Source organism: Coffea eugenioides, chromosome 3 (assembly GCF_003713205.1).
Source record: "Coffea eugenioides isolate CCC68of chromosome 3, Ceug_1.0, whole genome shotgun sequence".
Taxonomy (NCBI): Eukaryota; Viridiplantae; Streptophyta; class Magnoliopsida; order Gentianales; family Rubiaceae; genus Coffea; species Coffea eugenioides.
This window is the reverse complement of record NC_040037.1, coordinates 4,519,599-4,574,942: the sequence shown is the minus strand read 5'-3', so window position 1 is coordinate 4,574,942 and position 55,344 is coordinate 4,519,599. Positions and strand designations below refer to the sequence as shown.

Genomic DNA, 55,344 nt, shown 5'->3' with positions numbered 1-55,344 from the left:
CACCTTACAAATGGTTTTAATATCCGATACAACCCTTTTGGAAAGAGGCTTTCTGCATATTTCTAAGGGGGGTAAAAATATGGATATGCACCCAGTTTTGAGAGATTGAGAGTAAAGGTTTGTTACATCTTGAAGGAGATTGATATAATGGTGGGGGAAACTTTCTCAGGATATTGCTTACACATGCATCAAAAGATTCAAAACAAAGCAAATCATTTGAGCGACTTTTCCAAACAAGAAGTTTAACTATTAGTATTTAAGTGGGAAAAAAACGATTCCAATATTAGTGGAAGGAAAAGAATATGATGTGTACCTTGATCAAAGATTGCTGGCAACCAGGAAGCTAGGAGAACATGAGAATTAGCAATTAATCAATAATACGAGAAGGAAAGTGGATAGATTTTTATAGGGATTGGCTGCCCAAAAGAGTAGTGGTCATGTTACTTAGTTTTTTTTTATTTTTTGGGTCATGTACATGTTTGAAGTCGTCTTTTTTTCTTTTTTAAATCTCCTCTTTGGCATTTTATGTTTTTCTTAAGTAACATAAGAAGACTTTGTGACTTTGGGCGGTTTGAATGTGTAAACTTAGTCATCTAGATTATAACATATTTTATGTGACTTGACTCTCAAGATAAGAGGAAAAAATAAATATCAAAGATCATACATAAATTACATCACCTAACACCCTGGATTAAAACGCCATAGGACATGAAAGAGACGTACATTTGACTTTTATCATTCAGAAACATAGAGTCGTATTTTACATTCTGGATTTGAATGTCACAGCACATGAAGCTTGTGGTGTCAGATGAGTGACAAGTAGTATCATTCTTTTCGAGTAGCATATCATTTGGAATTGGATAATATGTGGATTAACCGCTAAGGCTCTGACCAAATAGATTACAGCTACTCATTAGTGAATAATAAATGTTCAAAATATGTACTCCTCTACTAGAAGTCAAAACCCTTATATTATTAGCATTTTTGTATGGATGAAAGTTGTAAAGAGAAAGGGATTGTAAGTAAAAGATTCTGATTCAGAATCTACCATTTCAAAAGAAAAAAAAAACTCATTTGTATGTGAGATAGGGAACGAAACCTTTGCCCAGTCGTTTTAACATTTTATATTGCTTTATCAACTATTAATCCACAAGATTCTTGACTTAAAGATCTACACCACAAACTTCATGATGTCCGTGAAAAGTGTATTATTAGTAGTTTTTAAAAAAAAGTTTGGAAAATGTTATTTGCACTCCATTTTTTTGTTATTTACACTATTATTATTTATTTTATCATATAATCTAATAAATAATAAGTATATGATTTTTATAATGATAATGGAAGTGCGATTCACAAAAAATGAAAATGTAAATAACATTTCTTAAAAGTTTTCTAGAATTTCTAGAATGGTGTTCGCTTGGACCCATAATTGGTTAACCTGGGCCTAAACATGGGGTCCAAAAACATGCACCAGGCTCGAGCCATGCATAATATTACGGGCTCATCAGTGAGACCTTGAATCTGAAGCCTCCACTTTTGGGCCTTCTTTTAGTTGAGTATTTCCTTCCCTACTTTTGTCTTTATTCTTTCATTAACCTAATGTCTGCAAACTTCATAATTCAATTTGTTTTTCTGCCACTATAATTTTTGTATAATCTAATCTATTCTATTCTATATGAAAAGAGAGGCTAAAGAGCCTATATAATGGACTCGCAGGTTTACGAATCCGACTAGACAAAAGAGGTTCAAACCCCCGACCTACAGGTCAAAAAGAGACTTAATCCCTTTTTGGTGGCCACTGAACCAAAGTTTGGTGATTCATAATTCAAATTATCGATAACTTACATTTTAATGATGTTGAGTTGGCTACTCTAACTTTCTGTCAAGTGGACTATTTATTTTTTCGTCACGTCGATATCTTTAATATTTTTTTTATTCTTTTTTCTATTTTTTGTAACGATTAATTCCCTTCCTCTTTTACTTCATTATTTACAGCATGGTATCTTATTTATAGTCAATTTCAATAAATCTACTAATGACCTATCTTATACAAATTTCTATTAATTGTACCCTCTTTATTTTTTGCCAATCAACCATTAATTACTAAGATTTGGAATCTTTCATTTTTTCCTATTATCCTATAATTCCTTATTTATAGTAAATTTCAATTCATTAATTCCCTACTTGATATAGGGTTACATTGATTATTTATTACCATTACTGAAATATGGACAAAAATTTTATATTTTTTTCATTGTATACTTCTTTATTTGTAACAAATTTCAATCTATTAATTCCTTACTATATATATATATATATATATTGATTATATCTTTCTTTATTTTTTTTCTTAATTTTCTTCAAGTAAGTTTACTCTATTTTAGAGGATTCACCTAATATATTCTTGTGCCAAGGTCCGAAAGTTGCCTCCATGTTCAACACGCAACACGCATGGAGAATCTTGAGAGTGGGACATGGGAAGAAGGATCTATATGTATCCTTCGGAGATAAGGTTGATTATCTGATGCGTGATATAAAGAAGTGGAAGGGTTGGTATAAGCATATCTCCCAATAATTAATGAAATTGGTTTTGTTTAAGGTGCATTCTTGCTTGTTTAACACTTCCATTAACCATTCCTCACCTTATCAAAGCTCACATATCCATTGATGGGCTCAAAGCAACCTTTTTGGTCTGCCCATAAATCATTCTTCAAAAATTAATTAAGAGAATTACGTATGGAAAGCCCTTCAATTAATTCGTAATTACAAGAGTAACCTTGTTAATTAATAATGACATGACTGCATGCCATATTTACTTGTTCACTGCACCCAGCTCTTGTATTTGTTGCGGCTTAATTTGTATGGCCTTGGTTTCCTTTTGTTAGGTGAACAAATAATAGATTAATTCCTCAACAAAAATAGATTAATCTAATTTATACCGACAATGTATACATTGTGCTAGAGTTTAAATTTAAATACAAATTGAAGTCAATTATTCTATATCCAAGCCATCTAGTATATATTGGGCTTGGGTTTTATCCCAATAAATGACTGGTGGGATAAAATCCAAGCCCAACGGTATATAATTGTCATTGTAAGAAAATTAATTCATAAAAAATTGTATTAGTTAGTGTAAGAAAAATTAATCCATAAAGAATTGTATCAGTTAGTTCTGTCTAAGCTGCATAAATTCAGTTAGTCCATAATTTGGGCCATCATGCAGCAACCTAGGGCGATGTTCTATGTTACGAATAGGGGTGCAAACAAGTCGAGTCGAGTCAAGTTTCGATCTAATCGAGTCGAGACTCAACATAATTTTATTTTTAAAAAAGGAATAAAATAATAATTTTTCTTAACAAATAATAAAATATTAGAGATATATATGTGATTTTACTATTAAAATAAATAAATAAATATATATATATATAATTGAGTTCGAGCTAGCTCACGAGTTAATGAATTTAATATTTTTGAATTCGAATTCGACTTAGTCAGCTTGAGTTTACCTCGACTTCGATGTTGACCGAGCTCAAATCGAACTCGGACTCGAACTGTTCTATTCATTTGCAGTCCTAGTTGCAAACGAGAAAACCAGCTTGCAAACGAGAAAACCAGCTAATTATGTTTGCATATAAAACCTTGCTATGCTACACCTTTGTTTGTTCTCAAGATCATCCCAAAGATAAATAGCAAAAGATAGGTTTATCCATAACTTAGTTACATGAGAAAGTGAGATTCTGGATATCTTAAACATGCAAACATGGACAGTCAAGTTCTCAGAAATTTATGATTCAAGATTGGGACCAGCAAGGAGGTTGGAGGGTCCAAATTAGTCACAACTTCTTTGATAAAATGGATTGCATACTTGTTGTTGGCTTAAGTTAACAGGGCAAATAGGGTATAGGAATAAAAATAGGTTGAATGTAAAATTGTATTAGAGGGTGTTAAGACATTATCAAAAGGTTAAACACTATTAATCAAAGATGGGGCCTAAGCTATAATTGGTGCAGCTTTCTTTGTCTCTAATCATGTTTCAGTTGGGACTTAAACGTCATTTTGCTGTAATTGCAGAACATTAAAGTAATCTGCTTCTACTCCTACCATATATTGCATGCAAAAATAAGGAAACAAAAAAGATTATACACGTTCTCTTTTTATGTTTCCATCAAATATTTTGAACCCAAGAAAAATCTTCGTAGACCTAAAGATCCTGTGTTAGGTTGAGATGCTAGTACCAGACTGATTACGTACCACATCCATTACTTGTGCTCTAATATTTGGTGCAATAATTGTTTGAATTTGCTCATCGAAAAATACATATTTTAGAGAAGATTTGGGATATCGATCCATAAATGAGTGATAGTTCTTCCTAACCTAAAGCCTCTCCAATTAGAGAGGCTAATCATATATATTGAGCATCCATCATTCAAAAAATATCTCAAGTTTTAACAAAATTTCAACGTTCTAAACGAAAGAGCTACGAAGGAAAAATATCTCAAGTTTTTCTTTCTTTTTTTTTTATCTTTTTAAGGGAGACTTCAAGTCTTACAAATGCAATGGAGAGGGCTTGTAAGCGTCGAATTAGGGAAAGACAAAACTATTTTCATTTTTATGCTTGTTTGGTAAAAAGACTCTTTCATTTTTAGAAAAGAAAAAAAAGTATTTATTGGAAGCTATTAGCATTATCCATGAGAATAAACAGTTGATCAACCGACCGGCAAGAAAACATAGGAGTTCTTTCTTCGAAAGAATACAAATTGCATGTTGGAAACTTAAAGACCTGTGTTATACATCTAAACTACTCAGCACTCACAGAGAAACAAAGAAAAAAAAAGAGATATAGTTCTCCTAACCATCATTCAAGAAAATAAGAAAATATGTTTACAGCTAAAATTTTATACATGAAAGGTTTGATTATATGTTGTAGTAGTTAGTAGTTCGTATCACCATAGCAATCATGTTGCCATTGCTGTTAAATACCTTCGGTGATATATTTACAAGTAAATATGTTGAATGATCTTCTCGACCGACCATTACTCTATGACCATTTTCCTCATCTTCCATTGCCTATCATCCTATGCACTTCCATTGTAAAAAACCATGATTAACATTTGGTGCATTAACAACCCTTCCTAACTCTTGATTTGTTTACATAATAAATTTCATACCTAACTAAAAATCCCAGAACGACTTCAAATCTGCAAATTAAGGCTTTGTTTGGATTGTATTTTTCTGGACTTTTTGTAAAAAAATTATTACAGTGATTTGATATATGTGAGGTAAAAAAATGATTGAAAAATGTGTCAACGGAAAACGTAACAATTTTTATTTGAAAAATTGCAATCCAAACTTAGAAATTGGTAAACACCTTGCTCTACATTGTCTGCTTATATTAGGTACCATAGTGTAGGAGGAGGATAGACAATATTGGTTTCTTCAGAGTTCAGATACAGTACAATAAAGTCTTGACATGCATTTAACTCGATTGGAATTAAATGCATGGTATTCAAATTTTCATGACTTCTTCACTATTTGCGTAGAAAAGGAATCATGTCTACCAAACAAGGTAAAGATTGCTTTGGATCACAAATAATATCCTATTGAATTGAGTGGAGAAGTAAAAGTCCTCCATTTCGTGGCCATATGTATATTTCCATTTTGCCCTTTGCCTCTCAGGATAGAAAAAAATTATTATTTTTTATCATATTTTTCATTTCAAGAAGTTTGTGGTGGTTTAGTTTAAGGCCCTAAAACTAAAACCCACAATAGATGAGGATGAGGCACCATATCAAGCAGTTTTATAAAATTGCTGACTTCTACTTTATCTTGGTATTAAGTCAATTAAAACCTTAAATTCATTCTTAAACTGGTTGGTGTGGTTTAGAATTTCAAGAACCCAACCACAACCTTTTGCCTCTTGTTAAATTATCACAGCCAAGCTTTAATCATTGGAACAATTAGGAGTTCAGCAGATAGATAGAAACAAGTCTACTTTCTACATATTCTCAAATCCACTAACTTGCCTAAACTAGGAAAGATCATCATCCTTTCATGGGATCAATTAAAATATCCTTAAAAGTGCATGTAGCATAATACATCAATTTCATCTCATTCCTATGTACAAAAAGAGTGTAGACAAATCATGAATCAATACACAATTATGGGACAGGAAACAGAAACAAAAAGATTGAGGTCCACTCAACCACCAATGCAAGGATTATATATGGTACTTGCATTCAATTTCTTATGATGCAGCAATTTTAAAATCTTCAACCTAATGAGGGCATTTAAGTCATTTAACCTCCTTTACACTCAAAGTCCATACTACCCTCCAACTTATGCCTCCCTTGTCATTTCAAATTACTGATCAGCCGTCAACTAACGCCGTTAACTCACGCTCTGTACAGTTACCAGTATAAATTCCAGAAAACAGAGACAAAGTACAAAAACACACACACTCATCACACAGAAAAACACACAGACAGGGGAAGCCATTTTAGACAGCGTTTCTTCTCCCAGGTCAGAATGCAACCTTAGTGTCGTCTTTGTTTATGAATATATCTACATTGAAGTTTGATGTATCTTGATCTTTTTAAGAAAATCTTGAAATGGGATCGGTGTATTTTGTCTGTTTAGTCCAGTCCAGGTTTACTTTCTTTTAATTTCAAGATTTAAGTCAAAATTTGCTTGAAAGACATATTCTTGACCTTAACCTTTGACGGGTATCTTTTTTTTTGTGATAAAATTTTGTGGGTTTGATTTTTAAATTTTACAGGTGTCATCTTTTTTTATCTGAATATGTATGGGAAAAAAAAGAAGAAAAAGATGCAGCTTGTAATTTTCAGAAGATAATGCAGGAAGAATTAGCATTTTAGTAGGTACTTTGATTGAGAATTTCAGTTAAGTTGACGGATTTAGTAGTAATTGTTTATGAATCTGTGTTATTGCACTGGATTTTGATTTTTCTTTTCTTTTTTCTGATAGTCTCTTGGCATTGGAGCAAAAACTTTAAATTTTTACTAATGTAAATACTTTGATGTTTGATTTCTACCGTCCAATGTAGTCCTTGGTGCCAGCAATAGTTGGTATAGTATGAGCTCAATTTTCAGCCCTCATTATGCATCTTGAGTCCATTTTCTTTTGTTTTAAGTCACTCATCCTAATTCTGAGTACGCATTAGTTTGAGTACATTGGTAGATGGTGAGAATGGCCATAAACATAAAGGTTAATTGAGCTTTGCAACTATCAAAAACATGAAGTCTGAGTACGTATCTCTTTTGTTGTGGATCCTTGTGTAATTTATGTTCCACTAGAGTAATCTGGTTAATTAGTTTGCCTCCGTTTATTTAAGATTTTTCTCATGTACTTAAAATGTCGTAAAAATTTCAATTTTCTTGTCTTACTCTTATTTAAACTGATCTTGGAATTCAAATTATGGTGTTTGCATGATAAAAAACTATAAAATTGTTCAGAAAGCTTTTGTGCTTTTTCTTGGGGCTCACCTGTAATATAATGGGTAATCTCCACATGAGTTGAATCTGGTATTTTTTTACTTTCTTAATCATACAAGTGAAGGGTAGATTAGAATCATTTAAAAAAATAAAAATCCAATTGTCAACTTCAAGTTTGATGTTATACCTGCATTAGCTCCTTAAAATAATGGTACACACGTCTAATAGGTTCGCCAGTCAACAACTTGTTTGTCTTAGTCTTACAAATAGCATTTGACGAAGCATTTGATTAATCTTCCAATGGAAGTGGTCTGTTTAAGCAGTCCAATGGGCATGGAAGTTACTGAGATCTGTATGGACAAGGAACCAGATTCTGTGGTGACATACTCAAGTGGTACTCCCACCGAGGAAAATGATGTGACCACCAACCCTCATCATGTTATGGAGGCATGTGGACTTGTCAATGGGGATGTTCAGTCCAATGTTATAGAAGAGAAAGCTGAAGTGAATGAGTATGACGTGAAGGAATGCACCAGTGAAAAGTCAGTTGTATCTACAGTCTGTCACATTAAGAATGTTGAGCAAGCTGTACTAGTCCCAAAATGTGAGACTGGGGAACCTGAGGAGCTGAAATCCGAAAGCCCTGAAGTAAAAGATGATAGTAAGAAGACAAAAGTTCCAGCGAAATCTAAGACAAAGTCTCCTTCTGGAAACTGTAAAACCAAATGCACTATTCCACAGCCATTTGCATTGGCGACTGCAAAGCGTGCTTCATTTGGAGCTCGTCCGGTTGGAACTGAAACTGACAATGGTGTTGCTACTAAAACATTAAAGATTAGCGCTGCCGTGCATAAAAGTGGTACAAGGCTGATTCAGGTATCTGCTATGCACCGAAGCTCATAGTTTACACTTTTTTTTCCACATTTTTTTTTTCTATGAATTCTTGTGGTAGCACTCAGTCTTCTTCAAGTCATACTTTTATCTCTTGGGTGGCTTTTCTCAAAGGGAAAGAATCCTTTCTAGCATCTTTTTTGTGTCTTAATTATATTTCGATCTAAGGGTTGTACACTTTGTCTCATGCAGTACTTCCTATTCATAATACCAATCATAGAATATCATCAGCTATAGGTTGTGCACACAACAGGTTACTATAAGTAAGAGCCAGCTCCTCTATGTTCCAGCTACATAGTATGAAATTATGAAATGGCAAAACCCCTATCAGTTCCTTCATTTTTTAAATCTTCTCTTATCTCTTTGCTCATTGGAAAAACTAGTTACTTGTGGATGCTGAACTATCTAGAATATGATTATAAGCTAAGCTGATTCTACCCAAAAATCATTGGTGCATGATAGAGTTACACAAGATGTGGTTTCGTTGATGGGTAGTTCTTTTGTATACATGTTTTTACAACTTAAAGTTTAATAGTTCACTTTTAAAACATATACATTTATGAACAGGAGTTAGAAGAAGACATTAATGTAGTATAAGCAAGGGTGCTCTTTTTTTCACAGGGAAAGCCAACAAGCTGAATTGAGATGTGATAATAGGAAAATCTCTAACTTGGTGAAGTTTATAGTCTTTTTTGCTACTGGTTGTGGAATTACATTATGCTGATGATTGACTATGTACCTTTCTGTTGCTGCAGCCAGTCTCACCTGCAGCTCAAAGAAAGCCATTGCAGCCCAATAATAAGAAGCACCCTGGTGAAGAAGACTCATTTTCTGTTGCTTCTTCGTATCCTTCTCCCTGGAGGACTTTCTTACTCAATAAGCACTCTTTCTCTCTAGTTAGTTATATTCCTTCTGGACTTTTGCACTGTGGTTAGATTAGTTCCTTAACTATGTCTAGCGTTTTGGCATCAACAAGAAAGTCCAGGACTACTAATGCATCAGCCCCTGTGTTCAGATGTACTGAACGGGCAGAGAGGAGGAAGGAAGTAATGCTTCTTAAACTCTCAGCATATGACGTTCTTCTAAGCCTCATTTTCTTGAGCAATATATCTAAAACCCAATGGGACTAAACTATCCCCATTCTTCTTTTCTTTTGATTGTTTATGATAGTTTTACTCAAAATTAGAAGAGAAACATCAAGCACTTGAAGCTAAGAAGATTCAGTGGGAGGAGAGGACAAAGGTATAACTTTTACTATGTCCAGACAACTTCAGATCCCCTTTCCTTATCTTATCTAGCAACCAAATATAGAAATACTTCATATCACATTTTAGTTGTCTTGATCTTGATCCTTTACGTCTTAAGCACATGGAGACTGATATATATGTCGTCTTTTGTTTCCTCCAATTCTGGAACATTTTTAGGAAGAGAAAGAAGCAGCTATCAAACAATTCAGAAAAAGTTTGTTATTTAAGGCAAGCCCAATGCCAAGTTTCTACCATGAGGGTCCGCCTCCCAAGGCTGAACTGAAAAAGGTATGAGACGGGTTATTTGCTTTATAAGCTTGGAGATATTACAATGTGTTTTTTATGCACTATTGAAGCATTAAAAGTTTTCATTTATTAGCGTTATAATTTCTTGATGAGGCTCATCAACCCAAAACAAATTACTGCTGAATAGTACTAAACTCTGTTTTATGGCATAGCAACCTCCAACTCGTGCAAAATCACCAAAGTTGGGTAGAAGAAAGAGCTGCAGTGAAGCAGTTGCTCTTGAAAAGAGGATAGCTAGCCTCAATATTTACAGAGATGATGCCACCATTTCTTCCATAAGAAGGAAAGATCGTGTCAATATCCAGATTCCTATCACCACTCAGATATCCAATGATGAGCATGAACCAGGACAAGTTGATGAACCATTTGCATCTAAATATATTGGCAGGATGAATATGGGCAACTGTTTTCCATCCTAGTCTTTGGTCAGTCTTCTAATTTATTGAAGAAAGAGCTTTTCTTTTGTCTTGTCACCATTCTGATGACGTGCATTTGGTTTCTATTAACTGCAAGAAATGCTTGCAGAGGGCTGTGTATTTATTTTCTATTTGTGAAGTGTAAATTTTGTAAGTTATATGCCCAAGTCCCATGTCTGAAGGACTGTCTTTGTTGTATATGATTTCCTTTCTCTCTGGAATAACTGGATAGCATTTCTTGAATTATGTTTTATGTTTATAAATGCAAGGAATTGCATTCACAAGTAAGGAGTGGCAAGTTCGTGTGCAGCTAATCGAGTGGATATCTGATGCCACTGTTTTTCATGTTTTAATTTAGTCAGAACTGCTGTACAATTTTTGCAACATTGCGTTATGATGTTCTTCCTTTCCCCAACCCAAAATTCCCAAAAGAGTGTAGAAAGAAAGCTAAATAGAATTTGCCGATTCCAAAAAGGAAGGTTGTCCAGTTAGTTACAAGTGTTACACAGCACTTACTGATGGTTGCTTCTCAAGTCTAAATTCAATGATGGATATAAAGTTACAGGCAATGGGGACCCCCATTAAGATGTGCTCTTGTTGTGCTGGAACCTTTGCTTAGTGCAATTGTGGAGAGGCTAATTATATAAAGTTTGCAAACAAAAGAATAGATTCCAACAGAGCTTAAAGTGCCTCAAGTTGAAGTGTTGTAAATATTCAGCAAAAATATGACTTTTTAAGGGGAACATCCTTGATATTCTCCAGTATTCCTGAACATAAAAGGCTACTGTCTTTTGATGATATACCTTGGGTTGTTGAATTTGGTTGCATGTTAATTCTAGTTTAGCTACTTATCCTGGGGATTATGAGTATGACCACGAAGGTTGACCAAGCATTTCACAATCTCTTTAGAAAGCCATTCTTCCTCAAAAAATATTTCTGCGTTCCATATATATATTTTTCAATCATCTTGTATCTTTGTTTTTTTTTTCGATACAGGAAGTATCCCAGTTTTGTCAGAATAATTTTCCTGCGCCTGTGCACCCCACTTCCCAAGGATACACAAGCGGTAGAGAGGTGATTCGAACACACGATCTCGGGACCTAACTAAACTATCGTGAGACCATTCGAGCCAACTGCAAGGGGTTCGAATGTATTTCACATATATCAAATCGTTGTAGTACTTTTTTCTAAAAAAACTCCAAGAAACAGCAATTCAAACGGGTTCCAAGTTGTTTTGCTTGGTGCGAATTATTTGCTCACAAGTCGTCTTGGGAGACTTTATAATTGAGTTTGATGGTGTGATCCAGTCATAAGACATGCTGGCATCGAGAGTAATGCAAATTCCAGAAATTCTGTTGGATGGTTCCACATGTAAGCCCTTGTACCTTACAATAATGTCAAACCCTTACGGTAAAAGTACATGTATTATTAGTCTGCAAGTCCAAACTCCAAAGTCAGATGTTTGTCCTCCTATCTACAAAGCAAAAGCATATTAAGTCTCCAAACAATATTGTTGAAAATTACTATAAAGTTATTTATGGATTGACTTTTGTCATAATCAATTAGGTTTATTGGATAATGCACAAATGCTCGAGTCAATGTCACATGAATTGCAGTACCATGGAAAAAAGTCCAAACCCAACTCTTGGTTTTTCTAGCAGGGTATAGATTCAGTACAATTATGCTTTTATGTGATTCCATCGAGTCGTTGTACATATTTAAATTTTTGATATACAAATACGTCATAATGTTATATTAAATCAATGTCAAATATTTTATTTATGTGCATCACTTTTACGATAATCGAATCGAACTGTACCAAACCCCAACCGCACCGGCCCCTCTCACGTTCCGGACGGTGGCTTGTTGGTAAGGAGGGGTGAAGATGAGCTGGGATGAGGAATGGAATTAGCTTTTCCTTCGTGGGGAATTTGGACTGAAAATAGCAGTCTTGAAACTATTTTTTTTTCTCCGCTAGGTATTCTAATAGGCCTTTTCCTTGTCTACTCATAGCCTTACTAAAGTATTTCATTGGCATTGTTAAAAATATCTGAAACCAGAAGTCAACATTTTTTTTTCTGTACAAGGCTCTAATAGTCTATTTGTTCAATATTTCAACATGGGCATTGGTGACTTTCCTCAGCTTCACTATATTTTCTGTACATATTTCTTTGATTTAAACGTGTTGTAAATTATTGATCACATAATTCTAATAGCAACAAAAAAGCGTCGGCAGTATAATAATGATCAATTTTGGCTGGCATTTCTGTGCAGTCTGATTTGTGATGGCTAAATTTGATTATGGCCCTATACGACAAAAGTGTATATGACTTCTTTCACAGAAATGCCTTTTTTTAAAAAAAAAATAATAGTGTGCCCACTTATTTTCAATCATTTTTTCTGGTCTGTCAAAGTTAATTGAGCACAGTGAAAAATAATCTAATACAGTTAATAATGTCACTTAGGAACACTTTTTTCTTCTCTCTCAACTTTTGTGTCTCACTCCCATTTCCCAAATCTTTTTTTAACTTTATTGGTCCTGCTCAGCCAAGCTTTAATTAGCCAAACTTTTGTATTCTTTCAATTGAAGCTTGGAATCACATAATTTGCACAAAACCTTTATTGATAAAGATCCACTTCTCCTTTCCTCCTTTTCCTCAAATAGAAAACAACAGCCACATCGTTTTATAAATTGACTCCCAATTTCTACTCCAAAAAAGTACTCATAATTTGTTAATGCCTTATAGTGGTAGAATCCATAGGAACTATAGCAAGAATTGATGCATTCTTTTTTCTTTTTTTTTTTACCAACACCAATTGAAGTTGTTAGGAAATTAAACATATGCCTCAACGCTATAGGATAGAGAAAGTTGAGTAAAGAATTCGCTAGTCCCGGCTTTGATGCCACATTTGCTTGTAAAAAGGTCTTCTAACTTGGTCTGGCCACCCTTCATTGACAGCCAAAAATTGTCTTGACTTGCTGCCACCCCTTAACTTGAAAATGATACTAAAAAGTGCCCAATTTGTTTGTCTTCATTCCTCCACACCAAGTCCAACAATGTAATTACTGACTTTTATTGAATCATAGGTTGCTCAATATCAACACACACCACCTTATAATATACTGTGTGTGAAGCATGGGTTGGAAGGTGTAGAAAGTGAAAAAGAAAAGAGAAAAACTGCGTCTGTCTGACTTCCAAACACAACCCTCCTAAATCCTACGTATATAAGTAGTAGTACCCCGTGAATATGGAACCAAATGCATGGCCCTTTCAAAATCAAACATCTTCTTCCTTTCTGATCTCTCTCTCTCCTTCCCTCTCTCTCTTGAAATGTTGAGGGGAATGCTGTCTGGTTCGAGACCATTCATTGAAGCCAAGAAATTGAGACAGACATCATCTGATGAATGATCTCGGACCAGGCTTCATTCCCCCCAACCCAAAGCTTCTTGTTCTTGTTATAATCAAGTCAACTGAATAGCAGGCTCCTCCATGCTCTCATCTTACATATTACCTAAGTACTATCATTGTCATCTGCGGATGTCTGCTTTGATGCAACCTCCAGCCATGTCTGCAGGTAGGCTTTGAATTTGAATCAAGCAAAAGACAATTACACACACACACACACACACACAGATGCATACTGCATAGCTAGGGATACTAAGTTTATTAAATTCAAAGAAACGGCATCTGTTGATTGATCAGTTCTAATAATTAGAATGGAACTTTCTTGTTTAAAAATTCGCTGCAAGCATTTTTAATGCATTTTAGAAGTGATTTGAGAAAACTGTTCAGGCACCAACTGTTTCGTCAATTTCTAACCTTGTTTGTCTGCTGTACCCAATTGATCAAGGTAGCTTTGTTGCAAGAGATTTTAAGTGTTGTGGAACAAGACTAGAGTTGTAGTGTGTTCTAGCTCAACCTACAAGTCATGCTTCATTGGTGGCAATTAATCCATTTCTTTCTCTTTTTTTTTCTTCATTGTTCGTAGTCTCTTCTAATGCATTTTAGAAGTGACATTCAAAGGAAATTCAGTTGTTTATCAATCCAAACTTTTCAGGTTTAGAATGCGTGTGGACAATTTATCAAGATAGAGAGACAGATTAGGCGCAAGGAAGTAATGTGGAAAACAGCAGTACTAGTAGTTGGTCAAGCTAAGCTAACTGATGGATGATAGCAATCCCAATCTTTCTTTTTGTTTTTTCCGTGTCTAAATACTACTAATATAGTGCAGTCTTGCTTTCCTTAGGAAAAGAAATGGATCATAAAGAAGTGGATCGAAAATTAGCTGTAAAATGTAGGGTACATTTTCTTCTTTGAAGTGAGCTAGCTTCCACATGCAACCTTTGTCCTCGGTATCCTTTTTACATTTTTCACCTAACTCGTTGAACTCAAGCAATATGGTTCGTGTGAATATATGACTAAAGAGAAAATAAACTAACCAATAATATTGGAAAAGCTAACAAAGTTAGGTTTCATCTTTTCAGGGTTTGAATCTTTATCCATCTGGACTTAGGACTTTGCTTGCAGACGGTAACAAAGAATATGAGTCAAGCAAGATCCCTTTAATTCACTTTATCTTTGCATGAGATTAGAGCAGTGAAAGAAATCCTAACGGATTTCCAATCAATCAAAGGTGTCTTTGAATTTTTACCTTAAGACAGCCATCATAGCAATCCCTCTAGCCTTGTCCCCAATCTAATCCTTTTACTACAACGTGGGACATAAGTACATGAAAATCCTACATTACCATGTGGGTTTGTTCTAGACATTTCTAGCCATTGGCCCCTCCCTTCCTGCTACCGTGTGGTTCAGATTCTAAGCCCTGGGGTCACATCAACTTGTTACATAACATTAATTCTTGCGTGTTTTTCAGTTCTTGACCTGGAACTTGGTAACACCTGGCGTTGCTTCGATGTTGCACGAAGACTGGAATAGATTGCCATGTGAATCTAATCATGATCAAAATATTGATATGTGAAAGATGCCAAGTTTGATTGACCTGAATTTGTAGTCACATCTAGGACTTCAGATTAATGTTTAATATTTGCTCGAGGCATGTCTTGATTGATACATAGTTGCTGGGGGAAAAAAGAACAAAAAAATAACACTGAAGAAATCTGAATACAAACCTATTAATCCTACCTTCTTGAGTGTTTTTCTTTTTTGTTTTTTCAAGAGGAGACTCGAAGCCTTATAAGTGAGAAAGGGATGAGATTTCATGATCATCTAACTAAGTGGGATAAGTTAGATCACGGAGACGAAATTACAGTAATTTGACCCTGCATAGATAAATTGCATTAGAAAATAATAATGCATCATCCCTTTTCTATGAACTTATGAAGTATATATCCTTATTTCGGGGTAATTAGATTGCTGAAAGATGAGAATAGTTGAATTAGGTAGTAGGTACAGGAAATGAAGTGTCAATTTGAAGGCAATTCTAGTAGTTCTAATATGAAGTAATCACAGAAAGATCACTAAAGTACTTTTCCATTCAACCGTGGAATCCAAAATGATAGAATTCTGTAATCATTGAAACCCCCATTCAGTTGTTATGATTGCAGCTCAGATGACTGTGTTACAATCTCCATAGGAAAAGGGGCAACATGACCATCTTGATTGGAATTCTGATCATTGCAATGACGCAAAAATATGAAGTTGCCAAAACCAATGTGAATGATGGCGTTAGTCGACAAAACTTTACTTTTTATGCCTTTCTTGTTGATTGTATTGGCAATTATTTACCCGTACAAAAAAAAGTAGAAATTGCTTCACCGTTTTATACACACAGATACAAAGACAAACCTCTATATTCTTGTGTATGGCAACTAAGAAAACATTGACTAGTGTGTGTACGTATGAGTGCCAAATGATTTTGTAGATACACTAGAAGCCTTCCCTTTAGCTCAAGACTTTTGTGCTGGTGTGAAGAATTGAATATTGATTTGAAAGGTTTCCTTAGGATATTCTTGAAGTTGATTTGAAGTTTCTCAACGAACCAAATTATTGATTGAAAATTGTCCGCAACATCAACATAATCACCAAAAAAAAGCTGTCTTATGTGTGCCTAAAAATTCCACTCTTTGTGTGTGAGTGTGTGTGTGTGTTTTGCATGAGTCAAAGTTACGTAATAGAGGTGCTTGTTCAAGAAAAGAGAAGTAGAAATAGACTAGTGGACTATGTACAAGAAAGAAAAAAAGGGGCAAAGCCGTATTATATGCTCCAATAAAAGCAATCACATTATGGAAAGATGGATTGTTCAAAGTTCAAACACATTGATTATGTACTTTTCCGTGACTTGACTAAACTCAAAACTCTAAAAAGCATTCAACACCAAAAATTTTGAAAAGATAAGGAAAGCCCATTTGAAGGCTTGAAAGACAAATTCCTTCACAACAAAATCTAAAAGCTGTTACGATAGCCAAAAAGCTTGATGTGTTACAACACCTCTTGTTCTTTTTTTTTTTTCTCTTTTTCTTTTTTTCTTTCCAATAACATATTTGCCTGCATCAGCATGATGTAGAAAATCAATTTCTCGACGAACAATTCTGATCAAATGCAAGTTTTTCTCAAAAATTAATTTAATCTGAGAAGCTAACTGAGCTCTCTCTAATCTGCAATTTGCCTATACACCACAAATCTAAGAAAAAAAAATTATAATGATGGTCATTAATTTCCATTAGGGTTTTGACTCATTTTGCCAAATTATAAAATATAACAGATTCTAGTTTTATGAAGGCCATTAAACTTAGAAGGTGTTTGTAGAAAAAAAAAAACTACTTACAAATATGTTCCAATTGTAATATACCCTGTGGTGGAACATAAAAGATGGTATGTTATTGATGGCAAACTTGACATTGTCCAAGCTGGTGGGACTGTACTAACTGACAGCCAGATTGGTGACGGTCATAACCCCAATGTGGCCTTGGATAATTTTATTTAAAGAGAAAGGTTCTGTACATAGATAAGATAGGTCGTTAGCGTCGGCAACCTTCTTTCTGTACATTTTTAAAAAATTGCAGAATAGCCTACAAAATTTTAGATTTTCTAGTGTTGCTCCTCTCTTGTTCTCCCCCTGAAATTTGACAATATTCCTTGTAACTCTGCAACTGCTCCTCGAAAGCGTTAAAATCTTTACAATTGCTCTTATCATTTCTACAAGGAAACCTTGAAACAAAATATATGACGTAAATCTACTTTGTTTTTCTAATGTATTTTATTACGTAACATTGAACTTTTTTAGACATCTAATAATATGAATTACAAATGAAACGAACATTCCTTTGACAGTACAGTCATGTGTGCATAATTAGTCTAATTTATATACTACTAGATCTTTACATCTTATAGTCTTGTGCATATTTTACAATTTTCTAAAATGATGAAGTTAATCACGAGCAGTAAATAACTTTTTCTAAAATTTTTTTTTGCAATATTAAGTAAATTAATTGGTATATTTATAACAAATACTCCCTCCGTCCCACTTTGATAGTACTAGTTTCTTTTTCACACAGTTTAAGAAAAAATAGTTAATTTTGTTAGAACAATCAATTTAGGTAGCTATTTTCCTAAAATACCCTCACATTAATTAGAGTACAACTTTATGGGAATTTGAATTGATAGTAAAAAAGAATCAACTCTCATTAAATGGGGTAAGTTTATAGTAACAACAACTTACATTGAATAAGGGTATTTTAGGAAAATTAAAATACAACTACATTCTTCAATTGGAAAGTGGACTATAATTTGAGACGGATGAAAAAGGAAGTTAGGACTATCAAAGTGGGACGGAGGGAGTATTTAATTATATTAAAATTTTCAAACCAATACATTTTAAATTTATTTTAATATTATTATTGTTGCACTCTTCGAACAAAGGTCCTGACTCCGTCGCAGCAATCTGACAACCATGCGTAACTCTCGCGCACAGCTCCATTTGCTAAGTCGTGTAGTGATATCACAAATCACACACGTTGTTCTAAAAAAAAAAAAGTAAAAAACAATTTTTAAGGCAGCCTTCACCTTTGACTGGGCCTCATGAAGTATTAGGTGAGCAGGGATTGGGAAGTTTCTTAAGTTAAAGAACCAATCGTGGCATAAATGCTGCAGGCTTTAAACATTCCATATGAACCACAAAAAAAGACAAGAAAAAGAATTTCACATCTCAACTTCAACGAGCTCGTGCAATTAGATGATTTTTTTTTCAAATATATAAATCATTCAATTAAAATCAGCTGCACCCAAAACTATTAAACTTATTTTTGATAAAATCATGGGGGGCAAAAAAAAAAATAGAATTTCTGATACGTTGACAAATATCATATATAATCAATCAGGAGATGAACGGTGATGGAAATGGGGTAGGAACGGTTGTCACTGACAACCGTTCCTGAAGGTTCACGGCCACGATGTGACCTCAAAAATTTGTGCGGCTTAGATTACAGCATGTAACTCGATTTTTACGTCATGTGTGGGGCCCATAAAAAAGTGTTGTAAAATTACATCGTGTGCAAAGTAAGTTACATCGTGTGCAATGAAAATTACGTGCTGTGAAAAATGAATACAATCCGTTTGTGCCCCTTGTCCAACGGTGATAGACCAACCAATAATGCCAGAACTCAAACTCTGAACCATGCAGATACATTTGATCCAGAGAATATCTAAGGCCTTGAAACCGTCTCTGTTGCAAGCAAAAATTTTTATGGGCTATCCGAGCAATACCCTCCCAACACCCGGCCCACAAACAGCCAAAAAAAAAAAAAAAAAAGATTCTTGGCACGCGCACCTGACCGCGGTCGAGGGCAATTTCTACTATATATTAGGATTAGGATTCTCGTGCTCGGAACAGTTAAAAGATTTGGAGGCAGATTAATTTTTGAGCTGATTACTCCAAGGGATTGATCTCACTCAACCAGGTTCCTAAATTGAAATGGACAGAAGTTTTGCAATTCCAATCACTGCAAATAGAGTCACAGGAAAAAAAAAAAACAAAGATAAAGATGTCAAAAACAAATTTTTAGGTGTTAACATTTTTTAAAAAGTAAAGTTAAATATGAAAAGTATATACAAATACAGAAGGATTTGTATATAGGAGTTTATTAACCTAAAAAAACACTAACTTTCCATTAGTGTGTGCATTGACTTTATCTTTTTCTTACCATGTGATGGGGTTTGGTCTACCTGAACTCGGTCCAGTCCACTCAATCGGAGAAAATAGAGGTAAGTTTTGCGTTTAACTAAGTTTGATACAATTTGGACCTAGATTTAGATTTGAAATAAATGTGAGTCATGTCTAGGTCTTATAAGGGATGCTCGATTAAAGTCAAGTCCAAATAATTACCTAATTCAAGTATTTATAATGTATATATAACAATATATGAAACTATGCATATTATAACTAAAAAAATTCATAGTTTACAAATAATTATATAATAACATACGAATATTAAATATATAATTATATATTAAATTGTGAACATGGGCCGAACTTGTTTTAAGCCCTAAGCTCTAATAATGAACCTTGCATTAGTGAGTCATATTCAAAAATTGAAATTTTTTTCTTTTTGTGAATCGAATTTAAACTTACCAAAGTTCGATCCACAGGATTTTAAAGTTACGTCCCGTTTAAATTGTTATTGTTAGAAATTTTGGTATAAAAATATATTATAATAATTTGATATATTTCAAATAAAATGATGATTAGAATATGTGCTCACAAAAAATATAAAATTTTTTCTCCAAAAAATGATATAATTCAACAAAGGCTGCCTTGGGATAAATTCCCCCTCCTATTATACTTCAGATTAATTTTGAATGAGAGAGCTCTCCTCTCTGTCAAACCAACCCCAGGTTCCTTCACGCGCCCACCATAAAACCTTATCCACAGTAAAATCCAGATCAACGCTTATCTTCCGTCCACGTCATAAAACTCACCCAGTTGTCTGGACCCCACGCAACTAATTCATTTCCGATATCTTTCACCTCCGCCTTCTTCCTCCTCCTTTCTGCGCCACCGTCCAGCCATGGCTTAAATAATTCTCCCTCGCCTCAGCGTCATCCGTTTCCGAAGAAAAATTTTCCAAAAAAATTAGGAAAAAATGGACGTTTTCAACCAAACAATGAGGGATATGTTCAGGTCACAGACGGTATTGGAAACGTTCGTCGACGTTTTACTCTGCCTCGTTCCGATTTGGCTCGCGGTAATGATCGGACTCTTTATCGGCTGGTCGTGGAGGCCTAGGTGGACCGGACTGCTATTTCTCGGACTCCGGTCTAAGTTCCGGTTCGCTTGGACCGTTCCTGCGGGTTTTGGCGCTCGCCAGCTTTGGTTCGCCTTCACCGCCTTCTCCGTGTTCTCGCTTACTCGTAAACTCTTGTCTAAGCTCCATGGCAGGATTAGGAAGGACTTCTCTTTGGCTTCGGCTCAGGTAGAGCAGCCGGCTGTGGATTCTCCATCGCTTTCGGCTCAGACTGTTGAGGCTAGATCTAGCAGTGATGATATCAGGTAGATTTAAAAGCAATCACTTTATTTTTTAGAATTTTGCGCATTTGACGGTAATAATTATCGTGGTAATGCATGTTGCGATTTTATTGAAATTTTGAAATTTTTTAGCTTTTTTTCTTGATTAGGTTTATGTGTGTGCCGAATTGTGCTCTTTAAATTTGTTGTTGATTCTCTCTGTTGAACAGCATTGGAGTTGATTGATTATGTTTCTGTTCTAATTATCTGCTTAATTAGTTAATAGGTTTACTTGTGTGATCAAAGGTGAAGGTTTAGTGGCATTTCAGGTCTTGAGAGGAAGAAGAAATCTTTGTTCACTAAGTTCTGTATGTGCCTATTTGTGTTTGCTTTCTTTTCATCTTCAGATAGCACTTAGTGTTGAATGGAATTAAAGAAAGATTTAGGTAATTTTATGTGCAAGTTCAGTCCTCCTTAAACATCACTTGGAAAGTTCTGGTGACATTGTTATAGATCTGTCTATCATAAATCTGAGAATCATTAGTTATCCTGTAGTGACCGCTCTACTGGTCGTGTTTATCCTGTAATGACTGCTCTATCTGTTGTAGAAGACAGTCAAAATTTCAAGTTACATTCTCTTATGTTTGGATGCACAATCTCTCAGGCATACTGGCTTATCTTTACCAAATAAGGAATTGGGATCCAGTAACTACACATATCTACTATTTTTGGCTTCCTTCAACTTTTACCCTATCGTTAGTGCGTGTGCAATCTCTGACCTTGCTTAAAGAACTTTTCCATAATATTGTCTTGGTGTCTTTTGAAGGCCAACCACTGGAACACTTGAGACAGACAAGAATGTTGTCACGGAGAATGATTTGGCACACTTGCTACATCTTCTTGATGGAAAAGATGGAGAGATGGCTTGGCAGAGTATGATGGAGCGCTCCACTCCAAACTTAGCATACCGAGCTTGGCGCTACGAGGCTGAGGTAAAATTGGATCTCAATCTAGATATATTACGTGTGTATTCCCAACTTAAACTCTTCCTCCTTAATTTTGTCCTTAGAAGTAATATTTGTTTAGTTCGTTAACACACTGGAACAGTCTGCATGAGCACCATTTGACGTCAAATTTTTCTTGTTGACTATCATCAACATTGAGCATGTTGACTACTGTCACTGGCTTTTTTAAGCATATATCGTTGATTAATCAACGTGGTTCAAATAGATTGGACTTGTAAACTTTGTTTCCCATTGCCATTTTGCCGCTAATCTTTTGGGAAGTTTGCGGAACTCTTCAACTTTCTCTGTGATTTTGTAGATGTGACTTGGGATAGAACTAGAATGTTTTACAGTGATGAGCCAAAAAAAGGGGGAAAATGTTCCAGAAATTGGGCTGCATCTATTAGCTCAGCAAAATGGTATTCATCTGGAACAACCATGCAATAAGCTGATTCCATTGTTCTCCTTCAACCCAAAGAGAGCACCTTGCTAGTCTATGTACTGCTGATATTTGTCAACTAGCAAGAAAAACCATGGATAAAAATAGCTTTTAGACCATTAGATGTTGATTGCCTTGCATGGTCAATGTGTCCATACATTAGTGTTAGCATGTAACAAGTCACTTGCATCCTGAACTTTTGATGGTGTCCTACAGAAACAATGTGTTTATGTTTCTTGTGCAATTTAAAGAAAGAGTTCATACTTTTCTCCAATACATTCTTATACTGTCAAAACATTACCTGATAGCGAATCTTGTCTCTTAGACTGGCCCTGTAGTGTTTAGAAGCAAAACTGTCTTTGAAGATGCAACTCCTGATTTAGTCAGAGATTTCTTCTGGGATGATGAGTTCCGTCTTAAATGGGATCCCATGATTTTGTCTGTCGAAATCTTGGAGGAGTGCCCCCTTAATGGGACCATGATAGTACGCTGGACTAAAAAGGTTTGTTGATGATAAGCCCCATATCAGTTTTGCTGCAATAATTATCATAAGTTCTCATCTGGTCAAATAGTTTCTAAACTGATGGGATTCTTCTGTGGTTCTGGTATGCAGTTTCCCTTTTTTTGCAGTGACAGAGAATATATTATTGGAAGAAGGATATGGGAAGCTGGGGGAACATACTATTGTGTAACCAAGGTATGAATTTGCATATTATTGGGGAATTCTTATTTGCAACTTCATGCTGTTTGACGACACTATGAACTGCTGACTTATTTTTCTCATAAATTTAGCTCCATGTTGCAAATATTGGTACTTCTTCATGACACTTCTGTTCGCTGCATCACCAGGGAGTACCGCATCCGGCTGTGCCTAGAAGAGACAGACCTAGGCGTGTTGATTTATACTTTTCCAGCTGGATTATTAAGCCTGGTAAGTACTGCCGGGTAACTCATACATCAGTGAGATTCATTGACCGCGTCTACTAATTTTTTATCTTCATGATATGGGTGTAGTGCAATCACTTAAAGGGGATGGCCAGTTGTCTGCATGTGAGGTGATGCTAGTCCACTATGAAGATATGGGGATCCCCAGGGACGTGGCTAAACTTGGTGTACGTCATGGGATGTGGGGAACTGTTAAGAAATTGCATGCTGGCTTAAGAGCATACCAGATCGCGAGGAGGTCAGAAGAATCACCATCCAGGTGTGCTCTGATGGCAAGGATCACCACAAGAATTTCTTCTGATGAGGGCGCTTACGCCTTATTAGAGCCAAATCGCAAGGAAGAAGAAAAAGCTAACAGAAGGGACATCCAGTGCCACAAGAATGACGGTGGAATTGATTGGAGATGGGTAGCTATCGGTGGAGCTGCAGTGGCTGTTGGACTTCACACAGGCTTTATTGGAAAGGTTCTGTTAGTTGCAGCAGGGCAAAGAGCTGGCAAGAGGAGAGGAAATTAGTTGCAGCAGGCCAAAGAGCTGGCAGGAGGAGAGGAGAGGAAATTAGTTGTATTCCCGGAAACCGTAGGACCTTTTCCTTGATACTCAAACGTTGTCTGGTTGCAGCTGCCTACTTTTTCGTTTTTTGGGAAGAGTTATTTGCAGCTGTTTTGTTCTTGAAAGATGTTACTGTGAATCTTGACATACGTATATCTCATCGTTGAAATGCGTGTATAGTGGCGAACAATATGTTCTATAGAAAAGTTTAGCCCTCTTCGTCGGATTAGGGGCCGGTGCCTGTTGCGATCGCACCATACAATAATTTCTTGATTTATCATATAAGAGTCTCCCCAAAAAAAAAAAACCGGAGCCGTCCTATGCAAATTTGAATCTCCTGGGCCAGATCTGACTGTCAATTGTAGTCTGCGGTTCAAGGCATTAAACCCGGATCTTTCTTCGTCGTAATTTTCTAGGAAAAAAGATCTGCAGCAAGGGAACCAGATGGGCTAGCAGATCTGCAAATGATGAGGTTACAAAACACACAATTTGTTACCTTGTCGGTTAACATATGGTTCAAATAGTAGATCAGAAGAAAGAAGATTGACTGAATTTATATCAAAATGTTTCTGAATTGAGTACTCGACTCTCAAAATGCATTCGATTATTGCTTACAAAATTTCTAAATATAATCACCACTAACAGAGATAGGAAGGGACTATGAAAAAGTACATCCTGTCATACAAGCAGAGAATTCCTTCAATTGAAGCCATGGGGAGAAGGCAGGATGTGACCAGATAACAGAACACCGCCGGAGTCCAAATTTATCAGTACATATAGAATAAAGGCCACAAATCAATGGACCATCTATGCCGTCAAAATCATCCTCCTTCCTTCAAACCTGCAAGTCCGACAACTCACCTGGACACACATTAATCAGAAAAAATTTAAAAAAAAAAACTGAAACAGCTTTACCTTTTTCACAATCACTGGATTTGCCGCGTTGGACAATTAAAAAAAAAATAAAGTGAGAAAGAGGAAAAGATTGTGGATTTTGCACAAGCCACCCAACACCACCGGCGAGTAGCTAACAGAATCTTTATACTAGCATATATGATGGGTTGGATGGCTTGTGCAAAACCAAAATCTCACCTCTCCAGAGCTCCCATCTAAACCAAAACTATATTGGAAGAGAAAGGCTACCTATAGTCCTTTGCCCCCCGGCACGGAGGGGGGCAGGGGGTGTGACGGTGATTATATGCTACTAAAACCCTATATAGGGTTTACTTCTACTATATATAACTCCGACTGAATTGCAGTAGCCGAAGCAGAAGCGTCTCGACCGAAAAATCCAGAGTCTAGAAGATTCTGGTGCCTCTTGCCTGCCTGGCTTTTTATCCCCTTTTTTGGGTTGCCTTGGGCTATCGATATCTGAAATTAATGGGAGTGGGCACACTGCATGCAGAACGTAGGAATATTTTACATTGGGCCGAAAAAGTGAAGACCGAAGATTAGTCCAACTAAACTTTTCAAACCACATATGAAAGATGCTGCTCTCATCCGTCATGGGATCTGGTTCGACCCTTGTTACGGTTGGAGGCGAGTCTCCCTTGGACAGAAAAAATAGAATCATGACGCTGTTAAACAGATTTTGAACATAAACATTAAAAGATCGTGTTGTGGAACAGATGCAATGGGTATGAATCTGACCCATCGATGTTTTGTACTTGTGCACCAAAATGCCAAAGAGCCAAGTGATGTAGATTTATTAGCCTTAGTACACTAATTTAGGCACGGTTTGTTTTGAGGGATTGGGACCGAAAGAAAAGGAAATCGAAGGATAAAATTTTTTATTGTTTGATTGATTTTTGAGGAGGGAGAGGAAAGGATTGGAAGGAAAAAGGGAGTGATAAGTATTAGTTATTTTTTTATCAGTATATTTTCTTGTCCAAAAGTGGGTGGAAATCGAGAGAAGGGACACCAAAATTAATAAAAAAAATTTTGAAATTTTCTTTAAAAAAAATACCGATAATATGTTTATAAATTTAACTTTTAAACTATAAACAAAAACGTAACTAACGCATAATGATTTTCTTTACTCTCTTTCCGTAAGATGGATGGACTCTAATTTCCTTTACTCTCCTTTCTTTTCTTTTTCACTAGAGCTCTTTTCTTTTCTTCCCTTCTCTTTCCTTCAAAGCCAAAGTGAAACGGTGCCTACCAGAGAAAAGAATCTATGGACTCAATAGTCTTCCAAAACAAAAAAGCCTAGTCATATAACCTCTACTCTCAACCACTGGGCCAATGGCTCAGTGGTCACCACCTAGTTGGTGGGGTGGGAGGCAAGGTTTCAAACCTAATCAAACCTTGCCTCCCACCAAAATGCCACATTTAAGTGGCTTGTTTTCAAAAAAATTCAGGTTGGTGTGCTGTGCACCCGTCTGATCCGATGGTGGTTTAGTCCTCTCCGAATTATTTTTGGGCCTCCTTAGGTCCGCCCCCTTCCCCCTTAATGTAAGATAGATTAGGTTTGGTACTCGTCTCTATCTCGAGCCTCTAGTCAGTTGCATCTCTTCTTTCATGCCAACTTTTGTTACTAATTCAAGGAAAATCCCAAGCCAACACAGCTAATGTTGTAAAAGATCAGGTGGTCTGATTTCCCACGAGTCTTCCGGTAATTAGGTCATAAATCATCTTTTGTCCATTAGACGGGGAACAACCACCTCTTGGACGACGGATCAGCATAAAGCTCAAGGGTAATTATCAACATTGATTAAGCTGCGATCACAAGAAGCATCCAGAACTGGACATGACATTTGATGGAATGTTTTATCAAGGCCTTTATGATGAAACACCTAAAGCAGCAAAGCTCGTCAAGCCCTTTATGATGAAAAAGAACCCTAGTTTGCGGACGCTTCTACAACATCAAATTCGTGGTTCATTTCTCCTGAGTTGTCTCCATAGATAGATAGATACAATGCAACCCCCAACCAATAATTTTAGTGAAAGATTGGACCAGGACATTAAACTCTTAGGATAATGGGAAAATGTTGGTCCCCTCTCAGAATGTGTGTACATATATATATATATGTGTGTTTTGACAGCATCTGCATTTTCAAGGATGAGCTTAAGAAAAAAGGATTCAGGCAAAAAAAAAAAAAGACATGAAATTTTATCTGACATTAAGGCTTGCATTAGAAGAGAATTTCAATCTGTGTTCAAACCCTCAATTTCGACCAAAATTAGTGATTTTTCTACGTATAATTGTCTTGCCATTCTTTTGAGATTAGCGTAGAAAAAGACAAGACAAGTTTTCCAAATTCTTGTGTTGCTCTTCGTCTTTCTTGTGAAGTTGCTAAATTGCCCATCAAAGCTTTGCAATGTGCCGTTTGCATATGTTCATGAATTATGTAATGACCAAATAATTTCGTATGTATCAAACAAATTAACAAATAAAATAGTTGCACGAGATTCTCCTTCCAGAATATGAACAATTACGTCTGGTCTTGTATTGAATTCTCACAATCATTGAAAGAAAAAAAAAAAAAAGAATCATCAGAATCACCAACATAAAGTAAAAAAGGAAATTTAAATTGATAGCTTCCTTTTGATAAATAACTCTCTATTCTACTCAATTTCTTGAGTCTTTTTTTTATATAAAATATCATAATTTCTTTAAAATATGCACTAATGGCAGAAATTACATCATCAAAATCTGCACTAATACTAGAAATTACATCATTAAAATTTGCACCAATAGCAGAAATTACTCAATTTCTTGAATCCAATCACACCTATTTGTAGTTTACCTCAAGCGCGATTAGCAATGAGCCTCCAATCAGCTGACAATTATCCCCAACGGGAAGTTGTGAGCAAAATAATATTAATAACACATCACAATTGGAAAATGAAATTAATTTTTTTGGCCTGATTTATTTACGATAGAGTAAGGATTCTTTTCTTTTGTTTTCTTTGAATCCTCCTTATATATCATTCCTATACTCTTCCCATCCCCAACTATCAAGGATTTGAACCATGAGCCTTGAACTTGACGCTCCTCCCCTCACAAACTGTAATTTAGATGCTAAAATGTAATTCAATAGAGTAAGGATTCTTTTATACTTGTTAAAATGTGATTGAGATGTTAATTTTCAAACAAAAAATTAAATTTAATTATGAAAAATGTACAAATGCAAGATAAGATAGTAATCATTAATACGTGCATTCATATGCTAGATCGAATATTACTCCTATCGTTTCTGGAAAAAAAAAAATATGCTAGGTTGAATATGATTAAGGTGCCTTAAACGAACGAACGATCTGGATATTTGATAGAAAAAAAATAACTAGAAAATACTCAAGTTACCGCTGAAATTCCGAAAACGAAGAGCTAAAACTGCTTTGCTAGATATATGCCCAAGATCGCGGTTTTTCTTATTTGCCCGGTCAAACAGCTAATAAATTTCCGAATCCCAAAATCAGTGGAGTGTCGGTAAGCAATTACCAGTAGTGTTAAAACTTAAGCCTACACATGCCTTTATTTACTGTACGGCTTCTTGCTCTACTAGAAGCACCATAATTCTTTTACATCTTACATTCTCTCGAAGTCTTAACCTGTTTTCGATTTCGAGTCATTATTTCTCCTAAGGGCTTCTAGTAAAATCTTTTTTTTATCATGATAATTTCGAGTGAGAATATTCTGTTTTTGTCCTCATTTTATTTTTTGATCGAATTTACTTCAAATTTGGTTACTAGATCTAGAATTTTATGGATTTTTGGATCTATCTCAATATATTTTACCACCATTATTGGAGTTTAAAACTGTTGATTAGCAAATCTCGTAATTGGGATATACATAGAAGAGAGTCACGGCGATTTATTTTTATTACTGTATCTGTATCTATTGTTAAATTAGAAATCTATTATTTCAAATACATATTTAACCTATGTAAATCAAATCGTGTTATTCAAGTGCATGTTTAACCTAATGTCCTAACGTGCCATTAGGACATGATTAATTAAAGCAGAGATGTTAATCCTGTCAACGATTTACAAGAGTCCGTTAATGAAATTTACTTTTTATCAAAAAAAAATCTAAATAAAACATGTCACTCTTTAAAAAAAAAATACTAATATAGTCTTTTTTCGATCATGATAAATTTTTTTTTTTTGTCAATCGCAAACTCCAACCATAATAATCATAATCAAGATGTTCATATTTTGTTACCTTCATCAATAACTTTTTGCTTCTCCTGAAAATTTCTAGTGAGAATATTCTGTTTTTGTCCTCATTTTATTTTTTGATCCGAATTTACTTCAAATTTGGTTACTAGATCTAGAATTTTATGGATTTTTGGATCTATCTCAATAGATCTTACAACCATTATTGGAGTTAGAAACAGTTGATTAGCAAATCTCATAATTGGGATACACATAGAAGAGAGTCACAATTATTTATCTTTATTATTGTATCTGTATATGTTATTAAATTAGAAATCTATTATTTCAAATGCATTAACTTATGTAAATCAAATCGTTTTATTCAAGTGCATGTTTAATCTATGTAAATTATCAAAAAAATCTATCTGAATAAAATGTCTGTTATTTCGAGTGTATGTTTACCGTGCCATTAGGACATGATTAATTAAAGCAGAGATGTTAATCCTGTCAACGATTTACAAGAGTCCGTTAATGAAATTTACTTTTTATCAAAAAAATCTAAATAAAACATGTCAACATGTCACTCTTAAAAAAAATACTAATATAGTCTTTTTTCGATCATGATAAATTTTTTTTTTTTTGTCAATCGCAAACTCCAACCATAATAATCATAATCAAGATGGTCATATTTTGTTACCTTCATGAGTTCCTCTTTGTGGGTATTTTTTTTTTTTTTTTTTGCTTTTTTTTACCGCTACAACAAATTAACATAAAACAAATTCAGAATTCCTCATCTTAAAAGTTCACCTTTGACTTCTCCATATCTTGTATGATTAGCATTCGACCGGTATGAAATGCGGCTTCATAAAATGTCGAAAACATTTTGTTACACTGACAACACATGTACTATATAGTTTGAATGCATAAAATTTAAATTAAATTATCATATATAAAAAGTTATAAAAATTCTGTACTAAACTACTTGTGATTTAAACGATAAAAAAAATTAACGCATAACTCATCTTCTTAATTTAATTTTAGAGATTGTTTACATAGGTGGACTCAAAAAAGGGTGCGGAATAACTTAGTCCACAAATGAGTGCGGCGGATTAATTTTGTCCACAAGTAGAAGTTTGACTCAGTGAACCTTCTCTCGACCCTAAATAAAGGAGGGTGAGAGAAGACTACATTCAATGCAAGTACCATCATTACTGTTTACTACTGTAGTACTTGCTGTCGTCTTGAGAGATGTCTCGGGGTGACCGATTGCTACTAATAAAACAGGTCAATAATCATTGTGTAGTACTTGACTTTCTTCTTGAGATATGGCTGGGGGTGATTACTACTACTAAAACGGGTCAATAATCATCGTACAAAAATGGCATCAGAGTTTACTTACGTGATTCTTTCACACAACATTTCCTACTTGAAATGGCAGCATGAGAGCTCCTAATATGTTCTGCTGCTACAATTTCCCAGATGTAGATTAGTTGTGAATCACAAGGGGAAAGCAGGTTCAAATGCTGCTCAACGAAAGAAAGAAAGAATCCCATGTTAACTTACACAGTGGCAAGTGGCATGCAATGGTCCACGTGGCATCTGATGAACCACTGGTTTGATCAAGTTGGGAGCAGCAGAATTCAGACCTTCTCTTGTTTTGTTTTCTAGTGTTCCAAGTTCCAACTAGGATTATCAGGACGCCAGGCAGCTGGGTGAGATTCACTCCCTACATTGTAATCAGCAACAGAATCTTTATCTGTTTCTGTATTTTGTTTGAGTTTCTGAAAAACGTCATCACCTGTGCAAGCTTTTTTGACTTTAAGCTTTTATTGTACACATAAAATCTTCAAGTACTCCATTGTTTGAGGCTTTGAGCAGCTAATCAAGTCCTTGTTTTCCTGGAGGGTGTAATACTGGAAACGACTTTTTACATGAATTTCAGGATTGAAAGGTTCGTGGGCTTTGCTTGTTTTCTTGTTTGGATTAGTGATTATCCCTACCTTGTAAGTGCTACAGAAAAATGCTGCTTTTGTTGTCTTCTTCTCTTTGATTGTTATCTGACTATTGAGAGCTATGAAAATGATCTCGAGCTTGGGGTATATGTTGCAAGTATGGTTTTGTTCTAGATAGAGAATTCTATGCAACTCATCTTGGGTGTTACCTGTATTGGATAATCAAAATTTTACTAGTTCTTTCCTCACTACTGAACAGACTGCACCCGTGATGGAATTATTTCAACTTGCGGTTGTGGCTGCTTTTTGTTAAGAATCATCCTGTTTGGATCAATTTGGTAAAAATATATTGCTTTCTTGAATAGGGACTAAAATCCAGATAATAGCATTGTTTACTTGACAATTTGGTTGTTTGAAAAAATTGTAAGCTGTATTCAATTTAGTCGAACACTAAGCGATGCTATGGCTATGGCTATCTGTCAAATTATAAGCTATATTCAATGTGGGATGATTTGAAATGTAGAATTGACTTCCAAACTATTGTTATCAGACTGCCTATTTAGGTTTACTTCAGAAGGGGAAGCAAATCTAATAAGCGAGCTTATCAGCATGGCTCTACAGCCAAAAAAACTGTAGCCATGACTATCATCTTGCTGAATGATTGAAGTCTGGAATATAGATGTTCACAAGTTAAGTTGGTTTTTGAACTTGATTTTTCAAGCAGAATGAAATTCTGGAACAATTTGTCACGGATTTTAAATTGAGGGTTTCACAAGAATCAGTTAGGACTCATGTTCCAGTGACCCTGGATTTTGTAGTTTCTGATAAATCATCCAGTGCGTGGAGGCACCAAGGATTACCTAAGCAAACCTGAGTACATTTTGCAAGTTTTGGTTATATAGTTTTAAGTACAACTAGCTTTAGATCTCTATGTCGTAATTTATATCCACATCCTGACCCTATATTTTCTGAATATACAACTGAATGAGAATCTTGTCACTGATGTCTGGGGTTAGCCACATCGATCCTCTTCCAATAAGTCTAGTTTAGTGTCATTCTATGTTACGTATGTTATCATGAACTCCCTCCATATGGCCTGAATTAGTTATATGTAACTTTTGGAGGAGTGTACCAGTTAGATTCATCCAATGTCTTCGCCGCAAGACATGTAAGAGGTACTTCAGAAGTATAATTAAGTTGTACTAGAATTTACCTCACAATATTTGTTAACCTGGGTTGTAAACAGATTCTGTAATGCTGTTGAAACTTGCTGACAGATAGAAGTTGATTGTACAAATGTTATTTTCTTTGATCCCAACTGTCACGTCTGACTTGATCAATTTGTCAAATTTCAGATTTAACTGACCACCATAGTTTCTTGAGTGTGATGAGTGCTGACAATGGCGACAGGGATTTGGGGCTTTCTCTTGGATGTTCCAGTAACTGCATCAGGACAAAGTTGAAGGAAAATTCTGGTGCAGGTGTAAATGCAGCATCAATAATCGACATGACATATACAGCATCTAATTCCCTGTCTGAATTAATTTGGTCCCCGCACAGCGGTTTGAGTCTCAAATGTGCTGAGCGCAGCTTAGCAGATAAGAAGCCTTTTCTTTTGTGGAATGTGGGACCAAGCAATACGATTCCTTCACTATCTCAAGGTATCAGCTGCAATGGAACTGATGATGAGACAAAGATGGAGGAAAATTTCATTATTTCAGAGGCAGCATTTCATGTGGACAGTGAGATTGTGCAGAGAGCTAGTTTGAGTCAATCTCCTGGAAGCACTGCCAGGCCAATAATTGGTTCAAGCCATGTACAAAATATGGGTATGTTATTTTCTTTGTCGTATATCAGTTGCTACGTGACAAATGAAGTTTCTGAATTTCTGCAGCTCTTCTGAATCCTTCTTTGCTTCAATTTTCTTTTCTTCCTTTTTGCTTTTCATTATCCATATAGAGGTTGTTTCTAAGGAACTGACTAAGAGTCAATTGACAGAAAGCAGAGACGAAATGGATGAAGAGAAGATTGAGAAAGGAATTTTAGTTAAAGAAAGAGGTGAAAATGCTGGCTATCTTGATGAGAATGATAAAGAATCATGTGATCCATGCAATGAGCGAATTGATATTATGGCTGAAAGAAGTCAAGAGAATACAGGTATACATATCGAAATGTTCTGAGTAATTCATGAATTTAAGGAAATAATGTAATGCTAATTGCTTGAATTATTTTTTATATCTTAACTCATACAAATATAATTAAAGAAATGCACTCCTTAATAGTTTTCTTTATTTGTTTCCTCTCACTTTTGGTACCTTTTGTTGTTGGGAATAGTTCTGAAGTTCAGCTAATGCCAAATCATTTTTTGCAAGGTCCTATTGGTTCCAATATTAACATGGCAAGAACCGAAGCCTTATCTGGGGATCTTAATTTGGGAATTTCGAATGATTTTAATCCTATTGTTAGCAAGGCTGTTAATGGTGGGCAGTTCCTTGAAGAAGTGACTACATCTGCTGAAGTTCACAGGGAAACAGTATCTGAAGCACAGATTACCCCACCGCAGATATCAACGTACTTTGATGAACCTAACAAGGAAGTGAAGGGGGCTTTTGAAGAAGAGCGGAAAAACAAGAGCAAGATACACGGGTCTATGGTGCCTATTTTGCAGAAGCTAGAACACACAGCTGAAAACGATCTGCAGCATCCAATGACAAAAGATGCATATCAGCAGAATGAAGAGAGACTTCTCAGGGGCTGCTCTCTTCCACTTGAAACTTCTCCAGGTGATGGAAGCAGGCAACCATGTCCACTGAAAGGCAAAGAGAAAGCTTTATCTGATAGCAATATCGGCGGAAGATTCTCAAATAATCTAGATGACAGCCAAGAGAGTGTGGAAAGCTGTACCAGCACTGGATTACTGGGCAAGAGAAGATGGAAGTTTGATCAACAGTTAATTTGTGAGAGCAAAAGAGTCAAGCAGCAGACAGATGGATGTCCAGAATCAACATCTTTAATCAAACATGATAGCTCTTTCATGAACTGGATATCAAACATGGTGAATGGGTTCTCTAAATCTAATCATGAAGAAGTTCCATCTCTTGGTCTCACCCATGCACATTTCAGTCGTGAACAGACAGATATTCTTCATGAAACTATGATATGTAGAGAACATCAAGAATCTGTAAGCAAAAATATGGGTTTCCAGACTATATTTAGGTCCCTGTACCGTTCTGGTGAGAAGCTAATAGAAACTCAAGTATCAAGAGATGATTCTTCAGTAGAAAGATTGCAGAATCTTGTGCAGGTTGACAAAATTAATGTTCAACGTTCTTCGATCAACTCCTCTGTACAGAATGGGGTGTCTTTGGGTCACATTTTTATAGCAGATGAAAAGATCCTCCCTTCCTCAACTGAATGTGTAGTCAGTCAGTCTGATCAAGCTTGGAATTTATCTGCAATTCCCATTAAAAATGAATTCAGCACTGACTCTGCAGACGATAAAGCTCCAAGTAACCAAGAATTTTGTAGAGGTAACACGGGGATAAGTTCATCCAATTCTCTAGGTCATCACAAGATGACTGCTGCTGAGAATGCGAACACCCGAGTTGCATCTGATGGTAGAGAAACATGTGACTTGTCTAACAAAAACAATCTTTTAGGTAGCTTGTGGATCACCCGGTTTTCAACCAAAACAAGTGGCATTCCGTCGAACTTAAATCACTCCAAAAGAGATAACTGTCTGGTCATTGATGGTCTAGGTGACTGTGAAAGGCCCAATACTCAAAATCAGACAAGTCTGAGTTTTCCCATCGAGGAAAAGCATTCAGATACCATGGTAAACGAGAATTCAGGTGATTTGGTTAAGAATTTGGAGACATTTGCTGCCAGTGCTGAGTTTTCTCTTGGCTTTATGGAGATACATGAGCGTAAGCATTCAAATTCTGTGCTTAAACTTCAATCTACTTTACCTTCCCAAGGACCCAAGAGTTCAGAAGCAATGGCCTCTACATTTGCTAGGAGAGTGGATGCCCTCAAACACATCATACCTTCAGAGGCTAAAAAAGATGCAAATTTCACTGCACCAACTTGTTTTTACTGTGGTAAAAGTGGCCATAATTTACAAGACTGCTCAGAGGTAATGGAATCCGAGCTTGAGGATCTTCTCAAAAATATGAGCAGTTGTAATTGGCTTGAAGATTCACCATATTTGTGCATTAGATGTTTTCAGATTGATCATTGGGCGATTACCTGTCCAGTAGTGACTTCAAATAGGCAACATCAATTGGAGAATAAGATGTCCTTTGTTAAGTGTCAGAATGTTAGTAAACCAATTTTGTTTTCAGGCAATCAAAGAAAGGCGTGCTTTCTTGACAAGGGAGGCCATCTTAAAGTTGGTCTATGCAGTGGAGAAGAACCTTCTATGAACACTGGCCTCAGAAACCTGGTGTCCAATCCAGAGGAGTTTTCTGGCAATAATTTGAGTTCAGATGAAACTCTGAAACAGATAACTTCAAATTCTGGGAAGAAGAAACTGATAGAGCATCAGAATCTGCCTTTATCTAATTTGGTTAGCGAGCAGATTGAAGAAGTACCAAAAGTTATTTTTGATGCCGTGAGGCGGCTTCAGTTATCTCGTGCAGATATACTCAAGTAAGCAAAGCATGTAAAACCTGCCTGTTAATAAATTTGTCAAATATTACTCTGTTGGCTACAACTTGCCATGGATTTTTGTTCTTGCCATGTGCATAAGTTTACGGCACGCATTCTTCCCATGCCAAGTCAACTTGGACAGGGCATAAAGTTTACACTACATCATGCAATGTCCCATGCCATCTCAAGATCATGACTTGGGATGATTTAAGCTGATGATGTATGTTATGTCCTCAAGGCCCTTTCAGCACTACAGCCTGGCACATAAAATTAAACATGCAAACAGATGTAGAGGAAAAAAAAATATTTTCAATAACCTAAACAAAGAGATACTTGGAGCTCCCCTAAGGTACTGGGCCAACCCTGGTTTATGCACATCTTTTTAATTGGCCCCTCAGTTACCGTCGGAAAATACATTGTTGTTCTTTATGTTACCTGGCGAATGCATTCCTCTTACCAACATTCATTTGGCTTCAGATGGATGAGCTCTGATGTCTCACTGTCACATTTGGAAGGTCTTTTCCTGCGCTTGCGACTTGGTAAATGGGAAGCAGGATTAGGTGGAACTGGCTACTACGTTGCTTGTATTACAGGTATGCCATATGTGAAACTGCATTTTGGGAAATCTGTTTCAGGATGCTACTTTTGGAAACCATTTATTGCTTATAAGCACTGATGGTACTTATTTATCTTATGTACTTTACTACTTTCCCTTTCTTGTCTTTGGCATGTGTATTAACGGTGGAGCAAGCAGGGGAACCAGCGAAAGATTCTAAAACTTCCATTTCTGTGAGTGTTGGAGGTATTAAATGCTCGGTTGGGAGTCAGTATGTGTCCAATCATGACTTCTTAGAGGTAAATTCCCTCTATATTTGTGTTCAAAAGCATCTAAGCCACCATTACAGTTATGACTTTCATTTAGTATGCTAACTGATTATACATGGTTTAAATAAAATTAAGGTGTTTCTCAACTTTTCTTCTGTAATTATCCCAGATAATGCAGTAAAATGTGAGCTAAATGTTATTTCGGCTGTGGTGGTGTAAATATGTAACGCTTTTGTATTTGGTATCTGATGCTTTGTACTATTTGGGTTTTCATTTCCATTTGATTTTTCTGTTTAGTTGTTAATGGTAGATTTCTTGAATCTATCTCTGTGTTGAGACCAAGTGTTTTCTACGTGCTCGCGTAACAGGATGAACTAAAGGTCTGGTGGTCCAGAACTTTGAGGAATGGTGGGAAGATTCCATCAACGGAGGATTTGGAAACGAAATTGAGACAGAGAATCAAATTAGGCTTCTAAAATGTACACTTAAGACCAGTAGCATAGCATCACCAAGCTACAGTGGGTTTCTTGCGCAAGTTTTCTGATTTGGTTAATTAAGGCAAGTTTTTCGGTATTCGCAGTTGGTTTTGACTTCTGTTTTAACTTGAGCTGAGAAAGTGCGAATTCGGAATAAAAGCACCCTTGGGGTAAGCTGAGAATAGCAGAACAAGCATGTAGTTATTGTACATAGAAAACTAGTTTGGATCCTGTTTGAAAACTAGAATCAGTAGTGGGAAATTTTAACCAATTGCTTGGCTTCCAAGGTCGCCTAGTCTTAAAAATGGTTTTCAGACTGACAAAATATTGGCTCACATTAATGCCTCATTTCTTGTGTAATTATGTGAAAGGTTGGACTAACACACATCCAGATCAAAATAGCTGATATTAGAACAAAGCCACCAGAATGTTGTTCTGGTCTGGGCAAAGGGTGTATCATTTAACTACTAAGGCATAGGAAAATATTCACTATCAATTGCCTGAGCAAAAGAATCTCTATCTGGAACTATGTGTGTGGATGACAACTGGAAAATAACAGCAGCCATATCTCCACCTTTGTAGATGTGTTGGTCCATTGCTTTTAACAAGAATAAAACAACTTGACTTCAAATGATGTTACAGGACTTGATGATGTCTTCCTTTTTATCAAAGGAAAGTATTGAAGTATGACGCTTGTTTTCTGGAGCTTTTATAGAAAAATGTACCGTAGCAATATGATGTATATGAAGTAAAAGAGTGATTAGAAAATATGTTTACGGAAACCTAAAAATTTTTTGAAGAAAAATGGCAATCCAACCTGTAGAGTCCATTCTTTGTGGACTTCACCTACACCGAATTAATCTACTAAATCTAACTTGGTTTTTGAAGATATGAAAAGCTGCAAATAATGCATTTGTTGTGGCCCTTATGTTCGGGTGGCGTCAAATTTGGCCCAGAATCTACTTTGCTGTTTTGAATGCACTAGGCAAAGGATAAGACTCTGAAGTGTGATTTTCCTTGTCAAATTCACTTATAGTGCTGGAATCTTGTCCTGTCAATTTGGGTCCCGGACAGAAACCATGAGGATTCTCCTACATCAAAATAATTGTAGTGGGAAATAGTGTTAGAAGGATTAGTACTTGAAGCAAAATTCTTGTATGCTGCTCGCGGTTGAGGATTCGTCGCTGCCACCTGGGATCCATGCATTAAGAGGACTAGCATTATAAAGCCTCTTTCATTGGCCCATTACAGCAATTCACAAGATAGAACTATGTTCTTCCTCCGTCCAGTAGCCCCTTTTCAGAGCATAATTTGTCAGGCTCAAATAATTTTTGTTTTGTCAAAAAATGTAAATCACTTGCCTCAAGTGAAAAGCTGATAGATATCCTTTTACTTGCGGGAATTATAATTACTAGTGATCGATGCATACTCAAAGTGTGTGCATGTGTTAAAAAAAATTCCGTTAAACTAATGAATGTAGATTCATTATTTGACAACAAAATATAGTAGTAAATTAAAAAAGTTAATAAAAAAATCATAAAAAACAAGCAATTGTTATGTTTAAGTGATAAACGTGTATTCGGTGGTTGTGTGATGTTAGTGGTTGAGTTGAAATGAGAAATTATTTGAAAGATAAGAAAGAAATTATAAAAAGTGACAACAGATTGTTTACACCAAACCACGTGCTCTCGCTTTATTATGGTAGAGATATTGATGTAAATAGTAATCAATATTCGATAACAATATGGGGCCTATTGGATTTTATGTATGTAAGAAACTGTAAAATTTCTTTGGTAGATTTTCACTCATTCGGAATATAGGCCTTGTTGGACTTTATCATGTGTGTAAGAAAAGGGAAAATTTTTCTTCATTGCTACTTAAATAAATCTATGCATCTTAATAGTACAAAGAACAATTTCGATGACCAGTTCTCTTAGACAAACATAAGAAAAGAATCTAATTTTGAAACAGCTTTTGGTGTGTTGAGAAGCTCCATACGGATTTTGAAGTTCTTTAAAATTTTATATCCACTATAACAAAAATAATGCAATTTGCTTTTGTCAAACAGGAACCATTAATAGTAATACCATAGGGATGGATTTTCATTTATTTTTCTTTTCAAAATAAAAAAATAAAAAAAGAGAACTAGTCATATAGCATTATCACATTGACATGCCAAACTTCTAATCACATTTTTCTTTTCTTTTAATTAGAAAGAATTGCGATATTTAGCAATATTTATGAGGGTTCTTGTTCATGTCCTAAATTGCTTAAACAACTTGTCAGACTGAAATTGTGCATAAACATATGGATAAAATTATAAACATGAAAATTTGTTCAATGTTGGTTATGGTCAAAAAGGAAAGGTTCTCTTTGTACCAAATATGGAAAGACTAGAGGATATATATAGTTTCTCACGTGCTTGGATATGGCAAACTCCAATTTCCATTACTTTGTCACATTTCCATACGGTGCTTTTGATGCATCGAAACTATAGAAGAAGAAAGGTATTGACACATGGTCCCATCAAATTCATGCATGGATACGCTCTTGACCCTTATAGTGGAGGCAACAAATTGCCTCGCAAATAATTGATTGGCCCATTAATCCTGAAAGGATTTACATATACTACTATCTTTTGCCATTTTGGGTAAGGAACAATAAATTTAGAACATATTTTTGTGTATTTGTAACGAGTCCTCATTAACAAGACTCAAAGTGTCCATTCTTCGAAAAAAGTAAAGTTTTTTCCCCTTTTCTCTTCTCTTCTGACAAAGCAACATTTTCTTTGGATCAGGCAATGCTAAAAGGTCATATTGATCATGAATAAATGTCTGTATTGCATAATAAGCAGGAAACGGTTTTCAAATTTTCAAAAAAAAAAAAGGAAAGTCTCCTTGACTTAAACAATTAGTCATATTTTATGGAAAAAGATATTCATAGCACGTTTAAAGGAGCAAGTCAAGTGCCTTTAAATTGTTTATCTAATGATTGATTACAAAAGGGAGAAAGACAGCATGATGGTTAGTGCAGCATTATCAATTATCAGCATTCTGGCTCCCACCCAACTTGGTTTAATTTAATCAATCATCTAGAAAATACCCCACTACGCAAAGGAAATCACCTCCAGATTCACTAAGTTATTATATATAAGGGAAAAATGCACTTTTCATCCTCAAAGGTTGGGTTGATGACCAATTTCGTTCTTAAAGTTTCATCAAGAATACATTTCATCCTCAAAGTTCCTGAATTTTTGCCAATTAGAGACAATTGACAGAATAACAATCAATTTGGACGGAATGCTGCACGTGAGAAGCATGCTCTGTTAGAACCAATAAAAAAAGGATAAAACCCATTCGGAAGTGCAGACACCAGTGTTATAACTTTTGAATTCTAAAATTTGTATCTTTACATTATTTTGTTTATGGTCCATATTCGGTAGGAACCATGTCAAGGACCACTTGGAATGCATTTTTGACAAGCTTATACCTCTTTCTTTTTTTATCGTTTTAGTTGGTTATATTAATTTGGTTACAGTATCCAATTTGGTTGTTACTTCGGATTGTTAAAATTTAAGGCAAAATTCTACCAAAATTTTCCTTCTTACCTTATTGACAGGCAAATCAGCATGAAGATAAAAACAGTTGGTGGTTTTTTTATATAATGCCCATTTTAGCTTGGAACTGAAAATCATACTCATAAATAACTGGTAGTTTTTTCAAATAATGGATGAAAACAACAAACAGCTGATAGTTTGTAGGAAATAAAAGAAGCTCACAAAGAATCCTAAGCATAGCTAGTATTTTTTTCATTTCTAGAGAAGGGAAAAAAAAGAAGTTATAAAGAGGTGATAATTTTTGGACAAGATAAAAGAAATGAATAATTCCAGAAACCTCCCCGAGGTTTCTGACAATTTCACTCACCGCCCTTAGTTTTGAACAATTACATTAACCTCCATTCATGTAGTAAAATAACTATAATATTTTTCACTTATAGATAATTTCTAAAAAAGCCTACAACTAAAACTAATCTTTCATTTTAAAACAACGGCTACCATGCAAAACAAACTCTTATTCTCTCTCTTCGATGCTCTCTCTTACCTTTTATCCCTTGTATTTCATAGTCCACATTTTTTTCAGAGTCGTCATCTACACAACCATCTAATACATCCCGAATCCTCAATATTATGGAAATAGATCCTCTTTTTTTTCGTTTTCCGTTTTTGTAAGTATTATTGAATTGACATTGCTAAATGATAGGTTGTCAAAGCATATTTGTTGTCAAACTAAATAAAAATGAAAAGAATGGTAGTGATACAGAATATAAACAAGAAAATAAAAATGATGGCTAAAAAAGAAACATAGATTGAGGAAGATTACACTATTATACTAATTGTGCAAAAAAAAAAAAGAATTTTGGGATACAAGAACTATAATCAAATTGGCCTAAAGACATAGAATGTGGTATCTAATGTTGCTTTTGGTTGCTCCATATTGGTATTTTTGGGGGGTTATATTATTTTAGCATTAACAAGCTTGCATCCATTTTGATTGAATTTGAATAATGACATTGGTCAATTTAGATGCAAAATTTAGGCAAAAAAAATTGAGGAAAAAGATTAGGTTGAATGCAAATTTTAATTGTCATAATTGATTTGCACAGGAAGCTTTAAAGCTGCAAAGTTGGGCTTTCGAAATTATGAGAATACGAGGATTAAATTAAGGTGGCTTATTGACTTCGTTAGGGTGGTAGTTATGCGAATTGCAATAGTTGCAATGTGGAAGAAATTCATGAGCGAGTTTTCCCCCCTTCTAACTAACAAAGGGTTATTTTAGGATTTTTAGAACAAATTTAGCATAGTGGATTTATATTGTTACTGAAATGCTATAGTAGAGAAGGTAAGTGTAATCTTTTAATTTAGAAAGGACCTACCTGCAATAGTCAAAAACATCCCCTGACGTTTCTGAAATTATCCCTAAAATTAAAAGTTATAAACAGCTGGTAGTTTCTATACAAGATAAAGTAACAACAACCTACCAGTTTTTTATGGCTTTCCTCTATTTTTGCAAATAGGGTTTCCTCTATTATATATTTTTTTGATAGATAAAAAATTAAATTAAATGGACTGAGCTAATTTAATGCGTTTGGATAGATACTCAAATCCAAGTCACCTATAATCCATGAATAACTGGATGTCGACCATTTATGTCAACCTTTTTGCCAGCAAATGACTGGATTTAGTGGTTAGAAATTTTTTTTGAACTACAACAAGAAAAGAAGTGGAGAGGACATAAATGAAGTAAGAACAGGTTTTACCTGTTTTTTGTTGAATGCAAAGTTGGTTCTAACGGAGCATGCTTCTTATGTACTGCTTTCCGTCCAAATTGAGTATTATTTTGTCAATTGTTCCTAATTGGCCAAAATTCAGGAACTTTGAGGATGAAATATATTTTTTATGAAACTTTGAGGACGAAATTGGTCAACCCAACCAGTGCATTTTTTCCTTGAAAATTTCAATTCTATTATTCGGGCGTCAGAAAATTCAGGAACTTTGAGGATGAAATGTATTTTTGATGAAACTTTGAGGACGAAATTGGTCATCAACCCAACCTTTAAGGATGAAAAGTGCATTTTTCCTTATATATAAACTTAATACAATCAATTTCCATGTAACTTAGAAAGATGCATTTCTTTTTTTTTTTTTTTGAAGAAATTGCATTTGCACTAAAATTGATTTCTGGAATCAAAGTGAAAGAGTAAATTACACTCAACATCACTCTTTTTGATGATTCCTTCCTTTTATTTTATCTCTGTTTCTGCTCAATGGGTGCCAAATGGACATTCTTTCATAATAGTATTTTTTTTATAAAAGTAAAATTAATTTGACAAAAAAGTATTTAAATGTGGAGACTGGAATAAATTCTGGATATATGTATTCACATGACAAGTTAGTATAATTTTTGTTTAATTATACTTCACTAGACACCGAATTAGAAAAATTCTATACAAAATAGAAACACGATGAAAAATGGTGTCTTTCTCTATCTAAAATTGGTCTGACACAATTAGATGTACTAAAGAGTGATCATTACAAAAAAAAATATTTTTAAGCATAAGGGAGGTTGTTAGATTAAATGGTTGAGTATATTGTTCCTTGAAATATGAAGGAATAAATGAATTTCAAATACTAGCAAAAGGTAAAAAGAAGAAGAAGAAGAAGAGGAAGAAGAAATAAGTTTTACTATGTTTTACTAAGAAAGTGTGACTTTGACTAAACAAAAATATCCAATGCTCCAAGTATATCTCCCCAAGGCTCCAGGTCGCATTCGCCTAGATAAACTGAAAAAATATAAAAGCGCCATCATCATCAAAATCTGAAAGTACATCAAGAAAAGCAAAGTTTCCGCGCCATTTTCAACTGTAGTTTTATCTTGGATTCTTCAATCATGCATCATCAAGGTAAACTAAAACCCAAAAAAAAAAAAAAAAAACTTCTTGCTCCATCTCCCATACGTGTCCGTGTGTTGCTTACTACATTTGGTACGATTTTATTCCTTCAGATGGCTATGGAAAAGCTGTTCTTGCCCATTTCCTGGCTGCAACCGCCATTGGACTCATCTCAGCTGCAACCTTGTATTTTAGGCGAAGAAAGTCAAAATCTTCATCCTCCGAAGATCATCGCCTGAATAAATTTCTTGCTCCATTTTTAGACAGAACTGAGTCCGGCCGTGTTGGAAAGCTTGAAAAATTTTCAGATTATGTTGGTATGCACCCTTTTCTTTAAAGAATTCGTCAGCGCTTTTCTTTCTTGGGTTTTTTTTTAAAAAAAATAAATAAATAAATTTTTGAGGTATGGTTTGCAGCTAGGCAAATTGGGTTTAAAGATGGAAGTGAATGCCCTCAGTTGAGCAAGTTGGCTTATCAGTACTTGAAAAGATCCAACGGGTGTCATGATAGGATTTATGAGTATTTTGCTAATGAAGCAGATGCAGATTCTTTGTATGTCAAGTTGGTCGAAGAATTTGAGAGGTGCATTCTTTCTTATTTTGCATTTTACTGGAGTCATGCTTCATTCATGATCACTCAGGTACCTTTATATACTATTTTTTTTAAGTTTCTGGAAGGGCTGGAATCAACCCATAATCTTAATTCATTTGAGATTCAGTTAATTGTTTTTGAAGTTTATAAATGATGTAATTTTGTTTTGTGTAGGTATTAAGTGTGGATTCTGAGCAGAAAAAGCTCAAGGACTTTGTAATGGCTGCAACAAGGTGACCTTTTGCACTCTAGTCGGCTGTTTTCGTCAGTAGTGACGTTATAAGATACAAATATTATCATCTAAAGGGTAAGGAGTAGCATAAATAATTAAGCAGCCAGCTAAGAGAATAGGACTGATATTGATATTCTATGACTTATCATCAAGAACTAATCATAATCAGTCATGGAGTGGCAAGAAAAAATCAGCTGATCCACTGGGATCGAAGCCAAGGGCGGATTTACATTGGGGGCACGGCCTCCACTGCCTCTCTTAAATTTCTATAATACCCATAAAAATTTGATATTATTTTAAGTATACCTCCTGAAGTTTTGTATATCCATTGATTTATATGCTCGTAAAGTTGCCTTTGATTTTATTTGTTGTTACGACTACCGTAAAAAGGGTTTTTTCAGTTATGAATATAGCGAAGAATCGGTTACGAACTAGAATGGAAGACACTTAGATGAATAATTATTTAATTACTTATATTGAGAAAAATAAATTTCGTGAAGTTCAAAATGAAAAAGTTGTAAATCGTTATCAAAATATGAAAACTCGTCAAGGGTAATTATAAATGATTTAGTTTGCTTTTTGAAATAAAATTATTATTACATTAATAATTTTGAGTTTGTCTTTTTATATTTTTCATGGACTATATGTATCATTTGTAGTTGCTGGTGAATTTTTTTTTTCTTAAAAAATTAGAAAAAGAGTAGATAAAAAATTTTAAAGTTGCTTTTGGCCAGCTGAAAATTTTTTCTTGCTCCGCCATTGATTGAAGCTGATGCGCTAAGTGACCATTCATTCTTCTCTCACACGTAATTTACTCCAGATACCCCACCAGGGCATAACAGGCCTAACGCTGGTTGTGTTGTCGAATTTTTTTTCATACTACTCTCCCCGGTCAATTCTAAACCAATACCAGACAATTGACTGGAAACATATAATCTCCATAGTTAACAAAATAGTACTGCTACCTTTGGTAAGAAATGATGAATCCAGAGGGCTAAGTCTCAGAACCATTGACTTGTTTCAGACCATGTTTGGCACAATTTCATGGGACTAATTCTTCTGCTGCTTTGCAAAAGGAAATGCGAGTCTGGAGTTGCTTCAGCAATAATTGAGAACCCTTTTGTATTTACCTTCAAGGCTAACGAGTAACTAAGAAATGCATGTGTGGAATGTAGACTGCTGAGAAATGCAAGATTGAGGATGATTTGACCTTAGTACTTCAGGAGGGATTTATATAATTTGAGCTGTCAGATTTATCAAGTAACATAAGAGGGATTTTAGGTTGGAGAAATTTAGGAGTGCATCTCTATGGTTTGTCCCAAACTAAGCTCTTTTCGACGTATTAGCTATTCATCTGTTCCATTTCAGGAACCACTGTTGTTCATTTTTTGGTTACAAGAAACAACGGTTGGTGAATAATGTGTAAATGTTTCAAAATTTTGACACGTCAACTTCCGTTTAACAGAGTTCTTAAACTGAAGTAAAGACTGAATCCTATGCTTGAGAATGGAACATAACCTTATGGTTATAGGGCTTTGTTCCTTATCTTGGAATGAACGATGGATGTTGAAGCCTTCATCCTTAGCCTCGAATTTTTATTTATTTATTTGTTTTGAAAGAAAAACGGCAAGGCTTAATTCTTGTTTTAATCAGTCCAACCTCTCTAGTAATCAGATTTAGAAAAAGAATTAAGTGAAGGGAAAAACAAAAGACTCGCTGCATTGATCTACCTTGTATGGTTTTATCTTTCTAGCTATAAACAGAATCTAGGAATGCCAAAATTCGTGCTTGTTTCTGCCTCTAAAAATGTAAAATACTAGAAAAGGAATTTTAGAAAAAGCAAGGAACCTTTTCGTTGGATGATGGACAAGACCTACTTTTGATTTTTTTTTTCCTCTGCCAATAGCATCGCCCCTATACCCAGAAGGACAAAAACTTAGAATTTTTTTGCTTTGGCCATGGAAACATAAAAAGTTTGATGGTTACATTGATTATTAGATACACTTCCCACAAAAGGACTGAAGATAAGCTAGTGCACTGCATTATTACTTAAAGCTTCATGGTCCCTATTACTATGCAGTTGTTTTCAGAAGGATGACTCTTGTTTCAGCTATTGCTTCTTTTGTTTTTTTTTTTTTTTTGGGGGGTAGAAAGCAGAGATTTGAAAAGGTCACCAGGGACCTGAAGGTGGCGAGAGTTTTCTCTACGCTGGTGGAGGAGATGAAAGCAATTGGACAGACAAATGGGGAATCAAAATGTACAGAAGTCATGGTTCCCGTAGCTCACAGTGAAAGAAGTCCAGTACTTCTCTTTATGGGTGGTGGAATGGGAGCTGGCAAGAGCACCGTCCTGAAACAGATTCTCAAAGAGTATTACCACATGCCTTTTGATTGCTTATTATAGGAAAAGAAGCTACAAGTACTGCAATGATATAAACAGCAGGAAGATGTTTGCAGGGTTCAGTTTACAGTACTTTGAAGCAATTTTAATAATTGGAACTTATGAATAACTTTTATATTGGAAATCTTATCCACAAAATTGAATGGAATTTATTGATGACATCATGGGGAAGATAAGTAGCATTTTGGATTCAGTCCCTAAGCTGATACCATATCCATTAATATCTACTTGTATTGCTGTTTTGGCAGATCATTTTGGTCTGGAGCTGCAGCAAATGCAGTGGTGGTAGAGGCAGATGCTTTCAAGGAGACAGATGTCATCTATAAAGCACTTAGTTCCAGAGGTCACCATGACATGCTTCAAACTGCTGAATTGGTAATTTTTTCTGCATTCAATGATGAAAATCTATCTACACACAACATTGATCAAATACTTGAATTTGTTTATCCCTTGATTCTGTCCTTATATTCTGATTAGGTCACTGAATAATTTTTTTCTCAATGCTTGATCTTACCCAAAAAAGAGCTCTAGTAGTACTATAATGATCGTTTATTGTCTTCTTGATTTCTGTTTAGAAAGTTAATTCTCTCCAATAAATGTTAATTTCTACGACAAGAAGCCAATCTGCATTGCAGCATTGACTATTTCATGCATAAAATCCTTTAGCAAAGTAGTGTAAGAATTGATTCATCAAAGTTGTTATATTCCTCAAACAGGTGCATCAATCTTCCACTGATGCTGCATCTTCCCTCCTAGTAACTGCACTTAATGAAGGGCGTGACGTGATAATGGATGGTACCCTATCATGGGAGCCCTTTGTGGAACAGACAATTGCAATGGTGCGAAATGTTCATAAACATCGCTACCGCATGGGTGTGGGGTACAAGGTTGCAGATGATGGTACAGTCACCGAAAATTATTGGGAACAGATTGAAGAACAAGGAGAAGTAGCTCAGATCAGGAAACCATACAGAATAGAGTTGGTTGGAGTTGTTTGTGATGCTTATCTAGCTGTTGTAAGAGGCATCAGGTATTGATCCGATTTCCAAATACATGCTTGCTTATTATTATTTTTTATCTATAATAATGAAATGTTCCAAAGAATCAAAATTTGACGACGTAAATTGTACTCTACATCCCAGTCTACCAGTGGTTCTGTATTGGCCTGAAATTATTTCTTATGGAGTCCATAGAATTTACGTTTGAACTGTTACAGGAGAGCAGTACAGACAGGAAGGGCAGTGAGGGTAAAGCCACAGCTGAAATCACACAAGAGATTCGCAAATGCCTTTCCTAGATACTGCCCACTGGTGGATAATGCAAGGCTCTATTGCACAAATGACACGAGTGGACATCCCAAGGTAAAGTTTATCCTGATCAAACCTTCTTTGCAACCACCAGAAAGAATAAGAATGAAATCAGGAGAGCAAGTCATAGAACAAGAGCGACTAGTCGAGGAGCTTTCTTTCTCTTCTTTAGTCAAATGCGAATTTAGATCACCGGATTTCATTGAGTACCCTGTGGCATGTATCCTTCGAAAAGTTTGGAAGGCAGCTGTTATTCGTGGAATTCAGACTCCTGTAGGATCACTAAATTCATAAATCCTGATTCAAACCATGAACTATGAAGGACGACGTCGTTTTTGGAGTCGAAACTTGTAACAATTGCTCACTTGACAAATCTTTGTGAATGCAGTTAATAGCATGGAAAGATGGAGATAGCAAACTTTTGATAGACCCTGAAGACATCAATTGTCTGAAGGTGGTTGGCAGCCTGAATGATGAAGCAGAGTCCATATATGAGCTTCACAAAGAATCTGACCCGATCTTGAAGCCAGGTTCAATTTGGAATGACGTAGTTTTGTTGCCCAGAAGGAAAACTATCAACCAGGAGCTGAGAACTGTCATTGCCAAAATCGAAGTTCCAGCAATATAGATAGACTCTCTTCTTTGGGTCGTCGTAAGTTCTATGGTTTGTTACAGATCAACAAGAAGCTGTGGTTAAAATATTCTCCACCATCATCACTTTGTAACAAGCTTTTCTCGGCACTGGTGGAATGCTGCAAGTCTCGTACAAATGCCATCATGGTAATGCTGAAGATAAAATTCATAATTTGTTGGCGTCTGGTTCTCTTCAGGAAAAACAACCAAAAAGTACCATTTTTAACTTGTATGCAAATAAAAAAAATAGTAGCATTTTGCAAATTAAACAAGATGTTAAGATTCACAAAATCACAAACATAATAGTCAATCACCCAAACTTCAACCAAAACACAAGATGAACTGATAATTATGGATTAGTACTATAATTTCTGAGTCAAACTGCCCTTGATTGCATAACCTACTAAGAAGTCCAACCACAACCTAAATGCTACTTAAAACAGAAGGCTAAAATAAGAAATAGTAACAACGAAATTCCTCCCAAACCCCCAACCATCTATGAATTTACACATTTACTCCTTAATCCCTCCAGACCCCAACTCACACAACTCATTTCTTAAGCTTCTTCGCCGGCGACTTGAGGCTCTTAGGCTTCTTCACCGGCGTTTTCTTCACCGCCTTCTTCACCGGGGCTTTCTTGACGGGAGTTTTCTTGACTTTCGCTGACACTGCAGCAACCACCTTCGGCTTCTTCTTCTCCACATTAGCAGTTCTCTTCCTCTTGGTACCCGCCGCCTCTTTCTTTGGAGCAACAGCCTTCTTCGGCTTCTTCTCCCCGGCAGCAGCAGCAGTAGTAGGCTTCACAGGAGCAGCGAGCTTGAACGAATTCTTCACCTTAATCAGTTTTCCCGACGCCAAAAGCTTTTTCAACTGAACCGACAAAAGCTTCTTGAAATTCGGCGGCAAATCCTTCTGCTTCTCTTCAATAAACTTCGCAATTGCATACGGACTCGACCCGGTTCTCTCCTTCAACGCAATAATCGCCTCCTTAATCATCTGAAAACCGCAGACAAAAATAAAAAACCAATTAACAATAGAGCAAAAATACGATAATCCGATCAGATTACAAAAATTTCAATATTATATACCTCAAAGTAAGTAGGATAAGATCGGACTTTCTTCGCAGCAGGAGCTTTTCTGGCTTTGACAGCAGCGGCACTTTTAGTCGCCGGAGATTTTGCCCGTTTGCCGGCTGCTGCGGTTTTGGATGGAGGCGCCATGGATGAAAAATTGAAAATTGGAATTTAGATTAAGACAGAGGGAAAATGAAGAGGAGGAGTTACTGATTTTTTTTTTTAATTTGTGGAAAGGGTATTTATAGAGGGAAATGGAGGAATGTGATTGGTGGAAAATTTGTGAAACGGGATTGTGATCTGAAGTTGTTAGAGTTTTAAATCTATACTGTTGGATTGGAACCTTATCGACGGTTGATAATGGATGTTGAGGGAATGACGCGGATTGAGGTGTAATTGGGGACGATGGTGGGTGATTCCTCGAAGGGTAGTACGTTTTTGTGCTTTTGCGGACGAGTCTTTATGTAGATTACTTGGGCTTTAATTGATGGAAATTTGTAACATCAGGGTGATTTTGTAGGTCATTGGGTAGGAAATTTCAAAGGAGTTTTTGTATGGTTTTTTTGGTTAAGGGATGTTAAAGAATTTTGGTCCAATTGTTATAATGGAATTATAATCATGTGTTTTTTTTTTTGGGTTGAGCTCAACCTTAAAAGTGCTAATTTGGATGTTAATTGTTAATGTACATCAACAAATTAGTGTGCTTAGATGGGAGATTATTTGAAATATTTCTGTAATATTTTTAATGATATAATATATGTGAGATAAAACGATGGAACGATAAAATGTTATATTGAAAAATGTATTTGTGTTGCAAATAAAATAATTTTTATGTAAATAATTCATATCCAAACACGCGGACAAAAACTCCTTTTAGTACATAAGTGTAAAGTAATGGAATAAGTGATTCGTATTTTCGTTAGCTAGTTAATTTGACAAGTTACATATTAGGTTTCAATTAAAGCCTTTAAAATTTTAACTAGTGCTGGGTGCATACTCTATGATTATCATCTAATATCATAACACTTGTTATAGTGGCAGATCAAATATAGGCCATGTCTGGCAAATCAGTTTTTTGCTTAGTTTTTCTCCTACAAGTTTTTTAACAACTTTAATTATAGTAATTTCAAAAAATTCTTCAAAATTTTTAAAATGCATACTTCAAAATACCTAAAAACACATAAAAAAAAAACTTTCCTTCTTTCCTTTCTTCTTCTTCTGCCCCCACCTCAACCTACCACCAACTCTGCTGCCTACCAACACCGGCCAGCATCTCTTCCAGTATTGGCCATCTCTTCCGACGCCAACACCAGCGCTAGCTATCTCTTTTTTTAAAATTTTTTTCTTCTTTTTCTTCTCTCTCCTCCTTCCCATCTTTCTCCCCCCAACGCAATCTAGTCGCTTGACCAGATCATGCAGAGGGAAGAGGGGAGGAAAGAGAAAAAAAAAACTTCCTACTGCTATTGGCACTGGTCACCTGCGGAGGTTCTGACACCGGCACCCGGCAGTAACCTAAGGAAGTGCCATCAGTGGTAAGGTGAGAGAGAATAAAAGGAGAGAAAAGGAAAAAGAAAAAGAATGACAAAAAAAAAAAGAAGTTTTGCATCTTAAAAATTTTTTCTACAAATTGTATAGTAAGTTATAATAAAAAATTAGGCAAACATCCAAAAAACTCGTTTGCCAAATAGCCCTTATTCTTTTTAATTTCTACCCAATCGCTAATTAGTGTAAGGCATAATTGTCATTTTCCAAAAGAAGTTTGCCATTATCATTCATCACACTCCATGAGTGTATTTGTAAGCGTTTTACAGTGGTATATGTAAATTTAAAAAATGAACTAAACTACTCAAGAACTCGACTTGGTAAGAATTTATTTAAATTTGGTTCACCAACTAAGTTTGAACGGTATTTTATATTCTATAACATTCAAACTTGATTGGATAGATAACCAAACCAAACTTGAACAAAATTTCAAACTCATTAAAATAATTAAGCAAATTTAAACACTAAAGTAGTCAATTTGATTAAATTCATTTATACCCTAAATATATAGTTAATGTACACTATGGATGAAAACTATTTATCTACCATTTACTGTATAAGTATGATTTTGTATAAATGACTATTGTGACTCTCCTTTCTTTATAAACAAGTGAGCAAAGCTTGTCTTCAGCTGCATAAGCAAACTCTAAACAACCAAAAAACGTCTATATGCTCAACTTGTGAATTAACAAAGAGAACATTGCAATCATCACACTTATGTTATTTTGCAAATATCATAAACTATTTTGCACACTTAGGATATTGTTTAGTTAGGGATAGCGCTATCTATGCAAATGTAATAATATTTTTACTATAAATTAATTAGAGCAAATTACGCGAAACGTCACTAAACTATTGCAAGGTGCCAGTTTTTGTCACTAAACTTTTTTTATTAGCAAAAAATGTCACTGAACTAATAAATCTGTACCGTTTTGATCACTCTGTGATCTTATGTCGTTAGGAGAGATGGAAAATAACTTTTTGAGGGGCAATTTCGTCTGCACAACTTTTGTGGGAAAAATTCTGACTAGTAATTGAAGGGACAACAGTTCGATCTCTTAAAAATCAACAACAAAGATGTGCTGCAAATAAAGCCAAACTGGAAAATGTTTGATAAATTTGAGGCTTCTCCTCCGGCCAGGGCGACGGAACTCTTCTAGTAATGTTGGGTTCATTCGAACAAGTTCCAAGATTGAAAAGACCAATGAATCATAGACTATACCAAGGCAGAGAATGTTCTCAACATTCTGTTGGAAACCAATGAATTCAATTCTCTCATAAGACATATTTTCCCATTCACCCGTCAAGTGATGCTCTCAACGCTATTGTAAATATCTCATTATGGATTCCGAAAAGAGTTGCACCATGGAATCCCACATCCTTTTGTAAAAATCTCTGATTGGTTGCCTAAAATTCTCTAGAGTTTCTCGATCTGCTACAGTGGAGGGCAATCCATCCTTAAGAAGAAGAGAATAAAAACCCTGCCAACCTTGATGAACAAAATCGTCAAGACATCGGGTCTGTTGCCTAAAATTCTTCAAAAAAATCTCCAAAAATGGAGGCTGCTGCAATTGAGTCGAAGTTGGACATTGCCTGATCTAATTCAGAAGACGAGTAAAGCCTCCCCCTATTTTCATGAACAAAATCTACAAATCTTTTAAAGGAATTCTCCAATTTCCTTGCAGCCAGAAAAAATTTTCTCACTACTTCTAATTCCCCCTTCAACCTGTCGAAATGATCCTTCTCTGTGAAGAAAACACCCTCAAAAGCTACAATGTTGTCCCTTCGTTTACCAGACAAAATTTCTTCCCACAAAAGTTGTGCAGATGAAATTGCCCCTCAAAAAGTTACTTTCCGCCTCTCCTAACGGCATAAGATCACGGAGTGACCAAAACGGTATAGATTTACCAGTTTAGTGACATTTTCGGCTAATAAAAAATTGACCAAAACCGGCATCTTGCAATAATTTAGTGACATTTCGCGCAATTTGCTCAAATTAATTTTGCAGATAACATTGATATAACGTTGAATGAATGAATGAGATTGATTGTGCGACATGATTTTCAATGAGTAACAAAGTTTGTTATATTTTTACCTTATTATTTTACTATTTACATTTGTTACTTTAATGTCCACATGCATTGTATTAATCTATTAAGTAATAATAAGTGATTCTCTAACTGATTTGTCCATTTACATACAAAGTTACAACAATTTTTTTGAAATAGCCCTAAAAACACCTAATTTACAAGGATCCAATTATATGTATAATAACAATGTGTATACTTACTATACAATATACAAAGGAAGAGTAGTGACAGTTGGTGTAAACATTTTCTATTATTTTTTGAAGATTTATCCTAATTACCTAATCACATATGCCAATGCAACTGCTCATAACTATCCTAGGTATTGCTACTAACAAATTATCTATTTTTTATTAAAGAAAAAAATTACTTGTAAATTGAAGTTTATTGATGAAATATTCTCATAAAATTTACTTGTTCAAAAAATAAAATTTACAAATTCATGATAAATAACAATTATTTCTCAACTACACACATACATATTTGGTGTGCCTTTAAAACTAATATATACATATATATATATATAAAAGGGAGAGTAGGGTTTTGATGTAAACTTTTTGTACCAATTTATGTTATACCAAAAATACCCTGTTAAACTTGTTTTCAAACTATTCATATTTCCTTTTTTTCTCTAGTATAATTTTAAGAATTAATCTTCTATACACTGATACTGTATACACTTTCACCATTGGATGCATAACATATAATTTAAAATTGAATTTGAAACCCAAATTTTACACATGTGTCGTGTAACCAACCGTGATAGTGTATACATTGTCAGTGTATATAATATTTACTCTAATGTAAAATACAATAACATCTTTCAAAGCAAAATTAGTAATTATAGAATGCTCAAATAAATACATACATGTCTACCATGATATGTGAAAACTTAATATAAAAAAAATAATCATACATTTTTTGAAATAAGCACACATCTATGGTGTGTCAAATACACTAGTTTATTTAACGGAAAATCATTTAAAACGCTCCTTACATTTTGTAAAATAACTTTTTCGTCCCTCATTTTTAAAATGTACTTTTATGTCCCTTACAAATTCACATTGGTCAAATTTGATCCCTATCTAGATTTTTGATTAATTTTGATCTGAATCTACCACGTGCCTTGCATGTGATCATTTTTTAAGGGCAAAATTGTCAAAACAAAATTTACATGATCTGATCCATAGTCCCTCACATTTTACAAAATGAATTTTTTTTGTCAATTGCATTTCATAATATGAATTGTTTTGTCTCTCACATTTTATAAAATAAATTTTTTCATCCCTCATATTTTACAAAATAATTTTTTTCATCTCTCATCAATCATGTGTATGAATAACTTTTTTTTAAAATTCATGTATATATCTATTTGATTTCACCTGAATAATATGAATAACATGTAATATATCTCTATTTAATTTCATCTGAATAGAGATTTCATTTGAACGTACTGTTCAGATGAAATTAAATAGATATATACAAGAATTTTAAAAAATTGTTAATTTTTCACTCATGTTCATTTTCTTTTACTCGAAAATTGAACATAAATAAGGTATTTAATCCTAAACATTATCAAATGTTTATATCGAATTAAATTTGGACAGAAAAAATAAACAAAAAAAAGTATAACAAAAAGAAATAAGTGATTGACACTTTTAAATTTTAAGGTGGCGTTTGGTTCGCACTTCCGAATCGGATTCGGATTCGGAATCAGATATCGTGGGTTTGGAATGAGGTCATTCATTCCAATACATTTGTTTGGTTCAAGTACTTGAAATGTGTATCATTACTATAGTTGATGTTTGGTTCGTCGACTTTTTCAGAATGGAATATAATAAATATATTATAAACCACATCGTAAATGATAGTTATTGGCTCTTTGTAAATGGGATATAAGAAATTTTCACTAATTAAATATATTAATATAAATGTATTAGTAAATTTAGTATAACTGATTAATAATTTCTATTAGTAAACATGTATAATTATTAGTATAATTGATAATATTAATTATATTACATAAATTAATATACATTATATAATACATATAACTAATAATATTATTATTATAAGTTTGTAACTAATTAAATTAAATATTATATATATAATTAAATATAAATATACAAATATATAATTATAATTATATAATATATACAAATATTAATTATACAAATATTTTATATAAATATAATATATATTACATATTAAACATAGTTATTATTATATATTATTATATTTAAAATCATAATAATTATTATAATTATATAACTTATTAATATTACATATATGTATATATTATAATTATATGCACATAT

General features: G+C 34.9%; 5 protein-coding genes and 1 long non-coding RNA gene across 12 annotated transcripts; 4 read left to right on the top strand and 2 right to left on the bottom strand.

Moving 5' to 3' along the window:
• The first annotated feature begins 6,461 nt into the window (after nt 1-6,461).
• LOC113765226 (protein WVD2-like 3) lies at nt 6,462-10,557 on the top strand. 5 transcript variants are annotated; one of them, XM_027309325.1, is made up of 7 exons: nt 6,462-6,519; nt 7,775-8,327; nt 9,098-9,186; nt 9,301-9,388; nt 9,513-9,584; nt 9,767-9,877; nt 10,048-10,557. In XM_027309325.1, exons 2-7 carry the CDS (start codon nt 7,779-7,781, stop codon nt 10,312-10,314), a joined length of 1,176 nt encoding a protein of 391 aa, XP_027165126.1. In that variant the 5' UTR covers nt 6,462-6,519; nt 7,775-7,778; the 3' UTR covers nt 10,315-10,557. The 5 variants fall into 5 exon arrangements, with proteins under 5 accessions (XP_027165126.1, XP_027165127.1, XP_027165125.1 ...); XM_027309326.1 differs by having other exon boundaries at nt 6,463-6,519; nt 7,759-8,327; XM_027309324.1 differs by having other exon boundaries at nt 6,463-6,519; nt 7,680-8,327.
• Nucleotides 10,558-20,304: 9,747 nt separating this feature from the next.
• LOC113764451 lies at nt 20,305-23,952 on the top strand. Its single transcript, XM_027308359.1, has 6 exons — nt 20,305-20,817; nt 21,599-21,764; nt 22,541-22,717; nt 22,829-22,912; nt 23,065-23,146; nt 23,230-23,952. Exons 1-6 carry the CDS (start codon nt 20,411-20,413, stop codon nt 23,673-23,675), a joined length of 1,362 nt encoding a protein of 453 aa, XP_027164160.1. The 5' UTR covers nt 20,305-20,410; the 3' UTR covers nt 23,676-23,952.
• A 285-nt stretch (nt 23,953-24,237) lies between these two features.
• LOC113764452 lies at nt 24,238-24,984 on the bottom strand. Its single transcript, XR_003467618.1, has 2 exons — nt 24,855-24,984; nt 24,238-24,572 (listed from the first exon to the last, which is right to left on the bottom strand). It is a non-coding gene; the product is annotated as an uncharacterized LOC113764452 (long non-coding RNA).
• Nucleotides 24,985-30,128: 5,144 nt separating this feature from the next.
• Nucleotides 30,129-37,348, top strand: LOC113764842. 3 transcript variants are annotated; one of them, XM_027308859.1, is made up of 8 exons: nt 30,129-30,523; nt 30,663-30,762; nt 32,119-32,592; nt 32,762-32,920; nt 33,136-35,413; nt 35,891-36,006; nt 36,168-36,268; nt 36,607-37,348. In XM_027308859.1, the coding sequence occupies exons 3-8, from the start codon at nt 32,151-32,153 to the stop codon at nt 36,712-36,714; spliced, it is 3,204 nt and encodes a 1,067-aa protein (XP_027164660.1). In that variant the 5' UTR covers nt 30,129-30,523; nt 30,663-30,762; nt 32,119-32,150; the 3' UTR covers nt 36,715-37,348. The 3 variants fall into 3 exon arrangements, with proteins under 3 accessions (XP_027164660.1, XP_027164659.1, XP_027164661.1); XM_027308858.1 differs by lacking the exon at nt 30,129-30,523 and having other exon boundaries at nt 30,534-30,762; XM_027308860.1 differs by lacking the exon at nt 30,129-30,523 and having other exon boundaries at nt 30,753-30,814.
• A 5,768-nt stretch (nt 37,349-43,116) lies between these two features.
• Nucleotides 43,117-48,466, top strand: LOC113766873. Its single transcript, XM_027311038.1, has 9 exons — nt 43,117-43,173; nt 43,275-43,478; nt 43,578-43,801; nt 43,927-43,985; nt 46,135-46,353; nt 46,633-46,759; nt 47,101-47,414; nt 47,601-47,745; nt 48,080-48,466. The coding sequence occupies exons 1-9, from the start codon at nt 43,161-43,163 to the stop codon at nt 48,317-48,319; spliced, it is 1,545 nt and encodes a 514-aa protein (XP_027166839.1). The 5' UTR covers nt 43,117-43,160; the 3' UTR covers nt 48,320-48,466.
• A 178-nt stretch (nt 48,467-48,644) lies between these two features.
• LOC113764851 (histone H1-like) lies at nt 48,645-49,597 on the bottom strand. Its single transcript, XM_027308881.1, has 2 exons — nt 49,413-49,597; nt 48,645-49,320 (listed from the first exon to the last, which is right to left on the bottom strand). The coding sequence occupies exons 1-2, from the start codon at nt 49,542-49,544 to the stop codon at nt 48,874-48,876; spliced, it is 579 nt and encodes a 192-aa protein (XP_027164682.1). The 5' UTR covers nt 49,545-49,597; the 3' UTR covers nt 48,645-48,873.
• Between the last annotated feature and the right edge of the window lie 5,747 nt (nt 49,598-55,344).

Bases quoted from the DNA above. Each gene is read 5' to 3' on its own strand.
- LOC113765226 (XM_027309324.1), top strand. From the start codon at position 7,752: ATGGAAGTGGTCTGTTTAAGCAGTCCAATGGGCATGGAAGTTACTGAG. The intron at 8,328-9,097 runs GTATCTGCTATG...CTGTTGCTGCAG, and splicing joins GTGGTACAAGGCTGATTCAG to CCAGTCTCACCTGCAGCTCA. The intron at 9,878-10,047 runs GTATGAGACGGG...TTTATGGCATAG, and splicing joins CCAAGGCTGAACTGAAAAAG to CAACCTCCAACTCGTGCAAA.
- LOC113764451 (XM_027308359.1), top strand. From the start codon at position 20,411: ATGGACGTTTTCAACCAAACAATGAGGGATATGTTCAGGTCACAGACG. The intron at 22,718-22,828 runs GTTTGTTGATGA...TCTGGTATGCAG, and splicing joins TAGTACGCTGGACTAAAAAG to TTTCCCTTTTTTTGCAGTGA. The intron at 22,913-23,064 runs GTATGAATTTGC...CTGCATCACCAG, and splicing joins CATACTATTGTGTAACCAAG to GGAGTACCGCATCCGGCTGT.
- LOC113764842 (XM_027308859.1), top strand. From the start codon at position 32,151: ATGAGTGCTGACAATGGCGACAGGGATTTGGGGCTTTCTCTTGGATGT. The intron at 32,593-32,761 runs GTATGTTATTTT...GTCAATTGACAG, and splicing joins AAGCCATGTACAAAATATGG to AAAGCAGAGACGAAATGGAT. The intron at 36,269-36,606 runs GTAAATTCCCTC...CTCGCGTAACAG, and splicing joins CCAATCATGACTTCTTAGAG to GATGAACTAAAGGTCTGGTG.
- LOC113766873 (XM_027311038.1), top strand. The intron at 47,415-47,600 runs GTATTGATCCGA...GAACTGTTACAG, and splicing joins GCTGTTGTAAGAGGCATCAG to GAGAGCAGTACAGACAGGAA. The intron at 47,746-48,079 runs GTAAAGTTTATC...TTGTGAATGCAG, and splicing joins ACACGAGTGGACATCCCAAG to TTAATAGCATGGAAAGATGG.
- LOC113764851 (XM_027308881.1), bottom strand. From the start codon at position 49,544: ATGGCGCCTCCATCCAAAACCGCAGCAGCCGGCAAACGGGCAAAATCT. The intron at 49,321-49,412 runs GTATATAATATT...TGCGGTTTTCAG, and splicing joins CTTATCCTACTTACTTTGAG to ATGATTAAGGAGGCGATTAT.